This window comes from Liolophura sinensis, chromosome 6 (genome assembly GCF_032854445.1).
Source record: "Liolophura sinensis isolate JHLJ2023 chromosome 6, CUHK_Ljap_v2, whole genome shotgun sequence".
In the NCBI taxonomy this organism is placed as follows: Eukaryota; Metazoa; Mollusca; class Polyplacophora; order Chitonida; family Chitonidae; genus Liolophura; species Liolophura sinensis.
In genome coordinates this window covers 80366342-80426717 of record NC_088300.1, presented here as the reverse complement: position 1 = coordinate 80426717, position 60376 = coordinate 80366342, and the positions used below count along the sequence as shown (strand labels likewise).

General features: G+C 41.1%; 1 protein-coding gene across 2 annotated transcripts; it reads right to left on the bottom strand.

Annotated features, from left to right (window-relative positions):
• Positions 1-7792: 7792 nt before the first annotated feature.
• On the bottom strand, positions 7793-48252 carry LOC135468485 (myosin light chain kinase 3-like). 2 transcript variants are annotated; one of them, XM_064746768.1, is made up of 11 exons: positions 47938-48252; positions 21471-21538; positions 16102-16195; positions 15480-15683; positions 15123-15264; positions 13552-13751; positions 12878-13030; positions 12514-12559; positions 11252-11338; positions 9927-10000; positions 7793-9647 (listed from the first exon to the last, which is right to left on the bottom strand). In XM_064746768.1, exons 2-10 carry the CDS (start codon positions 21511-21513, stop codon positions 9950-9952), a joined length of 1020 nt encoding a protein of 339 aa, XP_064602838.1. In that variant the 5' UTR covers positions 21514-21538; positions 47938-48252; the 3' UTR covers positions 7793-9647; positions 9927-9949. The 2 variants fall into 2 exon arrangements, with proteins under 2 accessions (XP_064602838.1, XP_064602837.1); XM_064746767.1 differs by lacking the exon at positions 47938-48252 and adding an exon at positions 24626-24797.
• Positions 48253-60376: the final 12124 nt, after the last annotated feature.

Sequence of the window (60376 nt, the reverse complement as noted above, 5' to 3'; positions counted from 1 at the left end):
ATTTTTTTTCTTTTTGTAGTTAAACCCCACCTAGAGGTACTTGTGTTCTGTGAGAAACAAATACGGTGGCACTTTTCCACGAAGCTAGGTACGAGAGCCTCATTTTTGTATCATCAACTTCTTAACTGACAGGAGGAAAAAGATGAGATTTGACCCAAAGCTTGACCCAAATTTATGGTTACAGACTGTGAATCTAAAGTGAAATGAACTCTTAGTTATGTGGTAAGAGCACTATTCTACATATGCAGACTATTGGTTTTTAATTTTGACCAGGTTTTTTTATCACAAATGTACATCCTAACTCTAAACTAAAACACAAGGAACACTTTTCAACTGAATGTGTTATCTTACTTCATGCCAAATATTACTGCATACTATATCCAGTCTACCTCTAGATCTATCAAATGAGCTGCATGTGTGTGGCTCAACTAATCAGATGAGCTGCATGTGTGTGGTTCAACTTATCTGATGAGCTGCATGTGTTCGCCTTAACTGATCTGATGAGCCACATGTGTGTGCCTTAACTGATCCGATGAGCCGCATGTGTGTGGCTCAACTAATCAATGAGCTGGATGTGTGTGGTTCAACTAATCAATGAGCTGGATGTGTGTGGCTCAACTAATCAATGAGCTGGATGTGTGTGGTTCAACTTATCTGATGAGCTGCATGTGTGCGTCTTAACTGATCTGATGAGCCTTAACTGATCTGATGAGCCGCATGTGTGTGGTTCAACTGATCAGATGAGCTGCATGTGTGTGCTTCAACTGATCTGATGAGCCGCATGTGTGTGCCTTAACTGATCCGATGAGCCGCATGTGTTTGGCTCAACTGATCTGATGAGCCGCATGTGTGTGGCTCAACTGATCTGATGAGCCGCATGTGTGTGCCTTAACCGATCAGATGAGCCGCATGTGTGTGGCTCAACTGATCTGATGAACCGCATGTGTGTGGTTCAAATGATCTGATGAATCGCATGTGTGTGGTTCAAATGATCTGATGAGCCGCATGTGTGTGCCTTAACTTAACTAACGTACCAAGCAGTACAGAGGCACACCCATCCTGGCACAAATGAGACGAAGCAGCAGTTCTCATGGGAAACCTTTTGCTGATAAGTTTTGAAGAAGATAGCGAACATGATGTAACTTGTAGATGAAGCGACTCAGTTACTACTGTCAGCAGTACAACTTTACAAGATTAATCATTTACAAACATCTTTGTACCTGGGTGGGTTCTGTGTGCAAAGTTAGGCTCCCCCTGTGTGTCCCCCTGTGAGGTCACATGACCATACAGGGGTACACAGTTCAGGGATTCATACAGGTCAATTTCTAGCCAGATATTCAAGGGTAAAATTCAGTTAAAAACTGAAAATTGGGGTAGAAAAAAAATCAATTATGTGTTTTTATGGTACAAATACTCAAATTTTTGGATAAAAACTGAATTGCATTCCAAAATATATGTGTAGCAATGAGCGGTCAACTTTAATCGCCAATAGCTGCATCCGTGACAAGCCAAAGTGGTCATGTGTGTCTTGGTTGTAATTAAATTAAAATTAGGCTTTAAATATATTCAAACTATGGTGATAAGTTATAGTGGTATAAAACAAAGTGGGAGTCGATGTGTATTTAGTTGGATCAGTCTTCTATGTGCCAGGAGAGTAAAACAAAAGTAGATACCAACATGTGTTGGTTTCCAATGAATGTTGCTTTGATACATTTTATCCCACTGGCTGGGTGTCTCCCGCAGACCAATGAGTGAGCTTCTAACAAATTGCAACCTGTATACAAGAGCGCAATGGCCGTTCGACAACTATGCAATGACAATTAAAACCGAAAACAATCCAAAACTAATCGTGCTCCTTGACTGCATGAATGACTGGGTCTAATAATGGTGAATTTATATGGTCTGCTTTTAACTGTTCAAAAGGTGACAGTCACTTTGCCAGTTGATTAAAAGTACTCACTCGCCCGTCAAAGGCCGGTGCGAAAACAAGTGACATGTCTGAGGCTCTTTGAATACTTTGACGTCATCTTCTTCTTGATAATTTTTCCCCCGTTGCTTTAATCTCTGATCCAGATTACAAGGATTAGCAACACCGCAGGAAACAAAAGAGGACTATAGTCACTCGTGATAATACCTGTTTGATGAGTTTGAGTAATTTCAGCCATATTATAACTCTGAAAATTAAACAGGCTTAACATTTTTTTTTAAATATTTCCCTGATTAATTACACGACAATTAATTCCTGCAAATCTATCTTTGAAGTAAATCCGTTAAAACAAATTCCAGCAAATAATACATACTTTACAGTATATACCTCTGATGAGAATAAGCCTTGTCTTTTGTGTTTGTAGGCCTACATGTTAATTTATTTATGTAATATTTGTTAGTTCCTTTCTTTATTCTAATATTTATGACAACCAAAAACTGAACCTACATGGTTTATAACTGTTTCATTATATACCTCTGAGCAGCATAAGCCTTAATTTATCTCCGAATTTTGCACAGTTTTACTTTGGATGTTTGTTAGTTCCTTTCTCTCCTTTAACATAACAACCAACAACCGAACATGCATCACCATGGTTTATAACTGTTTTGGGGCCTCCATGGTTCAATTGGTTAGTGTGCTAGCGCAGTGTTATGACCCAGAAGCCTCTGAGCAATGCAGTCGCTTTGAGTTTAAGTCCAGCTCATGCTGGCTTCCTCTTCGGCCATACGTGGGAAGGTCTGTCAGCAACATGTGGATGGTCATGGGTTTCCCCTGGGCTCTGCTTGGTTTCCTGCTACCATAATGCTGGCCGCCATTGTATAAGTGAAATATTCTTGAGTACGGGGTAAAACACGAATCAAATAAATAAATAAATATAACTGTTTTATTATACCATGCGTATCTATCTCTGGTGAGGACAATACATTTGTAAAAGTAATGTATGTACCAACAATAAAACCATGATCAGAACTCAGCCTCAAATGAAATTAAACTTTCTCTCTATCATAAATACATATATATATATATATATATATACTATGGAAGAAACATGACAGACTTAACTTGTGATTTAGCTTACTAGTTTCACCGTATCATGACGGTACTTCAGAGCTTTTATTTCTTTTTTTTTTTACATGCAGGTAGATTAAGCCATGGTGACCAGTCCTAGTTACAAATTACATATAATATAATAAAGTTCAAACTTGCCCAGGGGATTATCCATTCAGAGAGATTATCTCCCGATGCTTTCTCTGTTCAGTTCAGATTTAAATTTATGAATGAAGTACTGTTCTTTGATTCCTCTGGTTTGAGCTTTATTCACCGATAATTTAAAGAATGGCATTATGTGGAACTTGGGTCCACTGTGTAGATTACGGGTACATGATGCGATCTGTTTGCTTACAGGTAAAATCTGTAAATTTGGCGTATTAATTTGTTGCCTATGTACCCTCAGACCCCTAGCTAGGATTTGGTGAAGGCATGGGGGAGGAGCGTCCCAGCCAAATGAGCCTGGCTTTCGGGGGCCAGTGGCCCCCGTCCGCCTGAAAACTTGCATTGCCGGAAATGCTTTCATCGTGTCAAAAGGGTAGTTTTACATCTAACACCAGGATAAATTAAGTGGCCTAAAATATTATATTTTAGTAAGCTTTGTAATCCTCATAGTCAAATGGGATCCTTAATCACAAGGCTTGCTGCTGTACCCGATTCGACAGAAATGACATTTGACCATAATTACGGGGTCACCACAGTAGGGAATTTTCTCAATCCATTGCAGGCATTTTAGTGCTTAATTTCATGGGGTTTGGTGGCGAGATGGATGATGACGCTTGTAGAACTGTGCAAACGGGGCTGTTGTAAGACAAGTGGGGAAGTTGTCAGTGACTTGCCAATGCTCTGTGGTTTACCCTGGTTTCTTCCGGGGGTTATCTCCTCCCACCTGACAATACTGACCCACCGTCATATGAGTGAAATAATCATGAGTGTGGTGTAAAACAGCAATCAGTCAGTCAGTCAAATATTTACAGAATAAATAAAATGTTAATTGAAACTGATTTATGAAGTCCACCATTTCAGTAGTTGCTGTGACAACAAAATCTTTCATATATTATCACTCCAGCCTTCCAAGATTTATTTTCTAACTTCTGTGTTCAACTTTCCTCAGTTGAAAGGAAACAGGATCAATTACTGTTTGAAGTAAATCGGGTTCACCATCCCTCTAAAGCAGTAAAAATTCCCCTAACAGAAAGCAAACAGCTTATCAGGGGTCATGCACTGTGGCTGTACTGAAAAGAATTTCCTACATCAGAATCATGTAAGGTTTAACGGTAATCTGAGACTCAGAAGTCAGTGCACTGGCATATTTGACAAACTTTCACCTGAAAACACCTGTTTTCGGAGCCAATTAAAAGGCTAAAATATTGCCTTTGGAGGTTAAATTGAAATTTTATATTATATATATACCTTCAAAACACTGACCTGCGGATGGTCGTGGGTTTCCCCCGGGCTGTACCCGGTTTCTACCCACCATAATGCTGACCGCCGTCGTATAAGTGAAATATTCTTGAGTACGGCGTAAAACACCAATCAAAAAAAAAAAAAAAAAAATCAAAACACTGTTCTAGGATGGATTAACACTTCCTAGATAGCCGAGCTGAACTCAGCATGCTACTGTGTCAACTCAATGCATCGCCATTCTACGCGCTACACGCGTAATTTACGATTTAGTAAACAATGGCTTGGCAAGGTCACAAAATTTAGCCTTTGTGCAGACATTTGCGCAGCCAGCTGACTCAAGAACTTCGGAAACCATGCCTCAGGCACTCAAGATGTCTTAACTAACTGGTTTCCGATTTGTAACTCTCGGGAATTTTAGGAAAATAACTACACGTATGTACGAGATCATGTGCCGCTAGAATTATGGTGCATAGTGTTCGACAGAAAATTAAAAATACGGAAATACGGAACTTTACAAAGGACATTTTTAGGCATGGCGCTAGATACTGCGGTTTCACAGAGGGATGGCGGACATTCCGAGAGGCATGTCAGAGCGCCACTCGATAAAACACTAGCTAGGGCTCTGACCCTACATCGATTCTTAATGAATCACCAGCTTCGCCTATGTAGAATTTGTTACAATTAGAGCAGGTTAAAACATACAGTAGATTTTGCGAATTACAGTTCATATTAGCATTAACAAGGAAGTTAAAATTCGTAATGTGAAACAAAAAATGACTGCTTGTTTTTTAATGTTCACAGCATTTACATCGTGGGTTTCCACACTTAGAAGTTGTAGAGCTGGTTTGGTAGTTGGTAGTGAAAAAAGCCTCTCTTACAAGTTTCTAAAGATTGGGAGCCTGTCTGTTACCATTATACATACACCAGTATATATACTTTCACATTCATAAAATTACTGGTAGCTAAAGCAGAATTAAACTCAATTTCATGTTATAGTTGGTGTTTAAAATATAAATAAACTCAATCTGGACCAGAAATAAAAACTAAAGTTTAACTGAACGGGGCCTACAAAATGAAGACAAACGGTCTGATCTCCTAGAACACACATAAGTATACATGTATCAGGCCATTGCTTCTTAGTATGCATTTCTGAAGTTTTCTGGCAGGAAGCACGTTTCTTTGCTTCCAACACTGTTGATTTCATCCTGAGATGAAGCTGACCTGCTTGATATGTTAAATCAGGAGTCAGCTTCACTCATGGAGTCTGTCTACCTCCTATATGTCCTAGTGACTCCAGTATTGATATAGGCCTACACATGTACTGAGGTCTACATGTACCTGTACTGAGGTTTACATGTACCCATACTGAGGCCTACATGTACCTGTACTGAGGCCTACATGTACCTGTACTGAGGCCTACACGTACCTGTACTGAGGCCTACACATGTACCTGTACTGAGGTCTACATGTACCTGTACTGAGGTTTACATGTACCTGTACTGAGGTTTACATGTACCCGTACTGAGGCCTACATGTACCTGTACTGAGGCCTACACATGTACCTGTACTGAGGTCTACATGTACCTGTACTGAGGCCTACACATGTACCTGTACTGAGGTCTACATGTACCTGTACTGAGGTCTACATGTACCTGTACTGAGGTATACACATGTACCTGTACTGAGGTCTACATGTACCTGTACTGAGGTCTACATGTACCTGTACTGAGGTCTTAATGTACCTGTACTGAGGTCTACACATGTACCTGTACTGAGGTCTACATGTACCCCTACTGAGGTCTACATGTACCCGTACTGAGGTTTACATGTACCCGTACTGAGGTCTACATGTACCCATACCGAGGTCTACATGTACCCATACCGAGGTCTACATGTACCCGTACTGAGGTCTACATGTACCCGTACTGAGGTTTACATGTACCCATACTGAGGTCTACATGTACCCGTACTGAGGTCTACATGTACCTGTACTGAGGTCTACAGCTACCCTCAATCAGTTGAAATTATTCAGCCTGTTAATTGTTACATCTTCCGCATTAATTTCATTAGTATTGCAATCTTTTTTTTTTTATAGTTTCCACATTGCTTATAATCTCATACAAAGACTCATCACAACCTACACATTATGATGTTCACAACCTACATATTATGATGTATAAATACTGTATCTGGTATGGCCTCTTTTTCTACAAACTTGAACAACAACTTAAGTGTATTGGACAATGAAAAGAAAATCTTTCCGTTCAGCTGAAAGAGCTTTTTTATCATTGAGATCATACTTACTCGTTTCCCTCTATTTATTCTAATGATAACACAGTGGATTACTGATGATGTATTCTTGATAAAATCCTTCTTTTGTTCAGGACTGTCACTGTCACTTCCCTCAACTTCGCTGTTCGCGCGCTCTTAGTCATAATGCCATCTGGTGTTGACAAGCGGCTGGAAGAAGGGGGGACTACTCTGACCTCCCAAGATCACCCAACATCTACATATACTGCCAAGGTTCACGATTTGATAGATGTATGTTTTGATCTCACTCTAAGTTTTACAAAGCGTATAATTCTCTTGTAAGTAAATATGGATAGAGAGTCAGACCTGACACCCCACCCAGAAAGAGTACACTGACACCAGGCGTGACGTCCCACCAAGTCACAGTATATATGAACACCAGACAAGATGGCCCAGTCCAGTCGAAGTATATGGACACCTGACTTGACATCTCACGCAGTCACAGGATTCTGACACCAGATGTGACGTTCCTCGCATATTCAGGATTCTGACACCAGACGTGACGTTCTACACAGTCATAGGATTCTGACAACAGACATCCCTTTCCTATCCCCAGCATACTGATGTGAATTCCCGTCCAGTCGAAGTATGTGGGCACCAGACATGACGCCCCACCCAGTCACAGGACTACCATCAGACATAGTATACCGACACCAGACGTGACGTCCAACATAGTCACAGTAAACAGACACCAGACATGAATTCCCTCCCAGCCACAGTATACTGACACCCGACGTGACGTCCCACCCAGTCACAGTAAACCGGCACCAGACGTGACGTCCCACCCAGTCACAATAAACTGATACCAGACATGACGTCCCATCCAGCCGCACTATATTGACACCAGACGTGACGCCCCACCCAGTCACAGTATACGGACCCCAGACGTGACGTCCCACCCACCCGCAGCATACCGACACCAGACGTGACGTCCCACACAGAGATGAAATCAGAGTGCCGCGAACAAACGACTGACTGATTATATTATTTATATTTACATTGCTTTTAATGAGGAAGTATATGATCTACAGGTGTGTTAGTAATGTTTCGCTGTCCACCTGAGCTTGGCCAGGTACACAATTTTGGCTTGGGACACATACTGCTAGCTCATGGTTCGACACTAGGAGATTAACAGTTACTCAGCAATGTACAATACACAGGGCACTTTCCTTTCATTAAATTTAATACCCAATAAAGGAATTTGCAGTATAGGAAACAGAGGATGACTGAAGTAACCTGTCCAAATCGTGTTACAATATCCCACTTACAGCTTCCTGTAAGTTATGGTTTGTGATAGACAAGTCAACTGCTGTCCCATTTGAGAAATATGAATTCAGAAAGAACAATAACAGCAACAAAAGAAGAGAATTTATATAAAATTGACAATTTCATATTATTCATTCAAAACTATTAATAGGAATATTTAAGAGAATAAACAATCCATGACACAGTTAAGATCACTCTGGTTCATTCGGGGAAGTCTGGTTGTACCTAAGGTGAATAGTTTGTACTTAACCTATAGGGAAACGTGTTACACCAGACATCAATCGTTATAGGTTTAAACCTTTTCATTTTATGTTTGTCGCTTCTTCTACTCTATAGGAATACTTTAGCACATAAAAGAATGGAAATGCAAATTCACATGTCAATACATTCAGACATTTTGTATAAACATATAAGTGAAAAAAATATAGAACATATTAGAAAACAGGTCATCAATGTAATATTTTATGCATGACTTAGATATGAATAGTAAAGGTAAAGAGTAGTACGATTTTTAAGTATGAGGAAGTATTCATTCCAGCTTTGGCATTCTCCATACATTCGGTCACTCACGAGTAGATTAGACTTTAGGTCTAGTGGTGACAGATTTACAAAGAGGATGGAGGCTGACTGAACGTCAAACCTAGCTACCATGGCAGCTATTCTCTGCTGTTACGTCAGACGCAAGCTACACCCTCTTCGCAGAACTGGCTTCCAGTAGACTAAGCTTCAGGTAGACTAAGCTACAGGCAGACTAAGCTACAGGCACCCTCTTAGCAGAACTGGCTTCCAGTAGACTAAGCTACAGGGAAACTAAGCTACAGGCAGACTAAGCTACAGGTAGATCCTTGTGTACATACAATAAATCCGTATTTTGTAGATATAATACATATCTTGTTGATATAGATCTAGGTAAAAGTAACTATATAATAACTGCTTTTAAGTACAAAGACACAACGATGAAAAAAAAAGTGCTTGATTGTTTAAGCGTCCTTTCATCCTTTTCGCGCTTGACATGGCTTGACATGGCTTTACTGGAAATGTGGACAACTCGATCACCGATGATTACAGTGTAGGCCCTACATAGCAAACAAACACACGATTTCACAGACAAATGTGGAAAGGCTAAACGAACCTGTTGAGTTGGGAATTCGTCTTGAAAATCTAACCCATACTTTGGTACTAATATTATGATCGAAGTTGTTCATTCAATAGGGTCAATGTTTCTAAATGCATATTTCTGGTGTTTCTAGAAATTTGTTATCGCCTAAAGGTTCTGATAACTGTTTAGGACTCCAAAGTTTTGTGCTAATATTTATCCCCAGCCAAAACATAGCTCTAGCCTTTACGAATCTCCGGCCGTGACCTTTCTCTTTACATCATCATATAGTGGTCCAAGGAGTCTTCCGGTTAGAAGTCACGTGAAGGTATGGGGAATATTTATAAATGGGGCTGGCTAATAAGGGACAGTCAATCACGACCATATGTCCGCCCATCCATCATAGGTGTTGAAAATCACCATCAGTCTGCCTGGTAACAACGAACCACCTAAAGTAATATGGCATCCAGGGCGTTGCTGTGGTAACGGTTTTTAGACATGCTCATTATCCCATGTCCAATCTTTGGAAATGTCCTGAAAATGATGAAATAAAAGGTGTTAAAGAAAAACGTCATTGAAAACAAGAGGGAAAGCTCTTTGTATAATGTACACCATTATTTCAAATTACAGACTACTCTGGTATCGAGCTTTTCCCCTAAGCCTAGTGTGGGGTCAGTCGAACATAAATAACAAGATTTTTACCGTTAAAGACTTTTCACGAAGGTATTTAATTTTCTGGGAAACCCATACATTGGCACGGTTGTGGAATGCGTGTGTTGGCCGATTCGGAATCGTTGGATAAGAAACTCTTACCGGTAACAATACGGCCTTTGTGTTCACAACTTGACACCCAATCTTTTCAACGCCAACATAGCATTGACAGCCTTCTGTAAATGTGAAGATTAGAAAACACGTCACTAGGTCAGTATACACAAAGCGTTCGTTGAAACGCCTTAAAGTAAAAGAAAGCTAAAATATGAAGCAAGGCTCACCTTGAAGACAACTTAAAAGTATGCGTAAAAATACTTTCATTTATTTTTTCAGCTTTTTTGAGAGTTTTAAAAAGGCATTCAAATATTTGAAAACTATGGTGGGCTTTAGTGAGCCACACTGACGGTATCTAGGAACTCTGACGTCACATCACCTTTTTTCTTGATGCTCACCAGAAGGAAGGAATTTTGGGAAACATTATTTCAGTAATGATTCACTCATGGGTAAAAAGAGTTATTCCAACATTCAGTGTCGTGTGTTAGAGTTGGACAAACTTCCTGTGACGTCCATAAATTCCACCTTAGAAGATAAATGTTTGAGCGCCTTTAACTCTTTTCACAAAAATCTAAAAAAAAAATGAATGAAAGTATATTTATGCATAGTTTTAAGTGGTCTACTTAGTCATGCCTGCTTTGATTTTTAGAGGTTTTTTCCTTTAAGTAATTGGTTAGTGTTCAACAACAAGCCACACTTCCTTCATTCGAGCGCTAGCGCAGCGTAATGACCCAGGAGTCTCACACCAATGCGGTCGCTGTGCGTTCAAGTCCAGCTCATGCTGGCTTCCTCTCCGGCGGTAAGTGGGAAGGTCCGCTAGCAACCTGCGGATGGTCATGGGTTTCCCCCGGGCTCTGCCCGGTTTCCTCCCACCATAATGCTGGCCGTCGTCGTATAAGTGAAATATTCTTGAGTACGGCGTAAAACACCAATCAAATAAATAAATAAATAAATCCTTCATTCGAAGGAATTGACTTCAAAGGTCGCCACTTATAGTTCATTTTTCGTAAATCCCTTTTTTTATTGTAGAATGTGCTATTTTTAACTTCAGTTAACTACTAATTCAAGCTTTAACCCTTGACCGGAAGGAAAGGTAGCTAGGCGTATAGCACAACCCATCTTTTGAAACATTCAAGGAAACGTATTACTTTTTTCTGCTGAGTTATAGCGCCACGTTATCAAAGCTAGTACATAAGTTTTCAAGGACTTCAAGGAATTTTGGTACTTAGTTAATCGCAACGGCGGTCAGTACGCCTACACTGGAACTCCCGTGAAACCTAATTTAATCTTACAAATCAGAGGATATCGTCTTGCGTGAGTCCTACCGGTATACATAGCAGATATATATTAATCCTGTATCTATTGACACTCACCTGCCATTTTCGCCGGAAAACAAATCGTTTGAGTTTCTTCTTGGATAAGCTTCTTTCTGGTGGTCTGTAGCTACGCTTGACTGACCTCTGAAAACAGAGTGTTTTTTACTAAATTTTTTGATTATCGTTTAACACCAGTGAAAACTGTGCGATTATGCATGCAGTTGTAAGATATACATATTCACAAATCACTACATGAACCTATCACACAGCTCGTAAAAATATATGTCATTTAGTTTTTTGACTGGTATTCTATGTACATACAACTTACTGACAAAAGTCATTGTTATTTGTGGTAGGTTGTAAGGTGACAGTATGTTGTTATATGTCCTGAGCTGTGAGTTGCCAATATGCTGCCATATGTCGTGGGCTATGGGTTGCCAGTATGCTGCCATTTGTCATGGATTCTCAGTTGCCAGCATATTGATATTTTTCGTGGGTTCTCAGTTGCCAGTATGTTGCCATGTGTCGCGTGTTGTCAGAATGTTGCCATTTGTCTTGGGTTGTCAGTTGCCAGTTTGTTGCCATTTATCATGGGTTGTCAGTTGCCAGTAAGTTGCCATTTGTCGTAGATGGTCAGTTGCAAGTATATTGCCATTTGTCGTGGCCTGTCAGTGCCAGTATATTGCCATCGATAGTGGCCTGTCAGTTGCCAGTATGTTACCATTTGTCATGGGTTCTGAGTTGACAGTATATTGATATTTTTCGTGGGTTGTCAGTTGCCAGAATGTTGCGATTTGTTGCGGGCTGTCAGTTGCCAGTATATTCCCATTTTTCGTGGGTTCTAAGTTGCCAGAATGTTGTCATTTGTAGTGGGTTGTCAGTTGCTAGTACGTAGCCATTTGTCATGGGTTGTCAGTTGCCAGTTTGTTGCCATTTATCATGGGTTGTCAGTTGCCAGTAAGTTGCCATTTGTCGTAGATGGTCAGTTGCAAGTATATTGCCATTTGTCGCGGGCTGTCAGTTGCCAATATATTAACATATGTCGTGGGGTGTCAGTTGTCAGTACGTTGCCATTTGTCTTGGGTCCATTTGTCGTGGGTTGTCAATGCCAGTATGTTGCAATTTGTCGTGGGCTGTCAGTTGCCGCTATGTTGTCATTTTTCGTGGGCTGTCAGTTGCCACTATGTTGTCATTTGTCGTGGGTTGTCCTCGACGCTACATATAATTGAGCATGGGTAAATTACAGTTTCTAACGTTCAAAGTTTTCCTCAACAGAATGGCTTAAAAGAATTAACCAGGAAATGCAAGGAAATACTTACCCTTAACCACGTGTGCTCTAAACATTGCTGAGCCGTCATTCGTTTTCTGAAATAGCAAACATGAACACACATAGTGTAAAGCGCAGTAAAACTGTGGTACTCACAGAGAAAAATCATCGTATAATCCTACAGTGTAGCGTAACCTGTAAGGTTGTCAGAATCGATGTAAACAGCAGACTTTATTCAACATTCTTTCTGTGCAAACGACTTGAAAGGTTACAGAATGCTAGTTGAGTATATCAGTCAGAAACTAAAAACATTAACGTCTTAATTAGGCATTTGTACGTGTAGTTATCGTGATATTTTAGTACAGATAAGTATTCGATAAAATGAAGAGCTAAAAGCAGTAAACAGTGAGTCTTACTTTGGTTCTTTAACCAGCAGTGCTGATATGAAAGCCTTAGCATCTTTTGAAATGTCATCAAACTCTTCGATGTTGAAGTCCCACTTCGCCATGGTAACATTGCATAACGTCTGAGCATCCGTCTTCCCCACGAACGGCGAGAAACCTGAAAGTCTGCCATGGACGAGGAAGTCAGCTTAAGAAAGGCTCAGTTCTGAACTGGGTTTACATAACATAAAAGGCACAAATAATTTTACTATAATGAGAGACTGACTTGAGACTGGCCGAAAACTCTAACAAGCTACAATAAGAGGTGCAGACAGTTATAAACCACACGGTTATCTGCTGTAACGCTGCAGTGATTGTGAACTAGGCTAACTTTGGACTACATTGTTAAAGACGAGGAATGAGAAAAAGAGCCTTGACACATTGAAATGACCTTGAACTTTTCACTTATTGATAAATGTAACAGAACGACCATTCTGCATGTGTCAATGAGATTTCAGCATACGACAGGCAACAGAAGGCTCAAAGTCATATTCTGTGTGAGTGGGATTTCAGCATGCGACGACTTTACCACATCTTTCACAATCTACTCCCCCATGTAGGTGCTATATGTACATGCACTTCTGGTCTAACTAAAGGATTTAACATTTACAATATTCTGTTTTTGTTAATACCTAATTTATACTTACAAAACATAACATATAACACCAACGCTCCACAAGTCTGTTGCCAAGGTGATATTATCAAAGTTAACCACTTCCGGTGCTGTGAATTCTGGGGTGCCAAACATGACCCTGAGGTCCTCCTTTGGCACATACTCCCGTGCTAAGCCAAAGTCGATGATTTTGATCCTGTTCCCTTCTCTAGATAAGCACAAAATGTTCTCCGGCTGGATAAGAAAGAACAAGAGCAAATTTACGTAAAACCATACATAGAGTAAGGTACAACTGGCGACTTAAGCTAGACATATACAGACGGATTAAGGATATGTGATTTTATGACAGGACCAAAAACATTTATTTATTGATACATTTGATTGGTGTTTTGCCCTGCACTCAAGAATATTTAACATACGACGGCGGCCTGCATTATGGTGGGAGGAGATCTGCATAAAGTCGACTTCCTCATAGATTTGCCTTTTCAAGAATCACATTCTGCGTAATGTCGACTTCCTCATAGATTTGCCTTTTTAAGAATCACCATGAGGTCCAGGTGAACCGCATTCTGCATAAAGTCGACTTCCTCATAGATTTGCCTTTTTTAAGAATCACCATGAGGTCAAGGTGAACCACATTCTGCATAAAGTCGACTTCCTCATAGATTTGCCTTTTTTAAGAATCACCATGAGGTCCAGGTGAACCACATTCTGCATAAAGTCGACTTCCTCATAGATTTGCCTTTTCAAGAATCATCATGAGGTCCAGGTGAACCACATTCTGCATAAAGTCGACTTCCTCATAGATTTGCCTTTTTAAGAATCACCATGAGGTCCAGGTGAACCACATTCCGCTTAAAGTCGACTTCCTCATAGATTTGCCTTTTCAAGAATCACCATGATGTCCATGTGAACTACATTTTGCATAAAGTCGACTTCCTCATAGATTTGCCTTTTTAAGAATCACCACGAGGTCCAGGTGAACTACATTCTGCGTAATGTCGACTTCCTCATAGATTTGCCTTTTTAAGAATCACCATGAGGTCCAGGTGAACCACATTCTGCATAAAGTCGACTTCCTCATAGATTTGCCTTTTTAAGAATCACCATGAGGTCCATGTGAACTACATTCTGCATAAAGTCGACAGCGCCGTCGAGACAGACAGATATTCATTAAAGTATTCAATCTATCAACTACCGTAAAATAACGTCTTTTATCTACGTTAGTTTAGAGCTTCAACCCGTCTCGCCGATATCTGCGTGAACTGGCAAGGCCTCCGAAACGCCGATAGGGCCCTTAGGGCGAATCTGGGCTTATTAAACCTCACTTTGAAACCTAAGTATACCACACTCTGTGCATAAAGTCGACTTCCTCATGGATTTGCCATTATCACTCACTCTGCTTGTGCATGATGTCGCTTCCCTCACAGATTTGCCATATACAGACTCACCTTGAGGTCTAAGTGAACCACACCCTGTTTGTGCATAAAGGTCGCCTCCCTCACAGATTTGCCATATACAGACTCACCTTGAGGTCTAAGTGAACCACACTTTGCCTGTGCATAAAGGTCGCTTCCCTCACAGATTTGCCATATACAGACTCACCTTGAGGTCTAAGTGAACCACACTCTGTTTGTGCATAAAGTCGACTCCCTCACAGATCTGTCTCATGAACGCTATACACGCCTTCTCCGTCAGAATGAAGTCATCATTAATCACACGCTCAAATAACTCCCCACCCGTGATTCTGAAAACGACACAGCATACGCCATGAACAGCAAAAAAAAACCAACTTAAACCTAAAACCCCAATACATGCTTAATATTTAAAAGCAACTATATGGATTGCCTTTCTCATGTTTTTTATGTCACACTTTATAAACTGGGTTTAAAAGATCAAAGTTTCTTTCACAGGAAGTTGAAACTCTCTGTTATAGGTTACAAAGCACATGGCTACACTTACAATTCGGTAACCAGACATATTTGTTTGCTGTTCTCAAAGGCCGCGTAAAGCTGAAGCAGTCTGGGATGTTGGAGTTTCTTCATTATGTTCACCTCGTTGACAATCTCTTTGCGGTCCATCATACCATCCAGGTCTATAAACTTGGCCGCCAGTACTCGACCACTGCGCAACTCACGGCACTGCTTCACCTCTCCAAACTTACCCCTGCGACAGAGGCAAACAGCTCGTTTAAGCGGTTAGGGACGCATTGGTTACAAGGGTATATGTGATATGGTTAGCTACTCTCATCATGTAGGCAAATCTAAGCACAAAACTAAAGGTACAGATTGAACGCACAAATAATTATGATCTAATAATTATTATGATCTACCCTGGTTAACTGTTAAAATGTCGTTCACAAGACACTACACTGAGAAACAATTTGATTTAGATTTGATCTAGCCTCATGGTAAGAAAACGTTTTTACTCTCAGTTGTGATATGTCTATTTCCATCCGGCTGTATATTCTTTCATAACCATGTCATGAAGAAATAGGCTCTTCCATGATTTCTCCTTTTGTACTGGATCACAATTAGGATAGGCTACACCCACCTGATCCTCCAGTACTACAGAGCGCACTTACTTGCCCAGAAGCTCATCGGACACCCTGAACTCTGCCGTCACCCATCTGTCCTTCCGGATGCGGACTTCCTTGTGCTCAAATGGCGCTTCTTCCACTGTAACAATCAACCAATCACTGAGCATATAGAAACTACTGCTGTAATGGCAATCACATTCAATCAGATGAACACCTATAAATACAAATGTACTCACATGCAGATACAACACTGGTCAGTTTTATGGGTGGAGACAAACAGCCGTTAGCAAGTTACGTTCCCATTAGTGATACATCTTAACAATTAATGGGCAGCGTCCAACTCCCGACATCCTTTAGGGCCTATAGGGTCATTCAAATATGTTGTTAACTTACAGCTTCAATTTTCGAAGAAAGACACTTTGAGGAAAAACAAGTTTATTTGCTCTTTTAGTACCGGTACTAGTTGGGTAATTCTCCAGTGAATAATTTTCCATTGGTGAGACTTAGGATAAACAGCAGGGTGTAAAGCCCTCGAATGGCTATTTCTGTGGGAACACCGGGTGAAGGGCACTGGGAATCTTCCTAACAAGGATCGGGCCTATTTGATTTGGAGTTTTCCTTACACTTGCCTTTGTTGAGGCGCCAACTCTAATCAGTATTTTACATGGTCATTTTATGTCCACACACTGGGGTTGTCGTTAAAGCGCACGATTCTGCATTTGATTGGTGAGCTACCACATTAGTTTAAGCAGATGTTAAGCAGATAGTAAGCCATCCCGTGTACACGTATGTGTCCAGCTATCAAGTATAAGCAGACGGACAAAGACAACATCGACTTTTGAGGGTTGATATAAGTCCTTTTTAATGACACAAATAGAACATCATACATCCAAAATATTGCCACACAAAACTCTGTACATCTGTAGACTTTGTGTGTTGTAAAATGAGTGGGCGTGTCAGCTGAGTAATGAAATGGTTCCTCCTCCAGGGTCATGTATCTGATTGAGTTAGTCATGAAGACGATATCACGTAACCTCCGGAACAAGCGCCATTGTCTCAGAAAGCGTTCAGCTGTGTGGGCGTGTTGACGTAAAATGATGTCCATCAATGGTTTACATGTGAATAATGCATTATTGTCATCTTGTCAGGGGTTCTCCAAGTTTGATTTTTCAAGGGCAAGAACAAGAGGAGCTTTATCGACAAAAAAAACCCCAAAACACCGAGGAGCATTCATAGAGGAGTATTTCTGACTCCTGAAGATTTGGAAGTTGAAGAGAGTTATCTCTTGTTCGCCGAATTATCTGACAGTCTAGACTCCACTCTGAAGGCTAGTCACCAACACAGCCAGTTTCTCTGTAAACTGCACACGTGTAAATATCATCAGCACCACGGTTGCAAACGATACACTCGACGCGAAAAATAGAGCGTTTGATCGACGCTGTGAGTGATTGTGAGAGACCAGCCTTTCTTCGTGCTCAAAATACAGTCTATGTTTGTTTACCTTTGAGGAAATTAATGTCAGCTCATCATCTTGACCCCGGTTTGGGGTCAGTGGTGGGAATATATACCTGCACATATATACTTGACCTCGTATACGTGTTACTATGCCAAAAGGCATAACCTAAGGTTATGATAACCGGATGATGACCTTCTTGTCCATGACCTTCTTAAGACCACCATGTGGTTATTAATCCACATTATTCGTCAGACAAGTTAACTATATTTACTTAATAATATTCTACATCTTGTGTATGGAAGAATATTTCACTTATACGGCGGTCAAGCCCTCAATAAAATTTCAGGTACGATCGCTTTTATTTCTAAAGATATATCAGTTTAACAATGGTATTGTGTGGGTGCCAAGTGATGATTTGATCTTTCCACCTTCCTACAGTGTGCCATTTTACTGCTGTGGGTGAATTTAACAACTTTATAGTGTCAAACGTCGCCAACAGTCGTTCATCCAGAAAATACTGGTCTGTAGTTTATCGTTAGTGTAGCATCGCCTACCGGCAGTTGTCTCTGGAGTAACCCATACACGAGATATTGGCCATTGGACTGCACACATCGATAGCTTCTGTATCTGTGTTTGTGGGTGGGCCGCGGTGACTTTGGCAATCATAAATCATTTCTACAAGGTATAAAAGCTTTCCACAAATGGTAAGTTTATGGTGTTTTATAAAAATCAACGCTCTAGGTGTCTTTACGACTAATTTACAAATCAAAGAATGCAGCATATGAGAAAAAACAGCATTTATAATACGACTCATCATACATATTAAAATATCATTTGGACGTCTGACAGACCTTGGGTAGCCTTTGCCATGTACCGGAGGTCTGTTAGACCTTGGGTAGCCTTTGCCATTTACCGGACGTCTGTTAGACCTTGGGTAGCCTATGCCATGTACCGGAGGTCTGTTAGACCTTGGGTAGCCTATGCCATTTACCGGACGTCTGTTAGACCTTGGGTAGCCTTTGCCATGTACCGGAGGTCTGTTAGACCTTGGGTAGCCTATGCCATGTACCGGACGTCTGTTAGACCTTGGGTAGCCTTTGCCATGTACCGGAGGTCTGTTAGACCTTGGGTAGCCTTTGCCATGTACCGGAGGTCTGTTAGACCTTGGGTAGTCTATGCCATGTACCGGAGGTCTGTTAGACCTTGGGTAGTCTATGCCATGTACCGGACGTCTGTTAGACCTTGGGTAGTCTATGCCATGTACCGGACGTCTGTTAGACCTTGGGTAGTCTTTGCCATGTACCGGACGTCTGTTAGACCTTGGGTAGCCTATGCCATGTACTGGATATCTGTCAGACCTTGGGTAGCTTATGCCATGTACTGAATATCTGTTAGACCTTGACTAGCCTATGCCATGTACTGGACGTCTGTTAGACCTTGGGTAGTCAATGTCATGTACTGGGCGTTGGTTAGGTTTCAGGCGTTTAGACCGTTTGTATGCCATATACTGAGCATCTGTTACGTTTCAGGCATTTAGACTTTTGGTATGTCATATACTGAACATCTGTTAGGTTTCAGGTATTTAGACTTTGGGCATGCTGTATATTGGACATCTATTACGTTTCAGGCATTTCGACTTTGGACATGCCATATCCTGGACATCTGTTAGGTTCCAGGCAATTAGACTTTGGTTATGCCGTATATTGGACATCTGTTACGTTTCAGGCATTTCGACTTTGGGTATGCCGTATATTGGACATCTGTTACGTTTCAGGCGTTTACACTTTGGGTATGCCATACACTGGACATCTGTAAGGTTTCAGGCATATAGATCGGTACGACCATTCTCCACTTGCCTGCTCAGCATAACGCCTGTACTGTGCGCAGTATGGCCATCCTCCACTCGGCCTGCTCAACAGAACCCCTTGGTTGTGACCGGTATGGGTCAACCTCCCCTCGGCCTGCTCAGTGACCGGTATGGCCAGCCTCCATTCGGCCTGCTCAGCATAACGCCTTGGTTGTGACCGGTATGGTCAACCTCCACTCGAACTGCTCAGTGACTGGTATGGCCATCCTCCACTCGGCCTGCTAAGCATAACGCCTGTACTGTGCGCAGTATGGCCATCCGCCACTCGGCCTGCTCAGTGACCGGTATGGCCATCCTCCATTCGGCCTGCTAAGCATAACGCCTGTACTGTGCGCAGTATGGCCATCCGCCACTCGGCCTGCTCAGTGACCGGTATGGCCATCCTCCATTCGGCCTGCTCAGCATAACGCCTTGGTTGTGACCGGTATGGTCAACCTCCACTCGAACTGCTCAGTGACTGGTATGGCCAGCCTCCATTCGGCCTGCTAAGCATAACGCCTGTACTGTGCGCAGTATGGCCATTGTCCACTCGGCCTGCTCAGCATAACCCCTTGGTTGTGACCTGTATGTGCATCCTCCTCTCCGCCTGCTCAACATAACGCTGGATTATAGACACCGTTTGTGTTTGAGCACTTTGATGTCAAGTGGGATAAATAATAGTAAGTTGTATTTTTGCCAGTCAGATGCAGCCCAATACCTGCCCGTATGAATGGTCAAGTTTTCCTCTCCATGGTATGACTGGTTAATATCCACGAGCCAAAGAGGCCCCAGTGACAAACATAGTCTATGTTATATCTCTGTGCTAGGTCCGATAAAGCCTCCAACTGCTCCCCCAAATGGTTTCACTGACTAGGTATAGGGTAGACTGTATAGATGGTATATGCACGCACAGTTTCCGTGTCATGACTTCCCTAGAGTTTACTATGTTTTATGTACTGGGTTGAATGTTGGTTAACGTGCTCAGCCCAGCAGATGATAACACTTTGTCCTTTCTCCACCAGAGAGACTCCTTGACGTGGGGAATTTATACCATACTCATATTTGATTATCCAAGGATCATACATTTTTTAAAAATGGACGGTGAATGTTAAATGACCAGCTAGTGATATGGCAGCCTCCATTCGGCTGCTTCAGAATATCCAACTCTACATAGATTCTTCAGGTAAGGTCTGATCGGCCCCTTATTAAGATTACCTCGCCTCTCCCAACCATTTGGACTCCAATACCTCTCCGTTTAAACTTGAGTGGTATCACTCCATCGACTATTTTGGACACGGCTACATGTTGGTGACGCAAGTCTATCAGAATCGAAACTTTTGCTAGTGTTTATTATTGATCGCCCACATCTTGAGCCTCATTACAGTCGCGACTGGCGGATGAGCACACACTCTACCACTCCCCTATCCGTGATCGGATGTCTACCATATGCCCTGGTCATCATTACTACGCGAAGTTTTTGCCACGCCATCTGGCACCATTTCTTAGCTCTCATACAGAAACCATTGACGACAGACATCAGGTCTGACAGTTGTGCCATCTCGCGTTTTACATTATCCAAAGTTAATTCCCTTTCATCTACATTCAGAACCTCCATCAATTGTATCATCAAAATATAATGTATTTGACGATGGCACTAGGAATCCCCCGCACATCCACTGTTCCCGAGAGAGGGTTCTTTTCTGATAGTGTAGGAATTCCCAGCAGGCAGAATAACACAAACTCGCTGTTCCTCATACATGCCCTTAGATGATCATATTTCCAAAGGTGTACTTTAGGTATTACATCGGGATGGATTGGGTAGTTCAACCTAGGTAACAGTATCCTGTGCATAAGCTGCTAAGCAGAACAATTACTGACCTCCCCGACAAAATCGTGTGTCATTACCACTACCACGTTTGGGAATATCACCTGTCCATGGCAATACACTGACTCCACGAGGAAAGTACGTGATTGATTAAGTTGTTACTTATGGGTGAAGTCATCGATTTTTTGATTGATTTAATTTAATTAACTGATTGGCCGAGTGACACAGGAAATGATCACATACACCATAATGGTGTTGTTTACGTCATGCGACTAACGCATTCTTACCTCCGAAATACTCCGTCTCGTCCACGCGGACTTTACTGTTCATGGCTTCTTCGGATAATCCCACGGTACTGCAAGAAAACAGAGGTTAAAACCATTACTAATCATAACGTGTTGTCTTCAGATAATCTCACTGTACTGCAAGAAAACAGAGGTTAAAACCATTACTAATCATAACGTGTTGTCTTCAGATAATCTCACTGTACTGCAAGAAAACAGAGGTTAAAACCATTACTAATCATAACGTGTTGTCTTCAGATAATCTCACGGTACTGCAAGAAAACAGAGGTTAAAACCATTACTAATCATAACGTGTTGTCTTCAGACAATCTCACGGTACTGCAAGAAAACAGAGGTTAAAACCATTACTAATCATAACGTGTTGTCTTCAGACAATCTCACGGTACTGCAAGAAAACAGAGGTTAAAACCATTACTAATCATAACGTGTTGTCTTCAGACAATCTCACGGTACTGCAAGAAAACAGAGGTTAAAACCATTACTAATCATAACGTGTTGTCTTCAGATAATCTCATGGTACTGTAGGGAAACAGAGGTTAAAACCATTACTAATCATAACGTGTTGTCTTCAGACAATCTCACGGTACTGCAAGAAAACAGAGGTTAAAACCATTACTAATCATAACGTGTTGTCTTCAGATAATCTCACGGTACTGCAAGAAAACAGAGGTTAAAACCATTACTAATCATAACGTGTTGTCTTCAGACAATCTCACGGTACTGCAAGAAAACAGAGAGTAAAACCATTACTAATCATAACGTGTTGTCTTCAGACAATCTCACGGTACTGCAAGAAAACAGAGGTTAAAACCATTACTAATCATAACGTGTTGTCTTCAGATAATCTCATGGTACTGTAGGGAAACAGAGGTTAAAACCATTACTAATCATAACGTGTTGTCTTCAGATAATCTCACGGTACTGCAAGAAAACAGAGGTTAAAACCATTACTAATCATAACGTGTTGTCTTCAGATAATCTCACGGTACTGCAAGAAAACAGAGGTTAAAACCATTACTAATTACAACGTGTTGTTCTCAATACATTTATCTATTCAGTTTTATGTGAAGAGAAGCACGTGTTAAAGTGTACAGTGTGTGTCATGTTGTATTGGTGTTTAACGGCACATCGTATGGAATGATGGTAGCTTAAATCACAGTCTACATCGACTGCAAGTTTGTAAAGAAATTCTCCACGGAAAAGGTTCATTAACTTTGGAAAACTCCCGATAGCGTTATACAGAACATGTGATGACGCTTTAGTAAGTGCCACACGTGCTCTCATCACACACAGTTTGGATAGAGCTCTTGAAACCCACAGCCTATATAAGTATGTGGACACTCAGCCATGCGATTACTGAAGCTCACGCACAGAGGGTGAAGCTTTCAGTTGTTTTATCACGGAAACGCTTACGGTTATCTGACTTTATGTATGGATGGCTACAGCTTCCTCAAAAGCATGTAAAAGGATGTTACACTTAATTTTTAATTTAATTGAAGGCAACTCCAAAACTGGTTTATGGGGCACCCATTTTAAACCCTTATTTCTGCAACATCTACAGACGCAACTAGTTACAGAGTTAAACACGAGCCCACAAGCACGGGGGAATCTGCTACATGTATATGTCCATAGGACTAGATAATTTAGGTAAAAAAAACTCTGTGTGACTAGACTCGTACATAGACTCGTACATGTATACGCATCACATCGGCAAACATTGCTGTAAAGCTCGTCTTCACACAATGCAGGATGCATCTTGTTACATGTACATACAGGATATGGCAATCAGGCATCTGGTCAAACAGATGTGTCTTATCCTTCCAGAACGTGAAGAAAACGTGTCAACTCAACTTCTGAAGTTTCTCATCATCACAATCAAGCAGTGCCCAATACCCTGCACGCAGACAGAATTCCCATTCATGCTCTGGTAGTTGATGAAATGCTTGTGGTTACAAAATTCATCTGGACTATGCATATGTACAGGCGCAGACTGTACCTCAACCAAAAACAACCTCCAGAAGAGCAGTGTAAACTGTTTACATCAGACTGGAAACAGGGACACAGTTCACGTGTTTTATATGCCCTTACACGTCAGCATAAGCGGCGGAAGGAAAACGGTTCTTCAGCCATTGGTATTCAATAAACTGATTAAATGCTTTAAATTAAATCATTTCATTTAATCATAAACAACATACCCGTGTAATTATTACCCGTAAATACTTCGTATATATGCGTGTATTATACATTACTAGAAGCCAATTCCCTAAAGAATTCGGCATAGACGTCATTACATTTGTAATCAATGAGGAATACTGTTGGTTATCTGCTCCATCAGTTAACAGGCAATCCCTTGACTTTCCAGTCTCAGTACTATACACAGCCGCAAGTACGATAAAGCAACATGCGGGCAGCATGCAAATGCCATATGTGCTATATGGCCGGAGAGAAGACTCTGCTGACCGGTGGTCAGCACTGGTGGTCAGATTGCATTAAACAGGGATGGTGTATGTCTGCAGGAAAGTTAGGCGATGTGTTGACCGGGGAACTGGCCAAGAGCGGCCGTTAACAAGTTTGCCGATAAGATAAACGATGGAACGGGATGAAGCAGGAATCCTGAGCTAATATGGACACAGATTGGATTGGTTGGACAAGTTTGGTGAATATCTCAGACAACTGAGAACTTTTTGGAAATTTGGAAAACAAATTGGGGACTGAATCCAGCAGGAGAAGGGGAATGGGCGTGGTAGTCACTGTCGTTTACAAGTACTGTACATTCATACTCCAGAGATTTGACACATCCCAGTCCAAGACTTTTATAACAGCTATAAACACGTTGCTTTTGAAATCAGCAAAAACTTTACAACATTATATTTAAGTTGTAGAATTTTACTGACACACAGCATGAGTGAAGAAAAGTCAGGTGAAAATCAATGAAACCGAAATATTTCACCAATATGCGCAATTATGCGCTCAAGGTGGGAGACATCGCCCACAATGCCAGTCATCACGTACAAACGCATCTTTGTTCCATTGTTAATGAATGCTTTCATTATGAAATCGTAACTTGTGCAATGGATCATTAGAAATTCTCAACTTTTCGTCAGTCAAATTTGTAAGTAAGGTAAAGTGTTACTTACAGCCGGCGTTTGTAAGCACAGACCCTGGAGTAGGGCGTTTCCCAGTCCGGCTCCTCATCCCCGGAGTATTCTCCGGCTATGTCCGGCATTGATAATAGCAGAGCTATTGGCCTAACTTCAGCAAACTGTCCCTGTGTCAGGTCTGGAGAGGTTCTGTACGGAAGGAGTGCGGCGTAGTGTATACATGGAGGTGGGCTCTGCTCTCGCTGCTTACACGTCCCGTCCTGTCGACAGTCCAGCGCCTACTGAGGATTACCTTCGCTGCAAGCTACCTCTGGCCGCACGCGCTTCCGCGTGTATCCATGACGTCACGCCCTAACCAGCAGCAACACCATCGGCTGGCTTATTCACACAGACGTTTTATGGTCTACAGAGTCAGGAAGATTGTGTACGCCTACAGGAGTCAGTGGATTCGCCGAACGTACTACGTCTCATCATTTCAAATCATCACGCAATCATTTCAAAATCGATACTCTTGGGTCCCGCATAAAAAGCTGGATAAGTTTTTATCTATACCGCGATATGTTAATGGTCTCTTAAATCGACTTGCAAAACATGTCTGGCCATTCTTAACCATTTCGGTTAAGCACTTGATACCCAAAGACGTACAGAACGTTTCATGTAACCAACTGCTTAAAGCCAGATCACTTTTAGTACCGGTACCGGTACCGGAGTTTACCAGCAGAACTCCACATTATCTGACATATGTTCTATATTCCTCTGCAAATACGTTTACCAATATGTATTATAAATATTTATTATTATTTTTGCACACAGCAATATCTCCACTTCACGACACTATCTTCCTCTTCATCCGTACGTGGGAAGCCTGCGGATAATCGTGGGTTTCCCCCAGGCTTTGCCCTGTTTCCTCCCACCATAATGCTGGCTGCCGTCGTATAAGTGAAATATTCTACGGTGTAACACTCCAATCAAATAAATCAGTAAATAATCACTACACTGTGTGGTCACTGCATATGACCACTGGTCCCAGGAAGCAGAATGTAGTCAAAAAATTTGCATGTGGAAAGTCACACGGCACTTTGCAGCCATGCGGGTTTGTCGCAGCGTACCTTAATTTCTTTTCCAGTGCAGTCTATAACGCAAAGTTGATATCCAAACAGACCAATGCAGCCACTGACTGTCTGGTATAGACATAGCAGTGCTCTACAGTGTCGTTCTGCTTTTGGACCTCTTCCAACAGTCTTGTGCGGCCACTGTATGGCCACAGTACGGCCGTCGACAAAAATTGACGTTCGGGGTAAAAAATCCCGAGATCAATTTCTAACATCGTGTTCAACACGAACCACCAAATAACTAATAAAGTATCTAAAGTAAGATCTTCAGATCCAAATTTCAAATTTAAAACATCTAGTTGGTTAATAACTTTCAGTTTGAATGCACATATAGGTATCTGATTCGCGCTTTGATAGCTACTGTTCATACAAGCACTCTGGTTGGAACACTTAATTGGTCAGTCGCGCTTTGATAGCAACTGTTCATACAAGCACTCTGGTTGGAACACTTAACTGGTCAGTCGCGCATCGATAGCAACTGTTCATACAAGCACTCTGGTTGGAACACTTAATTGGTCAGTCGCGCATCGATAGCAAACTGTTCATACAAGCACTCTGGCTGGAACACTTAATTGGTCAGTCGCGCATCGATAGCAAACTGTTCATACAAGCACTCTGGCTGGAACACTTCATTAGTCAGAACCGTGATATCACTGTTTTTAGTTCCCCTGTAAACTGAAGAGATGCATAAGTGCTACAAAAACTCTGTGCCTTTTCTGTGGCCTGTAAGCAAAAGGCTACGATAAACACTGTACCCTCTGTTTGATAAACCACAACACGTGCATAATACGTCCATCTTATGTATCAGTTGCACATATCAATGGGGGTACATCCTAGCATTCAGTAACAACATATTTCTGAATGGAGTTAAACCTAGATTCCGTTCTAAACTACTCTAGCGATTGACTGCACTATTCCATCTGCTCGAGGAGCGCCATGCTCGGGACTAAAACAATAGTCGTTTTTGTGGCATGGCCGAACTGGACAAAGAAATAGTTTATGTAGAGCGGTTGAAGGGCTGTAGTTTATGTTTGCATCAACATGGGAAACACACCGTGGCAAATTAGTCCTCTCAGACATTCCATTCACAGAAAGACTAAATAACCAACTATTCACTCATAGTGTTCTACTTCATGTTAGTGAGTGGTTTGTGCGGAGACAAGAGAACATAGTTCATTAGAGAGTTTGTAAGTAAAGTATAGACTGTAATGCCGTAAAGTGGACATTCGCTTGCTAAAAATGGTTTTCTGGTGTTTTTACGACCCCCTACAACTTCCTGTGACTGGACGCCTACCAGTCTCTGTGGCGCAGTGCGATCTAGTAAGCAGCGCTTCTTTCGGACTGTGGGTACACATATATATAGCCAACTCAGGTATGTGCGTGAGTCGGTGAACATTGAGACCCGCTCTAACTTTAACACCTGTTTCTTAACGATAGTAAACGGAGACCGGGTCAAAGTTGTTTCGGTACTAACTGCCCCCTCCCCCTTCCCCACCCTCCCACCCTCAATCCCAATCCTTGACCAAATTCCTGGCAGTTCTCCCCTAGTGCTTCTCCTCCCCCCAGACTCGACATGAAGATATGCTAATAGCCTACTCACTCTGCGGCCCATCCGGCACCCGCACAGGAGAAAACTAAGATTTCATATTAACTCAGAAGGGCGTAAACAGGTGACCCCTCTGGGAATGAAGTCAATACGACTGTACTGTTACTATCTACAGTTATCTGGCGCAGTATGGAGGATGGTAAATTATAGATAATCAGACTGGCATATATACATACATACTATGCAATTCAGATCTCAAAACAGTTTACATCACTGTGTCATGGTCATGTTTAAGGTTATGTTACTCATGTCCATAATCCGGATAAACATGTTGACGTCACTGGGGATGCGTGTAGGATTTGTACCGTGACTGTGTTATGGTAATGTTGCTCATGTCCAAGATCCGGATATCGCATTTGAACGTCACTTGGGATGCGTGTAGGATTTGTACCGCTCCTTTGTCATGGTAACGTTGCTTATGTCCAAGATCCGGATATCGCATTTGAACGTCACTTGGGATGCGTGTAGAATTTGTACCGCTCCTTTGTTATGGTAATGTTGCTCATGTCCAAGATCCGGATATCGCATTTGAACGTCACTTGGGATGCGTGTAGAATTTGTACCGCTCCTTTGTTATGGTAATGTTGCTCATGTCCAAGATCCGGATATCGCATTTGAACGTCACTGGGGATCCGTGTAGAATTTGTACCGCTCCTTTGTTATGGTAATGTTGCTCGTGTCCAAGATCCGGATATCGCATGTGAACGACACTGGGGGTCCGTGTAGGATTTGTACCGTGACTGTGCTATGATAATGTTGCTCATGTCCAAGATCCGGATATCACATGTGAACGTCACTGGGGATGCCTGCAGGATTTGTACCGCTCCTTTGTTATGGTAATGTTGCTCATGTCCAAGATCCGGATATGAAAAGTGAACGTCACTGGGGATCCGTGTAGAATTTGTACCGCTCCTTTGTTATGGTAATGTTGCTCATGTCCAAGATCCGGATATGAAAAGTGAACGTCACTGGGGATGCGAGCAGGATTCCCAACACACATCTAACACAAGCTAAGTTGGGAAAACGCATGTTCTTGGGATTCTAGGTGATTGGGTGAAATCAGTGATCAAATCGTGTATACCCTGCTGGAAAATAATTCATCGATAATGAAACGTGTATCTCAGTTGCGCTTTGATTGTAACTGTTCATATATCCAACGTGGCAATCTAATTCAACACGATGATTATATATCCCCTAGCCCAGGGTTATGCGGAATTAGTCTCAGTTGTGCAGCAGAATGCTAAAAATTTTGGATGCTCTGTCCTTATGTACTTACAGGAGAATTACACGACGATTTTACACGACTTGTAAAACTTAAGAAACTTGGAGAGAAGGTGTTTGATGGAATAAAATTGACACTAGTTTTTGCGGTTTAATTTGTGACGATTATTGAAATCGTGACTTAACATACAGGATCTAACAAATGCTACAAGGCGAGATATGTATACGCCATATGCAGAACCCTTCAGCTGTACATGCAATTATGAGTAATTAACAATGTCAAAATGGAAACTAACCTTCACTAGGCTCTCTAAGGAAGACATTGATAAAGGCTGTTATGGACTTTCTCCTACAAACCTTTCCACCTTCAGCTTCAGCGTCACCACATGTTAGGTCAACAAAATCAAAGGATTCATTATATCCACGAACGCAGCTAACTCGATTACTCGGTTGTAAATTCCAAAGCAGAAAAGCAGTCTGCCTCTACCTGCTAGGCCTAAATTTAGCAATCTGGATACCTCTTAAACGTATGCGAGTAGAATATAAGCGTTGAAACATAGAATTATAGAATGTCGTTTGCTTCTTTCCGGCATCAGTATACTCTTTACATTTAACTCTTCTCTTTAATCGCCCTAATTTCTTACTCTATATACTGTCTTGATTACCTTGTGATCAGTGTTGTTTTGGAAATCGATCTTGCGAATACTGACCTCGAGCGGCCATTATTGTTGATGATGGTATAGGAATGTCCGTTTAGACGCTTGGACTGAAAATCAAGTTCTCTGCGCATATCAGTTAGTTCTGAACGTCTATAAAAGTTGCCTTATTTCCAAATCGTATGTGTTATTTTCAACGCACTTGCTGAAAATTGGCAAGCAGTCGCTTGGCACGTCCAATGCTAATTACTGTTGGCGAGTTGAAGGCTCAGTCATATCTTGAAAACTGAAGAAGGAAACTTAGCGAAGCAGCCGTTTATGTTGTCATGACGACTGGTAATGGGGATTAGGCCATTGTGATGGAGGGGTTAATAGGTCAGTAGGGGAAGGGGGAGGGGGTGGGGGAAAGGGGTGGTGCTGATTGACAGAGGAGCTGATTGACTAGTATGGAGCTCAACACGGGAATTAAGGTTTAACCAGAATGGATGTACTGCTTTAGTATTAGTACAGTATCTTGATACCTGAACACCAGGTGGACCAATCATTGAACTCCCTCAAAAACAGATCGAAAATTTCGGGTTAAAATTAGAACTGGTAAAATGCTTACAAGCAGCATTTCACTTAAACATGAAGACGCTAATTCTGAACACCGACAAATAAAAACAAAACAACTTTAAATACAGAATCATATCGTTCCAAGCGCCTTGCATTGGTGTCATCAGGAAACTGTCATTCATGTATTATTATAAAATATACGAATAAAGACTTTTGGTTAAAAAATGTAATAATGAGAAGGGGTCTCTGAAATAAGCACACGCAAAACTGACAAATCACAGGTTACAGTTTCTGTGAACTCTGACTGAGCATAGCTGTCATGCTGTTTTCCTCTTCCAGGATTAATGTGAACTATTGAAGAGAAAAACATCTAAAGAAATAATCAAATAAAGAAAACCTCATAGGCCATATGATCTGGATTAGCCACCAATAATAATAATATTTATTTTATTGCTGTTTTACGTCACGTAATACTCAATAATATTTCACTTAAACAACGGCGGCTACAACGGCTACTTCCACACAAACATTGACTATGGCATATCTTATGTTCCACCGCTACTTCCACACAAACATTAACTATGGCATATGTTATGTTCCACCGCTACTTCCACACAAACATTGACTATGGCATATCTTATGTTCCACCGCTACTTCCACACAAACATTGACTATGGCATATCTTATGTTCCACCGCTACTTCCACACAAACATTGACTATAGCATATCTTATGTTTCACCGCTACTTCCACACAAACATTGACTATAGCATATGTTATGTTCCACCGCTACTTCCACACTAACAGTGACTGATTCGCTCCTTTACGCAACTTTAAAATCAACGGAATTCAACAAGCCCAACGTCTGCTTAAGAAATAATAAAAAAATTGCACCTTAATTAGTCTTATTAACTGATACAAATTCCATCAAGGTCTGCACAGACCGATGTCAGCGATTGCCATCTGTTATTTTTTAACATTAAAGCCATAAGCTAGTCCACACGACACGCGGTTCAGTTCTTAGACCAAAAACCACATCCAAAACGTGCGCTATGAAAAACGCGAGCTGATTTCATCAGAGATATGTTAGAACTCTGAGCACTTAGATCAGTCCGTCCGTCAGGGTGCTCGGACAACCAACGTTATGATAGTGGCTGATGATCGGATGCAGGTGTGAGGCGATTACACGGCAGAATCAGGGGTACCTGTCGCGCTGACCCCAGGGACTTGCTCACACAATTACGGTGTCATCAGGTATAACGGGAAGAGGTCACGATAAGGAGGATTTGCTGTTATAGGTCTGCTGAATCGGTGGAGATTCTGGGTGTATTATGAAGATTTGTTACTCTCAGCCGTCGATGAAGGGTGATTTGAAGATAGAAGGAACAAACAAAAGATTCATGCCGTTTATTGTCATCTGAAAACAGGAACGCATATGGTTCAGAACATGCTCGTGCCTAAGTATTTATTACCTTATTGTCTACTGTCAATGATCGGAGCAATTCTGACATCACCAAACAACATTACTATGATAAAAAAACTATTATCTTCTGAATACTGTGAAGATAGTGAGAATTAGACATCTTGTTAGCAATGCATGTAAAGAATGTGAGTGAGTATGTTGAAACAAGTTGGGTTGTAAAGGCTGTTACGAGTATACACACATACTGACAAAAGGACGCTCTGTTTACATCCCGGGATTTGCTCGGTCTGTTGGACAAAGCGTTAGGCTATTGTAGCAACAGAAGGACATGAGTTAATGAGGTGGCATGTTTGTATCCAGCTCTCTAATTCTGCCCCTGACAGCTTTGTACCATCAGATTTGTCTGGTAACGTCCAAAAGGTGCGGATTTCCCCTCGCTCTTCACTTATTAGTGGTATAGTGAACAATTCCACTCACTTACTCACGGTATAGCGAGTACATGAGTGAGTATGAATATCACATGAGGAAATTTCACAAGAATTATATTCAGACCTGTTACGTCAATATTATATACAGCTACACATTATCAATTTTGGTGCATAATGTCCACTTTAGAATCCAAAAATTGTCTTTAACTGAGTGACAAAACTGGGATTCCAACGGGCACTCTAAGATATATCAACCAATATGAAGATTACATCCGTCAACAATGCTTGTACATTCATCAACCAGTGTGATTTTCACACAACCGTCAAGCAGTGTGATGTTCATACAACCATCAACCAATGTCATGCCCATACAACCATCCACCAATGTGATGTTCATACAACTATCAACCAATGTCATGTCCATACAACCATCAACCAATGTGATGTTCACATAACCATCAACCAATGTGATGTTAATACAACCACCAGCCAATGTGATGTTCATACAACCATTATTAACCAATGTGATGCTTACAACCAGTGCATTGCTTGTGTCACCATTAGCCAATGCGATGCTTGTGTCACCATTAGCCAATGAGATGCTTGTGTCACCATTAGCCAGTGCGATGCCTGTGTCACCATTAGCCAATGCGATGCTTGTGTCACCATTAACCAATATTATGCCTATGTCACTAATAACCAATGCGATTCTTGTGTCACCATTAGCCAATGCGATGCTTGTGTCACCATTAACCAATGTTATGCCTATGTCACTAATAACCAATGCGATTCTTGTGTCACCATTAGCCAGTGCGATGCCTATAAAATACATCAACAGCATAAAACATTTCTCTTGTAGAAGAGATCAAGTCTCAGCGGTATCTCTGCAGTGTACAACATGCTCAAGAGCATTTTGTCCGATCGAACATGAACTCAATTTCCGACATAATGGTTATTTTTTATCTTGCGCAAACACCTCTGTATTTTGTTAAGCTACACATTTTAAAAAATATTTACATTCACAGCAAATATACGGCAAACATAAAATTACGAATTGCTTGTCAGAATTTATCTTGAGATATGTTCAAGGGAACTCAAAGTGGCTACAGGTTCTCGAGAGCCAGTGTATATATAGATGCTAATGAAATGCCAGGTGCGGGGTAGTGGATTACCTTTGCCATAAAGCGCATGCGCGACCTACTTCTCACGCCATACAAATGACATTGACCTTTATCTGGTGCACAATTCTAATAGTGACTCTCGAGCCGCACCAGCCCGATGTGGCTCCTCTACTAAACAGAACTTCCTGGGATTCTGAGAAAAATAATAAACATCTCGCTGCAGGATATTATTTATAATTCTTCTGATCCGCCTGAGCTGAAACAGATAGCCATATGTAAATCTCACCTTAATTATGTTGCAGAAAAAGTTTTCCAGTGTCAGGCTATATGTATATATATATATATATATATATATATATATATATATATATATATATATATATATATATATATATATATATATATATATATATATATATATATATATATATATATATATATATATATGGCATGAGGTATTCAGTTGTGAAGATAACAAAATGGCTTACATTTCACAAAGATTGGCTGTAATCACCGATTTTAATTTATAGCATTTATACCGTATCAGGAAACAGTCGTTGACAATTCATATCCGATGAATTTTATGTTGTATTTTCCCTCCAGCTTGGCGTATATATATATATATATATTTCAATGTTCCCCACTCAAACAATTTCCTGGTTTTAATGATTTCACGATTTATCTACAGGTTTTTGTTCATACCAAATATTTTAACCTCTTATAGTTTTATATTTTCAAAGACATTGAATGGCAAGAAATGTAAATTTATTGAGCACCCCACTTGTTGAATGTTATCCGAATACCCAAAGACAAGATGGATAGAAAAAGAGCTGTTACTGAAAGCATGCAGAGGTCAGTATTACAGCCACAGAAGGAAAGACATGATAAAATGGCGGCTGGTATCAAGAAGAAGAAAGAATTTGAAAGCCACGGACAAGATGCCCTTTTTAGAAACATGATAGGGTGAACCCTGCATCCATGCCGAAAATATGACCTGTGTATTTCAAGTAAATGTCCAAATGTAAGTCTCTCTCCACGTTTTTGGAGAAACAATTTTGGTATGAACGGAAGGTGGATGTAAAAGTTTCTTGAATATAACAAGAGATAGGCAAAATACACTTTATCTGTTAAAGCGGAAGATGAATGTCTAAAAGTTATAGATGTTATAAGGGCTATTGTTAAGATTAAATAAAGCAATCACATTCCACTAAAATGTCTCATGACTTGCAGATTTCAATGAACCTGAGCAGAAACTACCGTTCTGCAATCTGAATGGCGGAGCTAGGGTTCACTCTGTCTGGCACGTCTACAAACAGTGACCTTTGGGAGACGGGGTAGAGTGAATGAGTTGTTTGTGAGATAAAAGGAAAGATTTGGGGAAAGGGTCGAGGTTAAATATGTTTTCTGAGGAAGCTTGGTCTGTATCTGATGTTACAATTGTCCGTGAGAGGATACAGCTGTTGTCAGTCAGCGGACGATAACCCACAGCCCTACGATTTATTTGCTTTACCCGCAGCCACCCGGTTGTAGTGAAAATCAAGGTGGGAATACAACACGGAGGGGAAGATAACTTCATTAAGGTTCCGCGTGTTCTAGAGGATTCTAAATAACCAGTGTTTATAGCTTTTTATGATATGTTTGGACGACTACTGACCATTTGGCTCTAGAAGAATAATTTACTAAGGTAATAATGAACCACCAGTCGACCCGTTGTCAGTCAGATAGTCAGGTTCTGCTTTTGTAGTATTAATGTTAGTCGTAACGTCAGCCAGGTGGAACAAGGTCAAAATATAATACCGTGCTAAAATAGTCCTTGTAAAAAAGAGAATCAGACCTAAGCCGACCCTTGTGATAAGCTTCAGTCATGTGGAAGGTTCTCTAAAAATGATGAATGCTTAGTTCGATGAACTGAAAATAAGCTATTTGTCAATCCATGGACGATTTTAGTTTCAAAGTAATGTTATCTGCAAATGCGAAAATGCTGAGTTCTTTCTTGACACGTGTAAGTTGTTGCCAGTCTGATCATGTTCAGACCTAGGCGCATTCTGGTACGTGAACCAGTAGTGTGCATGTAATCACCATACCAGTAATGTATCTTGCTGATTTATAGGTTGTCGTTAATCATATATATGTATAAACGTTACTGCTCACCAACCAGGTTTACAAAAGTTTGTTGTTAAAATCTGATTGGCTAAAATCCCTGCAGTGGTCTCAGTCGTGTTTTTCATCAGGAAGACATGGTTGAATCGGACGTTGTGCATAACGTACAGAGGACGAATTGTCAGTTCAACACCCTATAGACGAGGAGACATCTACAGAACAGCGTCAAGGTGGATATCTGATTTAACTTACATCTTGTGAAGAGAAGACTTATTGACGTAATTTATGGACTTACACGTCTGGTTCCATTTTTTGGCAGCTTCAAACTGTAAATTGGCTAATTTTGTACAAAATTATCCAATTAAAATAACTCAGGAAAAGAGAGGAGGGTAGATTTAACTGGATCACCGTGCACGGTCTGGTTGTTAAGGGTCATATCGCATCCACATATTCACCACCACTACCAAACTGACACATGGAACACGTGAATCACGGCGGCATATCGCATCCACATATTCATCACCACTACCAAACTGACACATGGAACACGTGAATCACGGCGGCATATCGCATCCTCATATTCACCACCACTACCAAATTGACAGATGGAACACGTGAATCACGGCGGCATATCGCATCCACATATTCACCACCACTACCAAATTGACAGATGGAACACGTGAATTACGGCGGCATATCGCATCCACATATTCACCACCACTACCAAATTGACAGATGGAACACATGAATCACGGCGGCATATCGCATCCACATATTCACCACCACTACCAAATTGACACATGGAACACGTGAATCACGGCGGCATATCGCATCCACATATTCACCACCACCACCAAACTGACATATGTAACACGTGAATCACGGCGGCATATCGCATCCACATATTCACCACCACTACCAAACTGACACATGGAACACGTGAATCACGGCGGCATATCGCATCCACATATTCACCACCACTACCAAATTGACACATGGAACACGTGAATCACGGCGGCATATCGCATCCACATATTCATCACCACTACCAAACTGACACATGGGACACGTGAATCACGGCGGCATATCGCATCCTCATATTCACCACCACTACCAAATTGACAGATGGAACACGTGAATCACGGCGGCATATCGCATCCACATATTCACCACCACTACCAAATTGACACATGGAACACGTGAATCACGGCGGCATATCGCATCCACATATTCACCACCACCACCAAACTGACATATGTAACACGTGAATCACGGCGGCATATCGCATCCACATATTCACCACCACTACCAAACTGACACATGGAACACGTGAATCACGGCGGCATATCGCATCCACATATTCACCACCACTACCAAACTGACACATGGAACATGTGAATCACGGCGGCATATCGCATCCACATATTCACCACCACTACCAAACTGACACATGGAACACGTGAATCACGGCGGCATATCGCATCCACATATTCACCACCACTACCAAACTGACACATGGAACACGTGAATCACGGCGGCATATCGCATCCACATATTCACCACCACTGCCAAGCTGACACATGGAAAACGAGAATCACGGCGGCATATCGCATCCACATATTCACCACCACTACCAAACTGACACATGGAACACGTGAATCACGCCAGCATATCGCATCCACATATTCACCACCACTACCAAACTGACACATGTAACACGTGAATCACGGCGGCATATCGCATCCACATATTCACCACCACTACCAAATTGACACATGTAACACGTGAATCACGCCAGCATATCGCATCCACATATTCACCACCACTACCAAATTGACAGATGGAACACATGAATCACGCCAGCATATCGTATCCACATATTCACCACCACTACCAAATTGACACATGGAACATGTGAATCACGGCGGCATATCGCATCCACATATTCACCACCACTACCAAACTGACACATGTAACACGTGAATCACGACGGCATATCGCATCCACATACTCATCACCACTACCAAATTGACACATGGAACACGTGAATCACGGCGGCATATCGCATCCACATATTCACCACCACTACCAAATTGACACATGGAACACGTGAATCACGCCAGCATATCGCATCCACATATTCACCACCACTGCCAAACTGACACATGTAACACGTGAATCACGACGGCATATCACATCCACATACTCATCACCACTACCAAATTGACACATGGAACACATGAATCACGGCGGCATATCGCATCCACATATTCACCACCACTACCAAATTGACACATGGAACACGTGAATCACGGCGGCATATCGCATCCACATATTCACCACCACTACCAAACTGACACATGTAACACGTGAATCACGACGGCATATCGCATCCACATACTCATCACCACTACCAAATTGACACATGGAACACGTGAATCACGGCGGCATATCGCATCCACATATTCACCACCACTACCAAATTGACACATGTAACACGTGAATCACGCCAGCATATCGCATCCACATATTCACCACCACTACCAAGCTGACACATGGAAAACGAGAATCACGGCTGCATATCGCATCCACATATTCACCACCACTACCAAATTAACACATGGAACATGTGAATCACGACGGCACATCACATCCACATATTCACCACCACTGCCAAGCTGACACATGGAAAACGAGAATCACGGCTGCATATCGCATCCACATATTCACCACCACTACCAAATTAACACATGGAACACGTGAATCACGGCGGCATATCGTATCCACATATTCATCACCACTACCAAATTGACACATGGAACACGTGAATCACGGCGGCATATCGCATCCACATACTCATCACCACTACCAAATTGACACATGGAACACGTGAATCACGGCGGCATTTCGCATCCACATATTCATCACCACTACCAAACTGACACATGGAACATGATTACGTGATTTTAAGCGCGATCAAGCACACCGACAAATAGCTGAGTTTGGCACTAGGTGTATGTATAGAGCTGTGTGTACCTGGATAACTGAACACGGAATGAGGCTTTTCTAATCCCCTGAACATCGCGTGGGAACTGATGAGACAGAAAGAAGCATTTCACGAGGGAACATTTGAATCTGTTAGTCGCTGTGGTAAAGCAGTAGAACGTATATGTGGTACTGCCAGTTTTACATTGTCAAATACGCTGTTAACCGGAAGTTCATTATAACTTGTTTCCCCACAAAGAGGATCATTACAAGATGAGACATTATAGGATCCCAAGTAGATGTAACAGGACACTAGTTTCGGCCAAATGTTTCAATGGCTTCAGCTTTAGAACAGGACACTAGTTTCGGCCAAATGTTTCAATGGCTTCAACTTTAGAACAGGACACTAGTTTCGGCCAAATGTTTCAATGGCTTCAGCTTTAGAACAGGACAATAGTTTCGGTCAAATATTTTGATGGCTTCAGCTTTAGAACAGGACACTATTTCCGGCCAAATGCTTCAATGGCTTCAACTTTAGAACAGGACACTAGTTTCGGTCAAATATTTTAATGACTTCAGCTTTAGAACAGGACGCTAGTTTCGGCCAAATGTTTCAATGGCTTCAGCTTTAGAACAGGACAATAGTTTCGGCCAAATATTTTGATGGCTTCAGCTTTAGAACAGGACACTAGTTTCGGCCAAATGTTTCAATGGCTTCAGCTTTAGAACAGGACACTAGTTTCGGCCAAATGTTTCAATGGCTTCAGCTTTAGAACAGGACAATAGTTTCGGCCAAATACTTTGATGGCTTCAGCTTTAGAACAGGACACTAGTTTCGGCCAAATGTTTCAATGGCTTCAGCTTTAGAACAGGACACTAGTTTCGGCCAAATGTTTCAATGGCTTCAGCTTTAGAAACCTATTATCCAATGGCCTGAATCTATATTGTAGTTCGCGACTGAAAACGTTTGAAAGCTGATGTGTATAACTGCAGCGAAAGCTATTGGGCAGTTAAAGACAAATCTTTGCGTGTCTGGCTATGGCATACCTTGCTGAAGTTAGTTACTTATTGGCTGTTCCTAGGGACCTTCGTGGCTCAGTTGGTCAGCACGCTAGCACAGCGTAATGACCCCAGGAACCTCTCACCAATGTGGTCGCTGTGAGTTCAAGTCCAGCTCATGCTAGTTCCTCTCCGACCGCACGTGGGAAGGTGTGCCAACAACCTGCGGATGGTCGTGGGTTTCCACCGGGCTTTGCCCGGTTTCTTCCCACCATAATGATGGCCGCTCTCGTATAAGTGAAATACACATGAGTACGGCGTAAAACATCAATCAAATAAATAAATGAATATTCGTTATTCCCTGTTTCCAATTTCTCAACTTCATTCTTTCACGATGAACTAGCTTGAAATGCACTCAAAACCCACTCCTCAGACTCATTCGATCACTTATCGATAGATTATTGGGGTCTTCGGGGATGAACAGACCCCCAAACCGCAATCATTTGTATAAAATTATATATGTTTTTAATTGAATTAGAGATTACAGTCAGATTAACTCTCAGGATCTTGTTCTTTGTAAAACAGAATTTTAACATTAGATTAGTGGTCTTCAGGGGCCAACACGCTCCCCAAAATTACTCACTAAGAAGTGCAATACTGGTTAATGTCCCGCCTGCGACAATAAATTTAATGTTCATCTTAGCAACAGGCCCCTAGGTACTAGTATATTATGGGTCTCCTGGGGTGAATAGGCAGGCCTACCCAAACATCACCTGTTGGAGAAAACATTCTTAACTCGTACGTTTTAAGGTGCATTAGCCGTTCTGTGTGGAGGCCTTTTGATCCCCATTAATCTAACTGTAAATGGCTGAATGTGTCAGAGGAGTTGATTTTCAGTGCATTTCATACTAGTTTATTGTGGCTGAATGAAATTAGAAAATCGGTAACAGGAAATGGGCAGCTAACGACAGTTACACCCAATACAGTGATAGATGGCACCATGTCCATGGAGGGAGATAACTTTGCAGGCCTAGTGCCTCTGGTGAGAAGATCACAGTATGTGACAAGTCCCTGGGATTTTATGTGGGCGAGATAACGCAGGATAAAGAGGAAGATGGTGAAATAAACAAACCCAATACACTGTCTTGTATTGTCCCAATACACAGCCTTACTGTTCCATTATGTTCTTTAAATCTGCTTATTCTTTATCCCTGTCAGCAAACACTTAGTCTTGACCTAGGCACGTAAGAGCCGCTTTCTGGGCCTGAACTATGAGGACGATATAAACATCCAGAATGGAGCATTAAGACGGGCATTATCAGTTGCTGGGGCAAACAGTGCTCTGTAAACACACGCATGCGCTGTTTGTTAGTTGGAAGTGTTAAATGGGAGCGTTCAGATCTCGTGATCTCACGTTTCCTGTACCAGATATGAACCGTCCTGGGTGTTTTTTTTTCTTTACACATTTTCCTGACAAAATCAGACAATATATTAGTAAAATACGGTGGCATCCATAACATCTTGAATACTTGCCAAATTCAGGTGCCATATGTTTGGTAACGTCTTGGAAGGTGTGATGTTTATTACATTGTATATGTGCGCAAGGTTAGTTGATGCCTCAGGTTTGATCAATACCATCGTACACTATCTCCGTATGTCACCTTTAAGTGTGTACAGTGGATTTTTGCCCCCCCCCCCCCAAAAAAAAAAAGCGATCGATGCAAATTTATTGGAATTCATTGTTTTTAGTTTAGAATAGCTCAGATAATCCCCTTTCACAAAATATCAGCCTTCAATAGTCCATGCATGTGTTACCGTTCAAAATCGGGAAAATTAAGTTCCCCAAATTTATAAAGCATTTCTAAAGTCTCAAAAAGTAAGTAAACGTCAATAGAAACAGCAATGAAAACTATATCCAGGGCTGTTGTTATTTATTTATTATTCTTATTTATTTATTTGTTTAGATTTTTTCTGACTGAATAAATGCACTCAAGGGCCTGGATTATTTGGTTGATTTCATGAGCTATATTGGTAACGTTGGATGTCAGAGATTTGGAACTGAGTTGCACTTTTATTATCACCACTGGATGAAATTCTTGTGCAAAGAAAAAGCAAAGAAAAACAACACCATAGACCATACAAGACCATTCCACTGACCCTTAATATTATATTTGAGATATTGTCAGCTTAATCTATGATACATAAAGAGTTTAAACCTGTTATGGACGCATTTAGACACGTAATTCGGCCAAAAAGTGTAAATTAGATTAATTCAGGATGGTAAGACGCCCACTGGTAGCCGTCACATGTCCTTTCAGATATCATTTCCTGGGTATACAGTAATACAGACTTATTGTTGTAAGTACCCGACACTGACATGACTTTTATACAATAATCCCCTCCAAGTCACGCCAAGACCGCTGAATCTCTGATGTATAGTTAGCCACAGTTTCCATTTTGATGGCCAACTTCACCCCAGTTACATCACAGTGTCATTACAATGTCAGAATATTACAACATAACTAAGCATGTGAAACAAATGCAGACAACACATTGGAGTTTTAAGCTAGCCACATGTATGCTTTTTCTTAAAAAAGAAAATTGTGCATGTACATTGCGCTGAGAAGCGATGCCTGATAGAAATTCTGGCAGAACAGTTTAACGTTATGTACACCTTTTCTTTGAAATCCGGCCTATCCCTAGTAGTTGCTACTGTGAATCGCGCGTATATCCCTGACAACGGTGAGGTCAGGGGTGAAGGGTGAAAGGTGAAAATGGTGAATGATGTTCAAGATAAGTTGAATGTTGACGTAGGACACAACTCTGGCCTTATCTTAACACATTTCCAGACTGACCAGCTAAAGGGTAACCAGGAATCCGGCCTCAAGTAGGTGACTGATGTGGTGCTGACCAAAGTCATCTACTAACCACAACTTAGAAATCGCTGGAAATCGGCTTTCGTTTAATTTTGTTCATAACTACATCCTGAACCCACACATAAGAAATAATTACAACTAATCTACCGTAAGAGCCCTGGAATTTGCAAGCTGATAAAGAATTTAGAAAAACTGATCATTGCCATTTGAGGGAACCAACCTTAGCCTATAATGGTGATAACTTTTTGGCATTTGGACAAACCGACATTGATATATATTCGTGATACGTGATATTTAAATGTAAACAAACCAAGAAACCAGTTTGGATTACATCTTTTTGATTTCCTTTAATGTTGATATAGAAATTTACCCATTGTTAATGTTATGAATATAACCAGTCACAGAAATTCAACAAACTGAGGAGATATCAACTAAGTAGCCCAGATTCGAAGACAGGTGTCTTCTCTTCTGAGACGTCTGCTGGTCATGTAGGCCTGTAACAACAGTTCGATTCTCAAGATTCCTTTAAATCCAGTATTACAACAAGAAGAACGAAGATTAACTGAAATTTTTAACAACCCCAAAAATGACCTTAAGAAATCCGTGATTGGTGACTAAAGTTGTAGTGGGGAGGAAACAACTGGTTTGTCAATTGGAAGACAAGGCTCTAGTTCTAAAGCAGAACAAAAAGCGACCCCCCATACATCGCTCTGACATACCAGCCCATCGGCCTTTCACAACTTGCCGTAGAGAAATCTTGATTAGTTTTGGTATATGGTGTCAGGAAAGCGCCTTACTAAATGCATGCTGACTCTAAGGGCACAGAAATAACCGGGCAAACACAACACCTAAATGTAGGTACTGGAAACAGTAGACTCGTAACTCTGAGAAGTCACGAATCCAACGCAGAAGTCGGCAGTAGAAAGCACACACCAGTTATTTCTATCTACCAAACTTTCGACTTGCTTCAAAAGCTGCCAAACTGCTTACACCCGAATTCTGATAGTGCATAACCCTCTACACGTTAGCCTTGTTCTGTGAGGCTACATTTGCTGGAGAAGAGAAACGTTCCTATTACATTGTCGGGGATATAAGTACTTAAAAAAAAAAAGACTTGTATCTCCGGCCACCAAATGTTAACAGTTCAAGTGATGTAATAGGCTTACAAACAACTGTTATTCCCATAATGACTTCTGGTTCATCTTACAGCTGGGGAGGGTTTAAACAGGCTGTACTGAGAAGCACACATCAGGACAACTCTGTGCTTCTAGATAGAGGACCAGACTCTCACATACACATGCTGGTTGATGTTAACTACATCTCTACTCAGCATCCTTAACACATGATAGTTTTTTCTCTGCATTAACACGTTTATCAGGACAGTGTCTGGAATAAAAGATGAAAACATAAATATGTGACTACATGTGTAGTATGGTTACATTACATTATAATCTATAAAACAACACGAAAATATATCCAGTCTTGGGACAGAGAGCGGAAGACTTTATTATTGATGTTTACCGCCATACTCATCAACAACCAGCAACACAACTTGCTGAGGAAATGGGTTAGTGTCCTGCATATTAAAACTAACCTTGAGTATGATGGCATACACGGTACAAGTATCACTTAGTGGGCGTACATTGGAGATTCATGATCGCCCTTTGATCAGGACGCAAGATACAACTGCGTATCCTGGAAGTGAGCATGTCGAGTCGGATGTTGCTAGTCTCATTTCCTGTCTCTCCTTAGCCCACTGATGGACACTGACCAAAGTGGTCGGAGTTTCGAAAGCTAATGAAGGGTCGAGTCTGTAGAGTTGATCTAACAGTTTACAGATCGGAAGGGGGCATGTGGAGGAGATTCACAAACATTGGGGTGGTCTCTATAATGAAGACGGGGCAGCGGAATGGGATGTCACGATTTGTATCTTGGGTTAGAAGTCTTTGCCGAGATGACTGCCTTGTGTGCACTGTATAGGATGGGGTCGTGACTGTGTATTAAAGATGGATTTGCCAAAATCATCTCACAATCTTCATTCATCCTCAGTGATAAACGTGACTGAAGATGTAAAACAAGGAGCAGAATATCATCTTTAAGACTATGCTAATGACTTGCTTCTCAGCGGTTCTTCCTCAGAAAACATACACCATATGTCTGCAGAAACATAAAACGCCATCTATCGCCCAAAGTGAAAATGAAGGACAATAACTCTAAAGTTTCAACAGCAGGATACCACCAATAAGCAGATGGTCAATTTGGCTCACGGGGCTTTGCTGTGCTGTTTGATCAGCCGGAGAGCAGCAGGTCAGGGACCTAACTAATACAGGGCACTCTGTTTATCTTGACGAGAATCCTTATCTGGTACATGTATAGGCAATATGGTCATAGCTAAGCTGAAAACCCTATACAACAGTGTGTGCAATACCTTATCTGGTACATGTATAGGCAATATGGTCATAGCTAAGCTGAAAACCCTATACAACAGTGTGCAGTACCCTTATCTGGTACATGTATAGGCAATATGGTCATAGCTAAGCTGAAAACCCTATACAACAGTGTGCAGTACCTTATCTGGTACATGTATAGGCAATATGGTCATAGCTAAGCTGAAAACCCTATACAACAGTGTGCAATACCTTATCTGGTACATGTATAGGCAATATGGTCATAGCTAAGCTGAAAACCCTATACAACAGTGCACAATACCTTATCTGGTACATGTATAGGCAATATGGTCATAGCTAAGCTGAAAACCCTATACAACAGTGTGCAATACCTTATCTGGTACATGTATAGGCAATATGATCATAGCTAAGCTGAAACACCCTATACAACAGTGCACAATACCTTATCTGGTACATGTATAGGCAATATGGTCATAGCTAAGCTGAAAACCCTATACAACAGTGTGCAATACCTTATCTGGTACATGTATAGGCAATATGATCATAGCTAAGCTGAAAACCCTATACAACAGTGCACAATACCTTATCTGGTACATGTATAGGCAATATGATCATAGCTAAGCTGAAAACCCTATACAACAGTGCGCAATACCTTATCTGGTACATGTATAGCTAAGCTGAAAACCCTATACAACAGTGCACAATACCTTAGTAGCGGTTAATATAAGACTTTGAGGAGCTGAATCCCTTCGCCACCAAGTTTCGAATTTTCCGACGAGAAACAAACAAGGCAGAGCTATGAAAACCACAAGCAGTTCTCTTTGATTTTTTTTACAGGAAAAGAGTTCCATGTACCATAAATAAATGCCCTTATACTTCAACACAGGTAATATAACATGTAATAAAACAATAACCTGAAAACACTACAATGGGCCCAGGGTTCGAGGAATCTTAGCACACCAGTGTAATACCTGTGTAATGCAAAAGCTACAGCATTCAGAGTACAGCGAGAGCAACGACGACGGTAAGATAGCTGTCAAATGGGTACACGTAGCTAGTGAGCCATGAAGAATGAAGTCTATCGACATTCGATCACTACATTACTTGACTAACTATGATTTCTAAGTCAAAATCAAAGCTAACGGGATGTACATCTGTACTGTCTTGCTTCAGTTCCGTTTCACAGTTGCAATCATAATTTTGTGTATCAACTGGATGTATATACGACCAGACCAAAACAATATTTCATATGAAAAGACCATCGTGAGAATTCGTATATATCCTCCACTAAAGACTAAAGGTAGATCTATTATCCGAAGGCCATTTCATACACTGCTCAGGTATATACATGTAAATCTATTATCCTCAGGCCAATTCTTACACTGCTCAAGTTTCTGTTTCTCATAGCTCTTATTCAAGTTATTTAAAAGGCAAATCGATGGATCGATCATCTGTGATGACCTGTACTGATCAATCTGACACACGAAGCCGGATGATGCGAGACAGTTTTCCAAAGGATCACAGGGTACTATACGCTTACCAGCTCCGGTGTCAATTGTCTGGCCATTCGAGATACTACACACTACTGGTTATCATCGTTAGTTTTAATCAATACATATAATCTGGTTATTAGAATGAATGAATGAATGATTTGGGCTCAACGCCAATTTGAGGGTATTTCACATATGTCCTCACATATGTTATAGGCTACAGTTATAATTCTATGTAATAATCAATAGTTATAAACACTAAGTATAAAGATACAGTCACATAGTTATAAAAATTAATAGTTCTCACACTAGTTAAAACGATCAGTTATAAAGCAGTTACAAATACTAACCCCACTTACAATCATGGAGTATAATCCCCAGGTTTAATCCAGAGATACGGTTCTCATCCAGTCTCTTAATTTAGGTTTACAAGTGCTCGCATGCATACCAGTGCCACCCTATGTACAGAAATCTGATCCTTTATAAACCCCATGAGCTCATCACTGCCCGTCAACAAGAGAAGTGCATTAACAAAGCCTGCTTGAGGGGTTCCGATGGGGCTTTTGTCCACAGATGTCTTTAAAGTAAGGTTAACTTTGAGTTCATGCCCGAATTTCTCCAGAATTCCACTACAACCGCATTAGAGCGATGTTCGCCATGTGCAAAGTCTGCTTAGCTGGATGATGGTATCCATACACGTTGCCATGACAACCCATGTTAGTGGGCCTGATTTTGTAAATTCCTCTATGAGCAATAAGTTTCAGACGACATGGTTGTCATTTAGATCTAACTTTACTTTAGGATCGACCTAAGCTTGTTAGATCTAGCATCAGTTGGCTACACATGGAATATAGTTAGGTTCAATACCTTGTCACAAACAACCTACGTTCATTAGTGACTACTGTGCCTATCTTTTCCATTGAGGAACAAACCAAGTTTGCCAGTTGCCGTTCATCATACAAAAAGACAACCTAACAACCGTGCCAGTTGAAATGTTGAAATGTTCAATGCCAAATCCTAAAGTTCTGACCAATGAGTATCACATGAGCATTGTGATAGGAAGATTGGTCACGTGACTGAGAGAACACTTCATATCTCTCTGACAGATGCAGACTACACAAGAACAGCTATTATAAGAGTCGATGGCAAAAGTTTAACACGAGACCTGTCAGAAGTGGACAAAGATGTTATCGCAGCCATCAGGTTATTACTGTAAAACTAGTGTGTCAGTGTTATTCCATCAAATGCCTTCACTCCAAGTTTCTTAAGTCTTACAAAGCGTATAATTGTCCTGTGAGTAAATATGGACAGAGTCCAGAATCTCTGGCATTCTACTTCATGGTTGTGTCTAATACCGCTTAACCCGGGGTTAGAGGGTAATGTCTCTTTATCTTGTTGAATTAGATCGCCACACTGGGTATTTGAACAGTTGCAATCAAAGCGCAAATGAGATACATATCTGGTTATCGACAGCTTATATACTAGCATGGCACACGGTTTGAATACTGATTTCACTCATTCGCCTGGTGCACACCTTGTGTCTTTCCAACATAACCGAAAATTGTTGGCTGTTTCTCTTTGTATGATTCCGTCCTAAATTTGTACTTGATATACTTTCTTAGTTCTTTGGTGGTTTGTGTTAGACGTCGTTTTGGAATTTACCTCGTGATTATCGACCTGTAACGTCCATACTGGTTGACGGCTGGTATAAGAATGTCTGTTTGAACGCATGAATCAATATGGCAAATTGAAGAGAAATGGACAAATGAACCGTTAGGTAACAAGTCATAATGGTCGAGTATCCGCACCATATTTGTTATCCAGGTTATGTCACAGATATGTAGATAAAGTATAACATAGAAGACGTCACGCCATCTGTCAGGTAACAAGTCATGATGTCACCTCAGCATCTGTAATAGCTCGGCTATGTTACAGATATGTAGGTAAATATAACATAGAAGGCGAGATGTCACGCCATCAGTCAGGTAACAAGTCATGATGTCACCTCACCATCTGTAATAGCTCGGCTATGTTACAGACATGTAGGTAAATATAACATAGAAGGCGAGATGTCACGCCATCAGTCAGGTAACAAGTCATGATGTCACCTCACCATCTGTAATAGCTCGGCTATGTTACAGACAGGTAGGTAAATATAACATAGAATGCAAGATGTCACGCCATCTGTCAGGTAACAAGTCATGATGTCACCTCACCATCTATAATAGCTCGGCTATGTTACAGATATGTGGGTAAGTATAACATAGAAGAAGTGATGTCACACCATCTGTCAGGTAACAAGTCATAATGTCACCTCACCACCTGTGATAGCCATGCAGGTTACGTTACAGAATAATTAACATTCTTACCTAACTGATGACTCCTGTGTACTTTCCTTGGAAGTGTTTCCGGTGAGACTCCCTGTTGATCCTCTGTGTAGATCACAGAGGAATTTTAAGCGATTTGGACCTGGTAGAGCCTAGGACTTTGTACTCCGGCATCTCTACAGCACCATCCCACCGCTTTCACTAGTTTCTACAGCTACGTCGTGTCTACCAGTGACTTCACAACGATTCAAGCCATTTCAAGAACAGAACTTTTACAGGAACTGGATTGTCAGCCTATATCTCAAGTCTTTCAGAAAACTGCAGTGGCGTGTGTTTTGTCCGCAGTTCCAGGTCTCTGTTAACTTTTTAACTCCTGTATCTAGCGATCTTAGCCCTCTCTGCCGCCTCCCTGATGTAGTTTATTGAGGTTACGTGTAGATACCTTAGAAGAGTTGTTTTCCGGTCCAGATGTACGCCTCATCAAGCTCTTAACCTGCTCTAACATGAAACAGGAGCAGCCAGCGCCAGTGAGCGAGTCGGCACCGTAAGACGTCACAGTCCAGCTATTCCTGCAGGCCTAATTAACTGCTCTCTGTATTTACCCCCGGGATGCTACCTCCACATGTGTGCTGGGTGGCGGGGCCTGGGGGAGAGGCTTAGCGCATCTCCCTCTCATCTCTATAGAGCGAACACACGGCCAGTAGGCTACCAGTACAACTCAGAGTTTACAAATTGTGTCTGGATCTAAGCTGAGCTCTCAAGGCATTCATAACCACCAGAGGCCAGGGTCGACTTATCAACTCAAACCGGTTATTGGATATGGTATCAGTCGCGTTAGAATATTGGAAGACTATTTTAAATAGCTTGATTCCTTTGTTTTGAGATGTTGGTAGCTTTTAATTATTCGACCGTTTGACACTGTTGTTTTAATGACTTATGAGTTGTTTGGTTTGTTACTTCAGTTATAATTAGCTCCGATCGAGTTCATCTTTGTTCGGTATAACTGGTAAACGATCCGTTGGTTGGGTTGTCTCTTTGTCTGATGTTTGTTATAACTGGTAAAGGATCCGTTGGCTGGGCTGTCTCTTTGTCTAATGTTTGGTATAACTGGTAAACGATCCGTTGGCTGGGCTGTCTCTTTGTCTGATGTTTGGTATAACTGGTAAACGATCCGTTGGTTGGGCTGTCTCTTTGTCTGATGTTCGGTATAACTGGTAAACGATCCGTTTGTTGGGCTGTCTCTTTGTCTGATGTTTGGTATAACTGGTAAAGGATCCGTTGGTTGGGCTGTCTATCTGCCTGATGTTCGGTATAACTGTTAAACGATTCGTTGGCTGGGCTGTCTCTTTGTCTGATGTTTGGTATAACTGGTAAACGATCCGTTTGTTGGGCTGTTACCATGATTGAATACTTTATTTCCTTTTTAAATGTTATATTTGGTTTACATGATTCTTTTTAGCTGGATTGGTAGCCTGTGGATAGATGATATACCGCAGGCCCGGTATAGTATTTGTAGAGGATATCCTGCCAGTCCACGTATACTCTTTGATAGGTGTCGGCCTTTTACCCCCACATTGGATGATATGTGGGAATTTGCACCACTGTGTGTATACGTAATATATCTACTAAACCTCAGTTTTATCCACTTAATATACAAGGAACTTAATATTGTTTAAAACAGGGCGTGCCATTTTTCGGGAAAATATTCATACCGGAAGTGCAGTATGGTTACCGCCATAGACTCATATTTGCATGAACACAATACCATCATTAAAAAAAATAACACTTTGTGGGTATTGCACAGCTTATATAGTGCTGATAATTGGCTGGGACCGTAGAGTTTGACAGTTAATTAAACCGTTAAAGTGGTGAACCGTCTTGACAATCTACCAACAGCGCCTCATACCGCACATCCTTATAAACGATATGTCCGCTTGGTGGCTGAAAAAGTTCTCCATTCGTAGAGAGCAGTCTCCACGAAGGATAATATCGGCAAAAAAGGATAATGACGTTCTCCATGGAGGATGATGTCGGGTTGGTGGAAGAGAAGGTTTTCAATTGAGGATAATACTGGTTTCAAGGCTGAGAAGGTTTTCCATGAAGGGATTGTCCCTTGAGGCTAATGTCGGCTTAACAGATGAGAAGTTTCTCCACTGAGGTTTATATGGGCTCAGTGGCTGAAAGGATTGTCCCTTGAGGCTAATGTCGGCTTAACAGATGAGAAGTTTCTCCACTGAGGTTTATATGGGCTCAGTGGCTGAAAGGATTGTCCCTTGAGGCTAATGTCGGCTTAACAGATGAGAAGTTTCTCCGTTGAGGTTTATATAGGCTCAGTGGCTGAAGGGATTGTCCCTTGAGGCTAATGTCGGCTTAACAGATGAGAAGTTTCTCCGTTGAGGTTTATATGGGCTCAGTGGCTGAAAGGATTGTCCCTTGAGGCTAATGTCGGCTTAACAGATGAGAAGTTTCTCCGTTGAGGTTTATATGGGCTCAGTGGCTGAAAGGATTGTCCCTTGAGGCTAATGTCGGCTTAACAGATAAGAAGTTTCTCCGTTGAGGTTTATATGGGCTCAGTGGCTGAAAGGATTGTCCCTTGAGGCTAATGTCGGCTTAACAGATAAGAAGTTTCTCCGTTGAGAATAATGTCGGCATAGAAGATGAGAACGTTCTCCATTGAGGATTATGTCGGCTTAGTGGCTAAGAAGGTTCTCCTTTGAGGGCAATGTCGGTTTAGAGGCTGAGGAAGTTCTCCTTTGAGAATAATGTCGGCTTAGTAGATGAGAAGTTTCTCCGTTGAAAATAATGTCCGGTTGGTGACTAATACGGTTTCTCCGTTGAGGATAATGTCGGCTTGGTGACTAAAACGGTTTCTCCGTTGAAGATAATGTCGACTTGGTGACTAAGACGGGTTCTCCGTTGAGGTTAACGCTGGCTAAATGGTTGAAAGGTTTTCCGTTGAGGATTATTATTCTTCAGTTAAGATAACGTCGGCTTAGTGACTGAGAACGTTTTTCACTATTGAGGATAATATAATGTGGAAACTGTATGCATGGGATTGCAACCACTTTGGACCGGTATAGATGATCTAGGATTCTAATCGGGGACTTATGGGGTGAAAGTTTAGAGAGTTTAGCGCAAGACACACCTCACTGTTTCAGGGTAACTAAACACCATCCTTTTCCGAGAAAGAACAGACATTTTCCCTGGCCCCAAAGTAAATACAGCGAGGCACATGAGAAGTGAGCAAATATGGTGTCCACGACAGTCAGAATGACACCTTCTCATTTAACACCGACAACTACCGTACCTACAGAGCACGTCTACACCTTCCGTAGAACATTTGTTGCTTCTGTCTGCCTCAGCAAAGAGGAGCCAGAACGGTACAAGACAGGCTATTTATTGCACCTTCCCAGGAGGTATATAAACCAAGCCCTTCTGGAGCTATAATTCATGTCAGATGATGACCGTGCAATATTTACGTGCGGCTGTATGACAAGAGAGTCATGGTGCTTCTCGGTACAACATCGCTATCTGCTCTGTGTGCTCAGCACTGCTACTGACACTTCCTCTCGAAACTCACCAGGTAACACTTCTGGCATTTCTCCGACCGTATGAGACGACTGGGCGTCTATCAAATGATCATAGTGTAACACGCAAGATAACATGTGTACATATCTATGACTGTGTAGTGACAGTGCAGTGTGCAAGTAGAGTTTACAACGCACACACAAGATAGCACATGGACCATATCTATGACTGTACAGTGACAGTGCAGTGTGTAAGTAGAGTTTACAACGCACACACAAGATAGCACTTGTAGCATATCTATGCCTGTGTAGTGACAGTGCAGTGTGCAAGTAGAGTTTACAACGCACACACAAGATAGCACATGGACCATGTCTATGAGTGTACAGCGACAGTGCAGTGTGCAAGTAGAGTTTACAACGCACACACAAGATAGCACATGGACCATATCTGTGACTGTACTGCGTCATTTTACCACAATCAAACCACCGCGCTGCGACACTCCAGTGTGCAGCACACCTTGGGCTGTATTGGAAAAAAATACGGTTTGGTATTTTCTATTCTGACGCCAAAACTTCAAATAGTTACAATAATCACAAAAATGTATTCGTACAGTCCCGTCTTAGTGACGTAACGGTAATGTATAAACCTGCCACTTGTACGCTCTACGTACATTCTTTCATAAGATTTTTTTGATTTATTTATTTGATTGGTGTTTTACACCGTATTCAAGAATATTTCACTAATACGACGGCGGCCAGCATTATGGTGGGAGGAAACCGGGCACAACTCGGGGGGAACCCACGACCATCCTCAGGTTGCGGCAGACCTTCCCGCATACGGCCGGAGAGGAAGCCAGTATGAGCTGGACTGAACTCACAGCGACCGCACTGATGAGAGGCTCATGGGTCATTACGCTGCGCTAGCGTGCTAACCAACTGAGCCACGGTGGTCCTCCTGTTTCATAAGAAACCGGCCCGGATAGCACAGTTGGTAGAGCGTCCGCTTCGGGACCGGTAGATCCAGGATCAATCCTTGATCGAGTCACACCCAAGACCTTAAAAGAGGAAGTTGTAACTTCCTCGCTTGGCGTTCAGCATGAAGGGGATAGTGCAACGGCTGGTTGACCCGTATCAGTATAATGGCTCGGGCGGGGCGGCTTACTTGCCTTCGGTAAGTCGTCTCAGTGAAGCAGCACTAAATAAAAGAGCGGTGGAAATCCGTCCTGCAACAAGGAGGCACATTACACGTACATGCACCCTAATGATTCCTTCGTCGTCATATGACTGAAAAATTGTTGAGTACGACGTTAAACCCCAAGCACTCACTCACTCACTCCTGTTTCATAAGAAAATCAGTTTACATCATAGGAATTTCTGGATAAAGATGACTAGATGAGTTGTTGCGGATGGAACAGTTACTTTTGTAATTCGCGATTCTCTCTCAAATGGTTTGATTAATGGTTACCAATATACCAATGGTTCAGGTATATAAATTCTCTGTACCATTGGATACCAAAAATTGAATCCAGTTAATAGTTTAAAGGTATTTAATATCTTTAAGTTGAGTCTAATTTTTATATAAACCATGTTATATTTAAACTTGGGATTGGAACATTTAGTATATAACCTATATAAAAATGTCCAATCCAAAATGTCCTATTTATATTGATAAGTCACTCACAAAATGCTTCAATTATTGAGTACTAAACACACTACTTTGCCAAGTCCATTCCAAGAATAGCTATTATTTCAGAATGACACAAAATATCAGCCTCGTCTGTGCATGTGTTATCATTCAAAATCGGTTATAAAGTTCCTAAAATTGATAAAGGGGGTTGCACGACAATTGCCTACAGGAAAGGCAATGATTTCAACCATTCTTGGTTAACACAGAAACTTTTACTTCATTACAGAACAGCGATATTTTTCTCTAATATTGCCACTTTAACAGGATTCGGACACAACACTCGTTTCCCTAGCTTGAACATTTGCAGTTTGGGAAACGTAAAATCCTGTATATCGTGTCACTTTCGTGGAAGTCAAGACAATCCATAATTTCGAGACTTTGTACATTTTCGATGCTGTGAAAGTTATTATTTACTACCAGTATAGAAATGTGTTTGTCTGTTTACACAAACCAGTCAAAATATATACTATGTTCGATATTTCCCACCATTCCAGTATTCTGTCTATGTTTTTGTTGTAAAAGTTTAGCCGATCGCAGATGCCATCTCACCTGGCTTCTCATTCTAACCGGCTATACTGTCTAGTGCATCAATAGCGGATCAGTCTGTACGGCTTTGTTAAGGGGCTCCTGCTTATTTCCTTGTTGTAGAGATGATATGTGCTTATGTACATGGTTATTATGTCCATCATAATGTAGCCGGAGATCGCAAAGTGATGACGTCAGGTGAAAAGTAACATCAGCTGATATATAGGTCATCACACATTAGTTACATAGACGCTGACAGGTCACTACACCGGAAGTGAAGGGGAATAGCAGTCTCGTGAAGTAAGTCAACTGTAGTTCCTTTAGAGCCGTCGATTCGTATATTCCTATCTTCATAATTTATTATGCACTATAAGAATACAAAAGAGATTGACTATATAATCACGAAAGATTAATGAAACACTAAAATTGCATAATGCAGAATATTTTAAAGTATTTGCTTATGTTTCAATGAAAATATATTGTACAATAAAAATAACTTTACAGAAAATTTGCAATTTTAAAAATTATATTGAACTGTAAATATTTGTTGGAAAATCTCACTGTTACTTCAGGTACGCCGAAAACATTGGAATGGAGGAAACTGTATTGACCTGAGGATACGCCAAAAACATTGTAATGGGGGAAATCGCATTGACCTGAGGATAAGCCAAAAATATTGTAATGGAGGAAACTGTAATGACCTGAGGATACTCCAAAAACATTGGAATGGAGGAAACTGTGTTGACCTGAAGATAGGCCAAAAACATTGAAATGGAGGAAATCGGATTGACCTGAGGATACGCCAAAAACATAATAGTGGGGAAATCGCATTGACCTGAATAAATATCTGAACCACAATTTTTCGCAGATTTTTTCTGAAACTGGTTCATTCCCTCAGCAAATAACGAGGAACCTCTGTTACTTCACACCAATCACTAATTTTCAAATGAATAAATAAAGCTTACCTTTTGTTTAACCATAAAGTCATTGCCGAGAATCACATCTGGAATGTCATCTGTGGACGAAAACATGTCTAAGTTTCTGATATTTGAGGAACAAATCTTTTATCAGAAACAACTGATTTTGTATACAGCGTAAACCTTTGATACAAAGAGTATATACGTGAAGTTGTATACAGTCTAAACCTTTGATATAACCAGCATACTTGTTGCCAACGGTCGTTGGTTTACCCTGGACATTCCAATTTCTTCAACCCATAAAACTGACCAACATCGAAAATGTGAGAAAAACGTGAGTGTAACGTTAACCAACAATCAAATCAACCAAATAGCTAGTACATGTCACTTATATTCCTGTGAAACTTGTTACTGTATTTAAGAGCAAAACCAGACATAAACACACCCCTACCTGATACATGCACGCAAGTTACCAATATCTTTGCGTTAAAATTGAGTTTTACATCGAGTCGGACATCTGGATATTGTGGTTTTTCTGAAGTTTCGGGAAACAATCTGTGAAAGGTAAACTAAATTATGTAAAAGAGAAAAGAGAGCCATAATCATTCATTTAAGCATTCATTCTTTCAATAAAGGTGAAGGCGGGGAATGAAACAACATGTATGTTTTCTGTTGGCGATTAGAAGAGGTTAGTTACAAACCTTTCGGCTAACTGTCTACTGATGTAACACTTTCTCACTGACGTATTCAGAAGAGCTATGACGTCATGTCCGTTACACTGTAAGTAATGAAGGTAATATAACAGTTAGTTGGCAGATGAGTCGATAAGGAAACGTGAATATTTTATAAAAGTAGGCCGAAACAAGGCTGCAACCTCGTGAGCAAAACTGAATAATGTGTGCAAACCTAAAATTGTGGTATAAATATCCACCAATCAGAAGAGTTTTTTTTATGAGATAATGATTAAATTATTATAATGGTGCTAAAAGTTTAACACCTGCGTTTGGAATTTGACGAAATAAAATAGCATAAGAAAGCTTACCCTACAATCTATAAATGATGAACATGCGACTTGCTCATTCACAGGATAGGGTGAGAAGTCATCCCGGTGTTCTCTTCGGTCCGCCTTCTGCTCCGTTGCCCCGTACCATTTTTCATTCTCCAACTGTAAAATACTCACACTAAAGTGGACATAAAAACTATTCATATGAAAAGATTACAATACATAATAATCCCACCGTGAACAGTACCATATAAAATAATCATCTGACCTGAGAATGGTTTCCCAAACCTTCATGATAACCTCACTTGAGAATGATTTCTCAAACTTCTATCATAATCGCACCTGTGAATGGTTTCCCAAACCTCCATTATAACTTCACTTGTGAAATAGTTTCCAAAACCTCCATGGTAACCACAACTGTGAATAGTTTCCCAAACCTCCATCATAACCACACCTGTGAAAGGTTTCCCAGACCTCCATCGTAACCACACCTGTGAATGGTTTCCCAAACCTCCATCATAACCTCACCTGTGAATGGTTTTCCAAACCTCCATCATAACCACACCTGTGAATGGTTTCCCAAACCTCCATCATAACCTCACCAGTGAATAGTTTCAGAAACATCTATCATAACATCACCAGTGAATAGTTTCAGAAACCTCCATCATAACATCACATGTGAATGGTTTCCCAAACCTCCATTATGACCTAACTTGTGAATGATGTTCCAAACCTCCATCATAACCTCTGACTGGTTTTCCAAACCTCCACCATAACTTCACCTGTGAATGGTTTCCCAAACCTCTATCATAATCACACCTGTGAATGGTTTCCCAAACCTTCATGATAACTTCACCTGTGAATGGTTTCCCAAACCTCTATCATAATCACATCTGTGAATGGTTTCCCAAACCTCCTTGATAACTTCTCCTGTCAATGGTTTTCCAAACCTCCACCATTACCTCACATGTGACGGGGTTTCCCAAATCTCCGCCATAATCTTATATGTGACTGATTTCTCAAACCTCCACGATAACCTCACTTGTGAATGGTTTTCGAAATCTCCACCATAACCACACGTGAACGATTTCCCAAACCTCCATCATAACCTCACTTGTAAATGGTTTCCCAAACCTCCATAATAACCTCACCTGTGAATGGTTTCCCAAACCTCCATCATAACCTCACCTGTGAATAGTTTCCCAAACCTCCATTATAACCTCACCTGTGAATGGTTTCTCAAAACTCCATCATAACTTCACCTGTGAATGGTATCCCACACCTCCATGGTAAACTCACCTGTGAATGGCTTTCTAAGCCTCGAAACCTCACCTGTGAATTCATATCGTCAAATTCTCCCGGTCGACTGGCGCTCTTCTGTACCCTTCGTAGTCGCCTTTGAGCAGCCTGTTCTAGGATGTCTTCAGCCATTTTCCTTATAACTCTGAAATACACCTAAAACTTCAAATAACTGTCACTGAAGGCCATCATTCAGTAGCGTTTATATAGCACACAAAAACGTGAAAAAAGATATAAGCTATGTAGATTGAAAAGCGGTCTCCTAACCGGTGACGCTGGGACATTATCTCATAAATGAAAGACTTAAAATTTATGCTAGATTTGTTTTTTAAGAATACTACAATGCTTACAGTGCATCTTAGCATCATTGAATCTCAACATTTGTCTTTTGCAAAGAGATCCACTTTATTGCCACAGATATTTCTCACATCAAAGCTGGTTAACTATATATGAGCATTTCATTAATTTTTGTAGAACCTGATATTTTTGTCAGGGAATTTTGTTCTAATGGGAACACTCAGGGAGATGAAGCTATACGGTACCTTTGAAGAAGCGTATACCATAAGAAGCGTATACCATAAGAATCATACAAAACAGTGACCTAAATCTAGTTTTGGGACATGCGCATTATCCATACATCATTTACCACTTGAATTTGTTCTCTATGGATGATTCCGTTTCTCACGCCCTATTTTCATCCAGCTTTTCCTGTAAGACTTTCTGTTATTAGATGACAAGATGTACACCATGCCATTGTCCTTCTGTACATTCCACAGTAGGACATGTGGACAGTTTCCAGGCTGGGAATGTATGTAGATGGCACACATGAACTGCTGACATTCCTTGGTCCAATATGGCATCTGCAGTATTAGATACATAGGTATATACTTATACTCACTGCTACACAGCTCTCCTCATTCCACAAAGGTTGGTCCAACGGAATCCTAGGATAGAAGACTTTCAAGAGAAAACAATTCTGTTTCTGTCAACATGTCGTGCATTGGTTATTAGGACGACGGAGCGTGAGCACCTGTTCACAGACCTAACGGGCTATTAGCACAGTTTTCCACGGTGTCGCCGTCACAGGCCAGCCTCTGTATTCCGGAAGCTGAGCCACTACCTGCAAGCTACTATAGACCATCACCAACCAGTCACACATCACACCAGTCAGAAAACCAGTAAATAATACATCACAATGGCTTCTTATCCGAATCCTGCTGTTGTCAGGTAAGAGCATATCGATCCAAGGCTAATTACACATAATGTCGATCACACATACGTCATTCCTTTTGCCGACACTTCATGTTAACAACGTGAGTTTATGTACACATACAGTTGGCTTTTGTGTCAAGACGAATTTCTCACTGACGTCATCATATCCAGTGTTTGCCTTTCAATCACTAGGACTCACGAGGTGAGGGTTCAAACCCGGCCTTAGGCAGGCAATATGCACATTACCCACTTTCAATGTTCGTGGAACCAGGGTGACAATAAACGATCGACAACGCGCATTTAGAAACAGTTTGCGCAGTCTATGCGTTGTTTAGAATCTTGCTTGTCTTCCGCCAGTAAGAATATTTGAGCGTCACCCGTGGGAAAGTTCGTTTAACAAGGGCACTTCAGTTTCCTCTCTCCACAAATCATTCCGCCATAGTATAAGTTATTGTGCATGGCGTTAAGCAACAATCAAATAAATAGATTTAGGAACAATGGAAGATTATATAATCTCATCAGCATGCAATCCTGTATCGTCGTATGGCCGGCCATCTTTGCTGTCTTGTGTGCCATGCAATTATAGTTGACATTTTGGTGCTTTTTCTGCTTATCGAACAGTTCATTACAAAAGTGATTAAATCATCTCTTCATAAGGAAATGTTTTCACTGAAGAAAATATATTTTTACAGGGAATTTTCCCGATTTTCTGTATGAAGTGCTGTTCCATATGAACACATTTTGTATTATCCTCCGAAAATAATTTTAAAAAGTAATATTGAGAATTTAATCATAATATTTTGTATACATGCTCAAATGTGTTTACTGACTTTAAGATGTCGTAAAGAATCAGTGTTGATTTGTTGCCGATGGACCCTGGTTCAGTAATATCTCCAGTTTCTCGTATATAATATATTGACATCCATTACAGACTAGGAAGTAAATCAAATTCTTGGAGTTACAATTCATACCTGCATTTATGATATAATCGGGCTTTTCAGCATTTTTGAACTGAAATTTGGACTCAATTGTCACATGATTACAACATCGTTTGTCATGGCATTTGCCGATAGAAACAGTCTCCATAGAGATCGACTGAACTTGGCCTTGGTTCATAGTTGTTTCAAGTTCTTAACTTGTCTGTTTGCTTTTAGAAGTTTTGTTCCCTCAAATGCAGTAGTACGAAGTCGATCACTGGGCTATAAGAGAATTTGGTTGGTTTGAATGGCAGCATATGCGTTGTCACTGTTGGGGTTAAATGTAAATGCCTTTTCATTTCCTCCATCAATAAGTTTCACAGGGTAAACCATGTTTAGTAGGAAAGTCCTGAGTTCCTTAAGTCTTATATCACGTACTTATTTGTCCACAACACTGGTACATATCCGTCTTGCTAAATTGAACGGTGCTTTAGTGTGCCTTGGGTGACATGATTTCAATGATAAATACTGTTTAGTTTCTGTTGATTTGTAGTATATGTCATTTATTATTCTATCACCTATTCTTCTTAGTAAGATGTGAATCTTTGGCAGTTCATGTTCACTAGTTTCCATGGTAACTTGTACATTACCATCAAGGTTATTTAGCATATGGTGAAAAGATTTTAGATCTCCAAGTTTTTACATTGAAAGTTAAATTGCAAAAACGGTGATAGAGAAATGGGGAATAAGCAAGAAGTAAACGTTGTGGTGCTTGTGATCTCGCCTGTATATTTTTAAAAGGTGTTTACCTTTGACGATAATGTAAGCTGAATCCCTCTGGTTAAATGTGCCTGGATATCCTCCACGTTCTTATCCTCGTTCAGTGTGCTTTTTAAAAAGGTACGACATGAGAAGTCGAGTATAGGAGCATGTATCTTTGACAATTTCACGTATATATTTCATCAAAACGAAGTTGGTATGGATGAATTGTTGGCAATAATCACAATACTTGGATGTGAATGTGGTGCTGTCACATTTCTGCTTGGACGTGAATGTTGTACTGTCACATTTCTGCTTGGATGTGAATGTGGTGCTGTCACGTTTCTCACTGGATGTGAATGTGGTTCTGTCACATTTCTGCTTGGATGTAAATGTGGTACTGTCACATTTCTGCTTGGATGTGAATGTGGTACTGTCACATTTCTGCTTGGACGTGAATGTGGTGATGTCACATTTCTGCTTGGATGTGAATGTGGTGATGTCACATTTCTGCTTGGATGTAAATGTGGTGATGTCACATTTCTGCTTGGATGTAAATGTGGTGCTGTCACATTTCTCACTGGACGTGAATGTGGTTCTGTCACATTTCTGCTTGGACGTGAATGTGGTTCTGT

Bases quoted from the DNA above. Each gene is read 5' to 3' on its own strand.
- LOC135468485 (XM_064746767.1), bottom strand. From the start codon at position 24,714: ATGCCGGACATAGCCGGAGAATACTCCGGGGATGAGGAGCCGGACTGG. The intron at 15,265-15,479 runs GTAAGTGTAGCC...TGTCGTTTTCAG, and splicing joins ATATGTCTGGTTACCGAATT to AATCACGGGTGGGGAGTTAT. The intron at 13,031-13,551 runs GTAAGTATAAAT...CGTCCATGGCAG, and splicing joins GGTGTTATATGTTATGTTTT to ACTTTCAGGTTTCTCGCCGT.